Source organism: Chrysemys picta, chromosome 3 (assembly GCF_011386835.1).
Source record: "Chrysemys picta bellii isolate R12L10 chromosome 3, ASM1138683v2, whole genome shotgun sequence".
NCBI lineage: Eukaryota > Metazoa > Chordata > Testudines > Emydidae > Chrysemys > Chrysemys picta.
In genome coordinates, this window is record NC_088793.1 from 140,234,472 (window position 1) to 140,285,349 (window position 50,878).

A 50,878-nucleotide genomic window follows, 5' to 3' on the forward strand; every position below is an offset into this window, starting at 1 on the left:
CCCAGATATTGGAGAAGAGAGTCATGCTGGGCCAGATTCAAGCCAACCACCCACTGGCCCCAACAATTGATTCCCCCACTTCACTCCCAGGATAAATCTGGCATTTCCCATCTTTCCAGTGCTTGACTTTGCAACCTAAATATTTCTAAAAATAGGGGTTTTTTTTGTATATATAGTACAGGATATCTACAAGCACATATATAAGGCCTGATGCTGCACAGACTTGCACATGTGAAGCCAATGAGATTATTCAAATAAGCATAATTCTGTTCCTAAATGTTTACAGGATCACATCCATGTTCTGGAAATAAAAGTTTGCCACTTTAATGGAGCTTCTACTTTTGTCTTAGAAAATACTAAAAACAAATTCAGTGGTGACTATATCCATGAGTTTTTCCAGAGCAAAATTATTTCTGACAACTAAAAGCAGCTGGTACATTTCTCCCCCACTCTTGTCATAAAAGCAAAGTTTTTCTACAGGGGCTGATGTATTTTACCAACTTATCTAAAGGAACAACCCTATGAATTAAAGATGAATAGCAAAGCCTTCTTTGTAAAATAAAATTGTCTACATTCCCAAAGTACTAACAGAATATGTACAGACTACTTAATAAGAAATCCATATGAAAAATTTTTTTTAGGGCCTGATCACGTGAAGACTTACACAGATGCTTAACTTTAAGCATGTGAGTAACCCCAGTGGAGTCTCTTCGGTGTATTTTGGCCACTGTTTACTTTAAGCTATTCTTTCAGATACCCATGTTCATTTCAAAATATTTAGAACATGCCCCCCCACTCTAGCCTTGGTCTTACACCTGTCCCTTGCAAGTGTGTTTCCATAGGACCCTGTGAAAGTTTTTGAGTGTGAAAGGGCCCATGGAAGAATTAATGCAGCTTAAAGCTATATGAAGTCTAATGCAGGGGTTGGCAACCTTTCAGAAGTGGTGTGCTGAGTCTTCATTTATTCACCCTAATTTAAGGTTTCGTGTGCCAGTAATACATTTTTACATTTTTAGAAGGTCTCTTTCTGTAAGCCTATAATATATAACTAAACTATTGTTGTATGTAAAGTAAATAAGTTTTTTAAAATGTTTAAGAAGCTTCATTTAAAATTAAATTAAAATGCAGAGTCCTGGCCAGGACCCAGGCAGTGTGAGTGCCACTGAAAATCAGCTCGCATGCCGCCTTCGGCACACATGCCATAGGTTGCCTACCCCTGGTCTAATGCCACTTTATACTACAAAAAAGGTATTTTTACACCAAGATAGCGAACACACAAAATCCTACTGTAAATGGGCCACAGCATAGGTTTACCTTAATGTAGTTGGGGTGAGATAAATCCTAGACTTCTAGTTATGGTTCACCTTGACCAGCTAGATCAAGGGAAAATTACAAGTAGCCCCATCAACACTAGAATTTTACGTTAGCTCTCTCATTATAAACTTCATCTGTTTTTCCTAGACAAGGCCTCAGTTGGTGACACTTACTATGTGGAGACTCCCCAACACATGAAGGCAGCTCTACAAGATGTGGGGTGAGGAGCATCATGCCACTGAGGTGATAACTATACCCTTAGTCCCCATTTACTGTCCAGACAATGAGGTCCAAAGTAATTATTTTTATACTGCCATTTCTCATCTTTACCATTACTCCCAACACAGTGTAAACAGTGGTTACAAAACGTTTTAAAAGGTATTCTTTTTAAAAGGAAGTTGTCTGAGCTATTTTATCTCATACAATTTTAATACTATTCGCTTATTTTCAAAGAATTGGATCAACTGCTTTTCCTCTCCAGAAATAGAACAATTTTGATCCTAACGCTGCCTGCTTAACCAGAAACAATTACAAAATGGTTTGTACAATGCTAATATTGTGACAAGGAATGATAAAGAGGAGGTTACTGGGAAACACCCGTTGAAATGAAAAAGGGTTTTGTTCCTGGTATACCACTTTCAAAAATATAGTAAGAATTTTACTAAAGTAGCTGTTTCACTAAACGAAATAGTGTTCAAGCAGCTGTTTGGTGTTTATTCCAATGGCTTCCTGCCACTCCCAATGTTTGTGAAATGGAAGACTAAAGGCAGGAGTCAAATGAAGATTCATTACTGTCCACAATTACTATTCCAGTTGGCTGATTCTGTACAACTGTTACAGACCCCAAAAGGCCCAGTGAATGGACAGCTAGTGCCTCGATCTCTGAGTGAATAAAGGGGAAGAAGCTATATAAAACCGGGAAGCACCCTGGCTTAATCTATCTTGCAATAAAATACACCCTCCTCCTCCCTACCAACCACATGAAGTCAGTTGTGTAGGATTAAGTGAACTTTGCATCACAGAAAGGGGCGGGGATGCTGAAGAGCTAGCATGCTTCCTTTAACTTCACCATAGCTGGCTTGGTAACACCTTTATACTGCAAAGCAGCACTTTTCAATTTCTACTTTCCCTCCATAAGCTTTTTCTGGCATCTACTCATTACCCCTCTCCCATCTAAGAAATACATGCTCAGTTATGGACTTAATTTGATTTCTTCTGACCTGGGTTGAAGTTGTGCCATTAGAAAACATTAACTGACAGATTTCTAAAGGACTGGAATTTTTAGAAGAGGTATGACTTCAATAGACATGTCTATGAAAGCAGAGGACTCGTACCCCTTTGGGAGAGTGATTATTACAATAAGTACAGATTTAAGACAGCAGAATTGGACTGAATCCACCCCTCCTCCCCCATTGAAGCAAATGGGAAACAACAGACTCAAAAGCAGTATGTTTAAGGTAAGGTGTTTTATACCAAAATGAAAGCTGTAAGTACTGCATGAATTCCCACAACAGTCAACTAAAGATAAAAGAAAGGAAGAAGGTATTTGCTGCCATTAAGGACTAAGCTTGCTAGCATACCTATCTAAACAAGAAAACAGAACTGTAACTGAACACTTAATGAGTAAGCATAGGTCATGACAAACCCTGCTCAGTGAGCCATTTGTGTTTAGCTCCAAGTCACCTGAATTGTTTGCTGACAACTATGTTCAGTAATGATTCTATTTCATAGTGTATATAAGGCCACAATATGGCAGATGAGACAAACCAGTCTGGGTTGGGAGCAAGAGAGTGGACCTAAAATCTAGGTTCCTGTTTACCAGGCTTTTCAGAGCTCAGTTAAAAAAAGTAACACACGCACAGCTCATTTCCAAGTCAGGATTTTAAACAGAATTCAAAAAAGGCTTCTTTCACACTAATTTCTACTAGATTGGCTATAAAAGTGTGTAGTAGTACAGTACGTACCATTTTCCCAGCACATTACAGAGGGTGTAGTTTCTTAGAGCCACCCATTCTGAAATCTTCAGGGCACAGGGTGCCCACACAAAGTATTTTGGGATGTCTCCTACAGTTGCTTTACCACTATGCCTGCATTAGAAGATGCTGATAGCTGTCCTCTCTATATTAGCAATCCATTTCTGCCACAAGTGGCATTTCATTGATGGAACAGAAGACAAATCCTTAGGGTATATTGAAACCAGAAAAATTAATGCCCATATTACAGGAGCTGGTAGCTACAGTTGAAGTTCAAGTGCAGAGAAGACTCAAGCAATTTTACCAGACAAGTCATTAAAGCTTGAGCAATATGTATGGTAACAGAACTGCTAATAGGTGTACAATGGAGCCTTGTCTACACTACACTATTAAGTCTACCAGTTACACCATCACTGCAGCTCCAGTACTTTTCATGACATTGAAGTAAAATAGAAGCCCATTTTATGAGCATTCACAGCATAGCTAGCAGAAGTGCAACTGCTAAAAAATGAGCAGAGTTTTTTCCAGTGTAAACAAGGCCTTATAACATGCCTGTGGTTACTTAATATGCCAGATGGCAAGCCCTCTTTGGTGACAGTATAAAGCTGTGGTTTATACTCTGCTGAAACAGTATTAGTTTTATCAACTCAACTCCATGCAAATTTTCTATTGCTTTTCTTTAGTCATGGGTAACTACAAACGTAGGGTGTTTTTTTTTTTGGGGGGGGGGGGGGGGAGTCATTTTGGAAGGGGGTGTTGAAAATAATTTTTTGTAACCCAAGAGACCAGTAATTGGGGGGAGGGGCATGTAATTATTACAGTTCTCATGGATTTGTTATCCCTTTAATTTCTTTACTCAGACTAAAAATTTAAATGCAAAGTGTGGTAATGGTCACATGAGGAATAAGTCTCTATGACCTAGCTAGGTTTAAACTCAACTTTGTTTCCGTTCTCCCTCTCCAGTTAACATTCCAGCTTCATACGCTACCTTAACCAACTCAATAAATTTATACACTAATTTTTTTGAACTTTAATCAAGATTCACTACAACTATAGAAAAAGCCTCTCCTTTGTTTTGCTGGCTAAGGAAAAAAATCTATTTAAGACTAGACCTTCGTAATCAAAGTAAAGAATTAAATTAAGTTTTAAATAATAGTTTGTGTTTTTTGGAGATTTCTAAATTCTACATTTTAACAGTGCAAACAGAACAGCTATAAGATCAGAAGAGATGTCAAGAGTTAGCACCTCTTATACCCTGTGCTCATATTTTAAGCTAAATAGAGAAGTTTTTTCCTACAGCTCAGGGTTTGCAAGAGAATTTTTAGAGAAAGCATTTTTACTGCATTTGTAGTCTTCAATACTACTGAAATAGCAGCATGCTCAAAGATACCTTACATAATCAGACGAGTTTTCTAAATGAAAACAATCCATATGTCCACTTTTAAAATACATGCTGTTATGTTTGGTATTTAAAGACTACCGGAAGGAAAAATTTATATATATAAAATCAAAATACAGAAACAGAACAAAAAGTTAAGCAATACTAAGGGGGGGGGGGGGGGGGGGAGTGTTCTCATGCCACTGAGTACTCAAAATGCTTGATTCCCAGTCAGAGAGGTACTGTGGTTAGAGTTCCCACTTGGCTTTAGTGACTAGTGTCTTTATGGGAAAAATTGATTAATGATTCATGAATTTGTTTTCCCACAAAGCAATTTTATTACTTCTATCTATCACCACCTCACGGAAGGGTGTATGGGGAGGTGGGGTGGGAGGCTGTATTAGTACCCAATTACCATCTGCTGCTATGGCTACAAATTCTTAACTATGAAACATGTGAAGTATTTTCAAACTTGAACACTACACAGGACTTCTTTTACTAGCCAAGTGACATTTTAAAGAAGAAAAACTGTTTTGTTTAAGTGCACAACACTGTCTCTACATCGGGACAGAGGATGTCAGTTTCTGCTATAATGCATCACCATGTTCTAGGTTTTAAAACTAAAGAACAAGTCCCTACCTCTTTGTACTAGTGGTAAGGTGTATTTACATCTGTCATAATTCTAGCTTTAGGTCAATAGTATCCAGCCTGCCCGTATAATGTGACCGATGTAGGCCAAGAATTAGCCAACAATAACATTACAACAATTGTGTATATGCTTATAATTGAACAGTACTGCTACAGTGAAACTGGAGCTTTAAGATGTTACAGTTGGCCTTTGTTCTCTTCCCTCCCTATTTTCTATTTCACAGAAAGAGCTGGATTTGTTTAAACTGATTTTACACAGTCAGTACAATCCACATCAAAGGCTAAATCCCAGAACGCTCAAATATTTGATAAAACAAGACTATGTAAAGTGGCTTTTAAAAAAAAAAAAAAAAGACTTTTCTTCCTTCAAGATAGGTGGAGGGTTTATAAAGATCATATGCAGTGGGTAATGTATTAGGTCGGAACAATTTACTGTCATATGGAAGTTTAATGAAAAGACTTTTCTTTCAGCTAGGTTAACATTTGTCTTATGAGACTGATAAATGTAGTTCCTTTACAAGCAAGTTTTCCACAGCAACAAATCCCACTTTGATATTTCTACTACAGCAGCTACCAGTTTTCACTTTCAGTATTTTTAGAGTGTACAGAGTAAAGCATTGGAACTGTCCAACATAATAGTTTGTACATTCTCTTCTTCCTCTGAAAGAGTTTTAAAAGGGATTTTAAGACCTTGATGGCGAGAATCCCAAAAACAAGAGTAAAATGAATTTATTTTATTGCAAACAAACGTCTAAAGTTAAATTTCTCTCCACCTACTTTTTTAAAGAGAAAAAAGGAATCAGCAGGCTTAAGGAGATACACCCATTTGAGAATTGACATGATTAAAAATTAAGATATAAAAATGGGTGACTCACAGTTTCATTAAGCTTACAAAAATGGTGGAGTAACTACTACAAGCACACTAGGTATACAAGTATTTTGGGGGAAAAGGGGTTATACAGACACACAGCTAACTTCATATAGATCCCATTAGACAACTGGATTTACAACAAGTTTTGTTTAATAAGAAATGGGCAAAGCCAGCTTCTTTTCAGAATCAAAATGCAGAACAAATGGAAAAGAATTCATGGTGTTGTACCTTCACAAGTTTGAGCCTTCACAATTAATGCAACCAAGTTTTACACTTTAAGAGCTCTTCTACATGCACTCCACCTTCACTATTTAAGCTCCAGGTTTCCTCTTTTGCCCCCAAGTTTTGCTGAACTCCAAATGTTATAAAACCTTTCTAGTTATTGCCAGAAACTTTTGCTTATCCCAATCCCTCCACCCAGAAACTGCCATAGAGAGGATGGAGTGTAATATGAGCCATTACATAGTCTCATGATATTCATGAGAGGGCCACTAATGAGCCTCTACATGAATCTGGTTGCTAACATTTCTATTCAATTGTGACAATGACTCACGACTGTTTCCCTAGAAATTGGGGGAGGGAGGAAAAAGGAGAAAATTCTTTAATAAAAAGACACCAGGTACAAAGCAACGTTTTACATTTTGTTGTGGTAAAAAAAAAAAAGTCACATTTTACAGATAAAAATGTAGAACCCTGAAAATACTGACACATTCTCTTATCGTGCACAATGCTGAGGTTCTCTTACGAATCACTTTAAAAACTGCAATTAAAAATGTACAAAAAAAGAAAAGAAAAAAAAATCAACCCACAAAGCTTCTAAAAAAGGAACCCGCAGGCACTTCCTCTTGTGGAATGTTTAAAAAGTTAGCCTACTAAAGAAAACAGTCGACTTCTTGTGAAGGTTTTGGAGAAATATGTATCAGTTCGTTTATTTGGGTATTCAATAATATTCCTTGGTGATAATGCTGACTCCATGGCTTCTGACCCCAGAATTGCTGCAATAGATGGATAAATAATAATTAATTTTGAACCATAACCAGACATTACTCACAGCTCACTTTCCTGCATTAAATACATATTACAAGGAAAATTAAGATGACAAGCTAACTAACCAGGGAAGAAGAACAACTTTCCAGTTGGCAGTAATATCTGAACTGTGTAAAAGAAACAGGAGGCGTCATATTGTTTAATGTAATGCCATATTGAGAAGAAACCAAATATATTGACAGCCATTATAATCAATAAGCCACAGCTGAAATGCAAAATATCCTAGACTTTGAGACAACTTTGCACAGCATTTTCACACATGTGAAGTGAGTGAGTCAATTCCTAAGGACTTAAAGAAAAGTCTCAGAAGTTACTTACACCCTGCTGCCACTGGTTGTAGCCCTGAGATTGGTTTTTGTAGCCACGATTATTTCCCCTTCCTCTGAAATTCTGCAACAAGAAGGTGTTTTTAGAACACGACAACATCAGTTGTAGGCCACATTCCAGAAGGGTATGCATGAGAATCCAAGACTTACCAGTGCACCTATCATGGTACAAACCTTACAGAGATACTGAAAAGCTCTTAAAATGCTTACATTTCTCTCCATTGTTTCAGAAGATTTATATTTGGTGAGGGTGGGTGGTTTTGGATTTGATAGGTTTCATAAGCCAGTAGCTCTCAAACTGCTGCTGCTGGTGGTGGTCTGAAGACCAAGCCAAATCCAGTTTTGGCTTGTTTCCAGCTGGCTAATTCTATTCAGACAACTATAAATACAAATATGTTCCTATTCTTTCATGTAAGCAACTGTTGCAGTCGCCACAAAGAATATTATGTGATCAGGCAAAGATATGGTTTATTTAATAATGAATGAGAGAAAAGGGTGGTGCACAGAGTTTGGGATGCAAGCCACACTATGGAAGTGTACTTAAGAATTTTCACTATATTGGAAGAAATGCAGCATTCTGGTTTAACATCAAGTATTTGGGAAGTTTCTCAAGTAAGTCTATATAGCTTGGGCTCCATCTGCTGGCTCTTTCAAACAGTCCAAGATAAGCCAACATAAAACTTTTGAATGCCTGCACTGAAGTCTGTCGATTTTGAAGGAGTAGCAATTAAGTTCCATTGGTGCTGTTAAGATCACAAACAGCTATTATGAAGATCCTCAGAATACTTAACTTAGTGCATGATGCATCAGATCAGCCCCCAAAATTGGGATACATTTGTCCTCACACATCATACAAGTGACATGGCCACTCTTAAACCATGAGCAGTGCACATATTGTGTTGTAGTGCTTGAAACAGTTAAAATTCATATTTCCTTTTTGCATCCCTTTTGTTACTAAACTTTCTCCTTCAGTTACATTTCACTTTACTTGCATTAATGTGAGGGGAACCTTGCATATCTGTACATCTTGGGAGATACTAGGGACAGTGTACATGGAACACAGTCCCTCGTGTTATTTTTCATGTCTTGGTAGTCTGGATATGGTAGCTCCTGTAATTTTGAGCCTACATATGCCTCCACATATTCCATAGAACAAGTACATTCATTTACTGGGTTACTGCTATTAAATTTGTGAAAATGCTTTCTTAGTTATGTATTTTTTCAGAAGCATTTTACACAGGTGCTGTCCCTTTCACTTAAAAATTCTATGTGAACACTTCTATTAAACCAGTTAACTGTTAATGTAGGAAGCTCGTGCTTCCTACCTTCCCTCCTCAGGTGTGGCAGGGGCAGCAATGAACTGCCTTAACTGCTGTTGGGCACCAAAGAACTAGTGGTGGAAGAGTGGATAGTGAAGTGCTTAGACCAGTGATTGTAGCTTTCAAACACATGGAAAATACCTTGTGGGAATGTAATGAAAAATTCTGCTGCAGTGTGCTTAGACTGCAAAAACAAGAGCTCTAAATTTCTTCTGATTTAACAGGAGCAAGCAAAGGCTTAAAATCTTGCCAATTATACCAGATGCACCAGCTCGAAGAACGTTTAATAAAAGTTTGGTACCATGTGTGTTAGCAAGTGCCAAAATTACCTAAAATAGACAGGCCTTTTAAACACAAACTCACCATACCACTATCACAGGAGAGTTGTTTTTTTTAAAAACTGAATCAACATGCTTCAACCTGCAAATTTGTAAATTACCACTGCAATCTTTCAAATAAGACATTGCCTTAAATGCCTGGTAAGTCAGCTTTAGCACACCTACAGAATGCATTACCTACCTGGTTGTAGTTCCCCCTGTTGGGCATTCCACCTCTGTTATAGTTTCCTCTGTTTGAGTAACCACCTCTGCTTGGAAAGACAGGGCCACGAGGGTATGGATAGCCAATTGCCCCACCACCGCCACCTCCTCTCTGAGGCATATTGCCACCTCTCCTGTTGTATCCACCACGGTTCCCAGGGACTGTGGAAGAAAAAACAAAAACATGCATTTGTTAGACAACTCTTTCTTATATGAAAACTATTGTCTGATATAGCAGACATCTCTCAAATCCTAGGATTTACACATACTACATTTTTAAGGAAGATTTGTTTTGCCTAATGGATTTGGATGCCAAGCCCACTGGCTTCAAATGAAAAAGAATGCCTGAATAGGAAATTTCTGATACCTATCTAATTGATTAAAACATCCAGAGACACCAATGTACTGCAAAACCAAAACACCAAATCCAAATGTGAAAATTCAGCAGCAGTGTCCTTGACAAGCCATATGAATACAGTATAGGATCTCTAGTTCCCTCTTAAATTAGTCCATAATTTAAGTTACCCAGTCTACCGTTCATTAGCCCGTTCGTTTATAAGCCAATCCCCCAAAATGGATTAAGTAAAAATAGCAAAAACTGCATTACCCTTTCATAAGCCGACCCTATATTTCAGGGGTTGGAAAACTTTGGCTCCCAGCCCGTCAGGGTAAGCCACTGGCAGGTCGGGATTATTTATTTAAAAACTTGGACTGTTCCGAGGCACGGAACCCTTCAGCTCCCCGTGGCCACGGTTCGCCATTCCCAGCCAATGGGAGCTGCGGGAGTGCCACTTCAGGGAGCTGAGCGGCTCCGTGCCTGTGAACGCTCCAGGTAAACAAAACGACAATGTATTAGATATTCAATTCAATGATTCCATAGTTTAAAGTCATCAAATTTTGGTGTAGACCTGTTTATAAGTCGACCCACGCTCTTTGATGTGTCATTTTTACCAAAAATATTCGGCTTATGAACAAGTATATATGGTAGTTGGCAAAATATTTTGCTAATGTCTTGACTTCCTCTTCAAGTATATTTGGAGTTGAAGTCAAGCTTTCCCCAGCATAAAGGTAATGAACCAGTTACAGTCAAAGGTTAACACCAAAGCCAGAAATGACTATAAAGTTAACAGGTCTGTTTCTAGGCCTACCTCCTCCCCTGAAGTTGCCGCGCATGTTGAATCCTCCACGTCCTCTCTGGCCACCTCTGTTAAACTGATTTTTACCACTTTTTTTGTTGCTCTTCTTTGAGCCAGTATTCTGTTTCTTTTCAGGAGGAAGAGATTTTTTACTTTCTTCTTTATATTGTTCCAAGAGCTTCTCAGCCTCCTCTTTCTGTAATTCTACATAGGTTATTTCATCAAAACATTCTGCTACCTCCGGCAGTGTGAAGTTTCCTATAAAGGAGAAAACCCTGGATGTTCAGAATACCCATTGAGATAAAATTAAACCCTTTACTCACTCCTCCTCCAAGAGCAGGGACAAAATTCCAGAAACCGAATCACTGAATATGAAGACAAAACTGAGGAGCGGTAAGTGAAGCAAACAGTTCACCAAGAAGTTGCTAATACTATCCAAAGCTAGAAAATATTCTGCCTATTAATTTTTTGAAACCTGCACTCAGAACAAACATCAATGTCTGCCAAGCATGTTTAATTTTTTTTTTTTTTATAAATAGGGCACTTTATGCCACGACAGCTTTGTGCATCTGCATGGAGCATATCAGCATGACTGAGTAGTGTTAAGGACTGCAGCAGAGGGAACACACAATATAGTGTTGTCTTACAAAGCTACAATAGTCTTCCAGTTTCTAGGTTTTAGTGTAACTGTTTTAAGGTAAGCAAATTTGAAGTCTAAAAATTTACATTATCCCTTTAAACAGATACTCAACATCCTAAAACACAGTATAGGATTATGTTCCATGCCTTTCATTTTGAGAACTGCATGCTCTGGAAGATCTTTTCCCTCCACCTCTGCCTTCTTTTGTGTTCTTTGCTTGTAGTCTTCATCTTTTGGGCAAACAACAACTGCTTTGCGCTGGAAGCCTGCAAACAGGCACATTTTTCTCCTCTGCGCAGCTGCAGACACATTTGTCTGAAAAAAATGCAGTAACTTACTACACGTAGCTGTCATTGTCAGAACTAAAGGAAGTTAAACTTATGGTGTATAAATTTCATCTCTACAAGAGCTTGCAATGACTTTTACATGTAAGTGGAAGGAAAGATGTAGCATGGTGCAACTTTACAAAAATCTTACACTCTTTGGATGTGAACACTATTTCCCTCAACACCCCACAATTTTGGAGAAAGCTTAAATTATGACATATGAAGTGATTAAAAATGCTTGTAGTACAGTTCAACCTTTGGCCTCCTCAATGAGGTAAGCAGGAAAAGTGGAAGAGCGCAACAAACAGCTGCTAGATTCTAAACCTGAATCCCACTTAGTTATTGCCATTCTAATTTAAAAATTAAATTTCATACACTGTAACTTATACCTGATCCAAAATGAAGTTCCGCTTTTTACGAGCGGCAATCTCAATGAACTTGCCAAGACACTGTGGAGCTCTCTGCAACAGTGTGTTAAGTTTTCCAGTGTCAGCCATCTGCCGCTTAAAACCTGCAACCTACAGAAACATATTCCAAAGTTATAGTAGTACTCCTCCTGTTGCTGACCTATTCCTTTGTTAAGTGCTTTTATCTGGCATTGAAGGCTTAATTTTTTTTAAGCCAAGTGAAGCATTGCAAACTTATCTGAATTGATGTTCTTAACAATATCCCACAAAAGGAACACTAATTCTTTAAAAAGTCTGCTATGGCAAGTGAGCAATATTCCTCTTTATACTCACTACAGACATCATCCAAAAATAATAATTACTGCATTACAATGCATGTCAGAATTTAGAGGTGTAACCCATCCTCAAGTATTTTTGTCCTGTATTGCTTTTTAAGATATTTCATAACTAGGTCAACCAAAGAAATCTGATTTCTACTAAGAACATATACTACATAAGGTTTAGAAGCCTGCTGTAATTCATACTATATTTACTTTGTTTAGTCAAAATTCCTTAAGCCTCCCAAAACCCAAAGAACTATTCAATACTTTGACATTTAAGATCACAAATAGTATGGGAAAGAACAAAAATCCAAGTGAGCTTTCAACTTTTATAAATCTACTGACAGACCTCAGTCCTGCCACTACTTACCATCATTTTGTCCATAATTGTATTTGTTCCAAGGATATTGTATTTTCCAGGGTTTTCTGCTGCATGTTTGGAAACCCATGTAGTCTTCCCAGCTCCAGGCAAGCCAATCATCATTACCACCTATTATGACATGGTTTAGATTGTTATAGTTTAAGTGGAATGCCAAATATAGAAGCTGTGCTAATTGGCAACTTATCAAAAAATGTTGCCATAATTATGCCAATTATTGCTTTACTTGTTTCATTTAGTTAAATATGGAGAAACATCTGAATGGATCCAAATTGGTAAACTTTATAAAATTTAACGACTTTTAACATCATACGTTACTTGTTTCGAGAACTAGTATCCACACAGATGGCCAAAACTAGTTGTGTGTAGTAAGATTTTCAATAGGATTACTGCAATTAGATTAATATGCTTTAAAAAACCATTAGTTCTTTTGAAGAAAACTATCTCACTTACTTCACAGTCTTTCTTTTGTTCAGGTCCCTTTGGTCCTCTAACCCGATCTTCTAATGGAACCTTCTGAATGAAGCTATACTCTTCAGGTATGGGAAAGTAGGGTTCATCCTTCTGACCAAAGTTGAATTCAATTGCACAGTTATGGCAGAGAACATGTGGGAAGAGTGGTCGCCCATCAAGAACTTCCTTACTGATTTTGAATGCAACACCAAGATCCTGCCCATTCTTGGAATATGAGAGTTCCACTTCATCGCCTTCAAAATTCTGTTAATATATGAAACAAAGTTTAACTTGCACTAGTATAAAGACCAAATTAGTAGGAATCCAAGTACTCTGTACATAATCACTTCAAGTTTCCTTTTATCAAGAGTTCATGATGGAATCTCAGTTTCCATTTTTTGTCCGCAATACAAGTAACCAAACTTAATCTTATTTAAAGTTTTGCTAGACATAAAAAAAAATGCAGCCCTTAAGGTAAATGTAGATAAAAGTTATCAAACTTTGTACAATGTCAATGTCTTCCATACAGGCTTTAACTCAGCTAAACATGCATCAAGTAATGTACCAACACTAAGAAAATTAACCAGAATGTTTAAGATACAAGTATCTGGCTCCAGTTTTTTAGAATCAGGTCAGCCTTTCCCACATAACTAAGCCAGAAAATTCAAGTTTCAAAAACATAAAAATAGTGGAAAACTTACAGCAAAACACGCAATCACATCATTTTCATCAAACTTCTCACCAAAGTCTTCAGTCTCACAATTGCATGTCTTTATTCCTTTTAGAGAATATCCATAAGAAAATTCTTCTTCACCTGGTGAAAGAAAAAGACAACTTAAAAACTACAGTGACTAGCTACAATCTTGTGTTCTAGATTAACTACTTTTAAAGGAGTTGTCAACATTCTAAAAAAAAAAAAAAAAAAAAAAAAAAAAAAAAAGAATATATTCATTCAAATGAACTGTGCTGTGTCTCATTTTGCATTTACTTCACCACAGGCCATTATCTAGTAGGAGTTCCAAAACAAGAGGGGAAAAAAAAATGCAGCTAGACATCAAAACAAATAAATCAGATATTCCAAATTACTCTAAGGCCATCTGTTTTCCAGCATTTTGTTCTTTTAAATATTTCTAGTATTAAAAAAATTTAGATCATAGATTGTTACATCCTTGAAGTTCTTGGCCTTCTCTACTCACTCTAGTAATGAGCTACAGTTCCTGAATTCTACCTTACGAACTGTCAAAATGGACTACATCTTTAGTTTTTAAAACACATTTGACTTTTACTGAAACGAATTAGATGGCAGCTAAGAACTATCTTTAAGAAGGAGCCTATACCATCACCAGATGCTGCTCCAAATTACTATTCATTCAATAGTGAACATTTCAACAAGCGCAGTAGACAGGTATTAAAACTTTATCTTAAATTCTGAAAAATAGTTTGTACACCAGCACACCTTTAAAAATACTAGTTTACAGCTGCTGCAGCAGAAACAGATGGAACTCAAACGTTCTACAAAGATGGCGCCTCACCAACAATGGTGGGTGTTTAAATATTTAGACAGCAGAATACTAGGAGAATAATTTCCTTTCATCCAGTAGAATATTCTTCCCTCCTACCCACTTTCAAAAGTGAAAGAATTTTGGTAGCATCACCACATAATTCTTTATTTTCCTATTAATAATTCTGAGAGTAATACCCTTTTCTTTCTCTGGACTTGTGCCAACATACTTAGCAATCTGCTCTTCAAGTCAGTCTTGTGCCAGGTTATATGCAGAGCAAAAATTATACAGAATTATTCTACATAGCTGATGCTTTTTATCATTAAGAGGGAGGCACAGCTCTTGCGAAGTCAAGAGCCCTTATACCTTGGTCCAAGAAGTGTATCCTCCTTTCAAAGCCACTGTCTTCACAGAATCACTTGATACAATGCCTATTTTAAGTGTGTTTAGGAGGCATCACCAACAGTAAAAAAAATAAAATAAAATAAAAAGCCTATACAGATTTAGTTACTCCATAAGAAGTGAGGTGGTCATCAAAAAAAGGCTGAATGCCTTTTAGCTAAATTTAAATAATACTGACTGACATATTTTGAAGTCTTACCAAGCAACATTCCACTTGTATTCAGTGACCAGCCAACCCGCACTTCATGTATGTCAATGTCTTTTGTATACAGATGTTTAACAGGAATCTTCTCTGTAACCTGTTTTTAAACAAAAATTGATTAAAAAGTGAAATGAAACAAGACAGATTCCTGAAGATAATATTTTGCATCACCTCTTAATACAGGCTTCAAAATATTAAGTACAAATAAGAGCATACTACATTTTCAGGTATTACTGGGGGGAGGGTTGGAGTGGGGAAAGAGTTAAAGTAGTCTTGAGTTAAAACTTTCTGGAACTACAAGTCAGCTACCAAGTACTTATATCTTCTGGCTAAGGATGTAAAGGTGCGTATGATTTCAAGAGCTTTGTTTATGGAGAGGTTGGGACATTTGAAGTATAAGGAGCCCTTCTAACTTTAAAATTAGTATTATGTTGAACAAAAAATTCAGTCGACTTTTCTGCATGGTAATATGTCAGTACTCTGCATGCATAAAAAAGTGAACATTATTCTAGCCAATACGGTACAGATTAAAGTGCAATATTACATGAAGAAATTAAGCCAGTGTTTTGGCTGTAGTGATACAAGGACAGTTTAAAGCTTAACAGTATTTCTTTTATAGCAAGGGACTGATAGCAAACAGCTCTTTAGGCAAATATTATGAGTACCAGCGTTTGCAGAACTTATGCTTTGTTTAAAGACGTATTACTCTTATGATTACAAAGAAGAAAAAAAAAACCACCCTTAAGTCCCCATAAATGTGTAAGATAGCTAGCTGCCATATATTTGCTGCTGCTCAGAGCTTCGCCAAGCTGTATCAAGTGAAGACTAACCAGAATCCTCTGCTCTTCAAAGTCATATAAGCAGAATGACGCTGACGACGTCAGACAAGACAATTGGAGCTGCAGCAGTAATGGCAATGTCAGCAGGCACCAAGAATAATTCATTAAGGGAGCCTGGGTAAAAGGAGATACCCACCTACCAACCCTTGCAGCAGCCAGGAGGCCTAAGGGCACTGCATGAAACAACAAAAAGCAACTAGAATTGTGAATGGGGTGCACGAAAGGAAAAGGCCTAAGAATTTAAGGCATAAGCTGGAGGCAGTAAACCACGACAAGGACCAATACCTGGTAGTAATTTCAGCACCCACCCCTTTCCCGGCAGGTGGGAAGTGTTGGCTTCAGCTAGGAGACGGAGTCCTGACTATTAGTTGTCTGGTAAAATTACCAACTCCTGTGGCGTAAGCAGATGACTGGGTATGGCCAGGAATGAGATTGCTGGGTTAAATTACAGTTAAATACAGTACCATTTCATTCCTTTAGACTGTAGGTGGTCTTGGCTAGTTGGTGTCAGGTAAGTTTTTCCAAGCCTTGTTTATAGCTACATGATTCAAATGTAAATCTCTGCATTTTGTAGAGTCTTTGTATAAAAGGAAGCATTTTTGCCAATTAAGTGTGTTATTTTTCATGTTTTAAATAAAATTGTTCCTCTGGTCTATAGAGAAAGATTAAAAATCCCTATGCTCTGGATTTATCCTATCTGATCTAGCTACAATTGAATGGAATTACATTTTTGTAAAATTCCTGCTATACCATGATGAGCAATAAAGTTTTTACACATGCTCAAGATCATTCCCCACTAAAACAGTAATAATCTGATTTACCTTCATTTCAAAGCAGACTTTGCCTGTAGAAACTCCATAGGAAGCTCTCCCTCCAGCCCAGAGAAAGGCAAAACTTTCCATGGTCAGAGAGGAAGCACTAAAACGGTCTCTTGAGATTTTAAAATGCAAGTCGCAGTTATCTGTCAATATAATAAAAATCATACTGTTTACTGCTATTCATATGTATGTTTGAAATTTAAACAGATTAGTTCATAAATATTGTTAAGTATGGATGTCTAATTTTGGGAACTTAAATAGGTGATTTGACTTTCAAAAGTGCCAAGCAGTTGATTGCAAGTGGGCTCAGAACTCATGAAATTATTTAGATGCCCGGATATAACTTTAGATGCAACTTTAGGCACTCATGTTAGAAAATTTTGGTATACAATTTATTAAATTTAGTTACAATTAATTTCAGAAAGTTCTATATCGTTTTCAGTATTTATTTTTTTCAAAGTTATTCCATATGAGGCATGACCGGAACACAGCTCTCCTGCTCCTGGATATGGACACTTCAATAAACCAAGTGGTTTGCTAAATATTGGTGGGGTACTTTCCCAGCCCGAAGTTTCAGATAGCTGATCAACCAGAAAGCCCCGAGGAAGCCTGATGAGTGTGTTCTGAATCAGTTTTACACATTTATTGAAGTTTCCCAATTTCCTATAAAAATCTGCTGCTAGTGAGTCTACACACCACTGTTTAAAGTTTATTTCTAATTTCTATTTACCATGTGGTGTAACAAAGGTAACTGTTTACAGGCAGACATTAAAAATAGCCTTAAACACTGACAGGTGCTAACAGTTTATACAACAGGCTCTAAAGAACAATATTAACAAGATACAAACAAGTACCAAAAGCTCTATATATGTGATTGTCTACATTACTAACAAGTAGCCATATTAATTTAGCCAATTAAAATAAAATACTCCAAATCAGATATAGGTAGCTTACACAGGGAGAGCATGGCAGAAGATGATCCTTCAAAATGAGAAAAAAGTGCCACATGGGAAAAAAAACAAAACAAAAACCACACTACTAGTGCACAGTTGGAACCTTAGTCCCAAAAAAGCTGAGGCCAGTAACAGCATGGAAGCCTCTAGAAAACAAAAACAGCATATCTAAAGCCATAACAAGCCAATATACCATGGGGACATGAGGTGTTGGATGCAGCCCTTGAAGTGCCCAAGAATGTACTAGAAGCCACAGCCACGCTAAAATTTAGCGAACTATATATTATCCTGCCCATGTACAAGACTTGCCTTCCCACTTCTATTTAGAACAGCATCTAAACGTTAAAAGTTAACAGTAACCACTCTATGCACAAAGGAACTGTACTGTTTTACACGCTGCATCTTGTGATATTCTTAAAACTAAGAAGTCTTAACAGGACACATACTTTAGGTCTAAGATTTAAGGAGCTTAGTATTACTAGAATTCTCATTTTGTTTGTATGGAATGACCCCCTTCTACCACCATAGTGTTTGCAACTGAAATTTATTTTGTACTAGTAATAAATACTTTTCATCCATAGTTCTCAGAACACTTTCAATACTCTCCACACATTATTGCATACGAACCAGAAAGTGAAACTGATTAGAGATAAACTTGCATAGTTTTGCTTACCTGTTTTGTAAAAACATTTTAAAAATTTTAATTTAGAAAGTTACCACCACTTTGTATGGAAGTGTCAGGAATATATAAACTGGATCAATGTTGCCCAGAGGCTGACACACATAGAAATTTAATGTAATCTAAAAATTGTGGTGGACTCTAGGAAATACAGGCCACCAATACATATGTAGTGTTTCCTCATGCCACTGCTCATATTAAGTTGAAATCTGTGTAAAAATGACTGCACTTCAATGGCATAACTACTTGTGTTCAAGAAAACTAGACCACTACTAGTAGTACAATAAAACCACGGCTATTACTTAGGCACTCTGAAAGGTCTATCATTAAAAGACAGCTGCTTACAACTAGCAGTTTTCAATTAAGAATGAAATCTAGTCTGTCAAGAAACACTATCAAACTGAATTAACTGCTAGGCACTTTCCAAAAAATAAATAAAATTCTAAGTTTCATAATCTACATCTAACAAGTATTCTCTGTTGATGTGACTGTCAATCCAAATTTTCCCAGTTTTAAAGTGAAATATGAAACATTTCTATAATTTTCAGCAATAGTAATCTTAGCATTACTTGCAACACTATGTATGCTACTTTTAGACAAGTGTCATCTAGACTGTTCCCTTTAATGAAAGTGAAGGATATAATTTGCAGCTAACAGACTGGATAAGGTTTCTTTTTAAATTGACATGGTAACTGTCCATTGTGTCAAGGCACTGTAGAAAATATGGTACTGCTTTATACGGAGACCATTAAACGCTAGTGATATGTCATATCTGGAAGAACTAGTCCCATTCCCCACCCCCGCTTTACCCTTAGTGGCAGCACCAAGGGCTCACAAGTTGGTAATTCTCTTCCCTTTGACTTATGCAGAGTAGTAAATTTATAATCACACACAGTTGGAACTGGACATATTAGTGCTGAACTAATCCTGAGACTAATGCACAGCTAATACAAATGACTGATAGGTACAGCTGTACAAAGCTTGTACACAAGTGGGTAAGAATTCTCCATGCATACCAACACATTCCTACTTTGCACTAATGACTAACGACCAATTAGAAGTCAACTAATGGTTTGTTCTAACTTATTAATATCAATGCAAAGACTCCTTATTGTAGAATAGGGCTTAAGCGAACCAAAAAGCAGTTACTTCATCACCATATATACTCTCTTATCAGTGTATTGTTTAATCTTTGAAGTTGTGGTAAGCTGCCTCTTCCCTCCCAAGTTAGAAAGGCTGTACAGTATAACAGAGCCAGTACATACCATTTCATAATCAAGTTCACAATTTAAATCAGCCCACTGAGTTTCTTCACTTGGTTTATGCCCTCACTGTACATCATTCTCCTAACTTTGAATCTCATTTGTTAACACCTGTTTAGTAATTGGTGAACATTTTGGAATGCCTTAGTTATAGATTTGATATACCCCTTTGCAATATACATCCTGAAACCCCTCCCCCCAGCCCCCAGCAAAACCAGGGGTGATTTTTTAAAGTTTAAAAGAAACACCATACAGGGAATAAAACAAAGTAAAGCCTTTCAGGCTCTCTTCATATATCATAAAAAGCAGAAAAATGGCACAAGCTCATTCTAAAGTCCTTCACAGGTAACTTTTACTGGTGAGTCAACCTGCATGTTCCTACTACAGTTCAGCAAGCTAGTTAAAAAAAAAAGGGGGGGGGGGGGCGGGGGGCAGGGAACTTGTCACTGGAGTCAAAAAAGCAGATATACTTACAAGTATCAAGACAAACCATTGTGTCATCAAACTGTTCATCTTCCTCTTCAACAGGTGGTTGAGGAGATTTGGCCCTAAAAACCAACAGAATAAATGTTGATACATTTTCCTTAATAATGTTTTTTTACAAAGCGTAATTAATACCTAGCTTTTAGGGCTTTTCATCGATAGACCTCTAATAATATTTAGTGCTTTGAAGTTTCACTACCTGCTGTACTTGTTTTCCTCAATGTATTCAAAATATCCCCGGCCATGGTCTTCACGTGGTCTCTTCACACCTCGCTTTTTATCACCAGCTTTTTGTTGTTCTGTTTTAGTATCTCCTACAGAAAGTAATTTAAATGAAAAAAAATGTTTAAGGTAGGTCCTGTGGAGAAATGCATTTTAATTTGTACATTAGTATTTCCCTAAGCCTTAGGTCTCCAATTAAAATTTAAGAGCACACCACCTAGCTGCCATAAAATTATACCAGCATAGAGATCTCTTAAAATTAGAGAAAAATAATAATAAAAATTATGCAAACTTGTCCTATCTGCAGCACTACCGTCTGACCATTATTGAAAGTTACTTCATGAATTGTCAGATCTGTGAAAAATAATCTGACCTCATTTATACTGTCCCTGCACAGAGAAGACACCTGCTGCGTTCAGGGCACAGAAAGGTTAAGCAGAAAGGAGACCAGTAACTCATTGCATTAAATAGATCATTTACATCTATCTTCCTTCCCCTCCCCCACCCCCTCTCCGTAGAGCACACTGGAGCTGCGCACAAGGGCACTACAGAACTGCAGCGCCTCCCTTTCCGCATGGCCAGGCGCAGCTTGGCGGCGGGGGCCGCTCTGCATGGGGCCTGGCCGCAGGGAAGGGGATTCCGCCTCCATTGTACCGAACGTTCCAAAAACGCGATCCCGAGGAGCAGGCAGGCCGGAAGCAACGTCACGCCGCGAAGCGTTCGTTTGCACAATACAGCGCGCCCCAGCGGCCCCTCCGTAACCGCCCCTCCCCCACGGCGCAGCAGCCCCTTCCCCTCGCCCCCCCGCCACGCTCGGAGACTGGCGCAACGGTCCCGCCCTCGCGCAGTGACCCCACCTGCCCGAGACCCCCGCCCGCAGCGCGGGGCCCGGCGCAGCCGCTGCGGGGAGACATGCGGCGGGGAAAGGGGCGCGCATCCCATCGCCGGCGGGGAAGGGCCCGGATCCCTCACCCCGGAAACCGCCCCCCCCCCGCGCCCGGCCCCTCAGCCCCGGGGAGGGAGCTGCGGCCCGGCCACACACTCACCCCCGACTGCCTGGGCCCCGGGGCGGCCGCCTCCGCCGCCGCCTTCCGCTTTCTTCTTGTCCTGCTGCTGCGGCTGGTACTTGGCGGCGGCGGCGGCCGGGTCGGCAGGAGCCGTTGCCGGGGGTCCCGAGGCGCCGCTTTTCCCGGGCGCCTCCTTGGCGGGCCCCCGCTGCTGGGGCTGCAGGAGCGGCGGCGGCTGCTGCTGCGGGGGCTGCTGCTCCCCGTGCCCGTTGGCGTCGCCGGCCGCGGCCTCCTCCTCGTCGGCGAGCTCGTCCTCCCCCTCCTGGAAGCCCTGGTCGTCTCCGTTCTCATCCTCCTCTTCCTCCTCCTCCGAGCCGCCCGCCTCCTCCTCCATCGGGCCGCCCCCGGCCCCCGCCCGCTCGCCGTTCTCCTCGCCCAGCTCCATGGCGTCGCCATCGGCCGCCTCCATCCCCTCCTCGTCGTCGTCCTCGACGGTGGAGGCCGCGGCCTGGTCGGGGCCTCCCTCCTGGCCGATCTCGGCCGCCTCCCCCTCCATGCTGCCGTTGCCGGGCTCGGCGGCGCTGCTGGCGGGGCCTCCCCCGCCGGCCTCCTCTTGGTCTAGCGCGGCCTGGAGCCGCTCCATGAGGTCGGCCTTGAGGCCCTTGTCGGAGAGACGCCGCTTTTTCAGCTCCTCCTTCAGCTCCGACACCTTCAGCTTCTTCACGTTGACGGGCGAGCAGCTCATGGCGGCGGCGCGGTGCCTGGCGGCGCTGGGCTCGGTCGGACGGCGGCGCTGGGTCGAGGCCCCGGTGGGACGCGGGTGGGTGGGTGGCGCGGCTGGTTCGTGCGGCTGCGGCAGCTGCAGAGCGGACCCGCCTGGCGCCAAATCCTTTCACCGAGCTCGCGAGGGAGAGACGCGCCTCGCGGGGCCGCGCACGCAGCTCTGCCCGCCCCGCCCGCGCACGCAATATACCCCCTCCCTCCCCCTCTACCGTAAATACCGCCAAGCGCCTCTCCAACCCCACTACCGTAAATACACGCCCCAGCGCATTCAACCTTGCCTACCCCCAGCTTTTCCAGCGCCACAAAGGGGCAGGTATGAACCCTTCACGGGGCAGGAGGAACATGACTAGTGCTCTTAGCAAAGAGCTACTGATGTTACTTGTGCCTGTACCACTGGCTGAGTATGACCTTGGGCAAGTTCCTTCCCTGCTCTGTGCCTTGCCCCCCCCATCTGAAATATACAAAGGTAGGTGGGTATCATCATCCTTAAAGCACCAAAGGCCCTGGCCCCGAAGTGCTATATCAGTAGTAGCTATCAGCACTAATTGATAATGATTATAGACAGGAGCAGTGGAAGTGTGGCTGACTAGTAAACTGCAGCCTACAACCCTGCAGTGTCCATTTAAACCTAAGGGGGAAGGGAGGCTGTAGTCTCCCCTTCCAAAAGGGTGAATTGGAGTATTGTGTCCCTGCCCCAGGAAGCTTTGTTGTCCCTATCTACATCATCCATTAGAAAAATTAAAAAAAAATATAGAGTTAGTCTGTGGAACTGAAGGCTCCAATCCTGTGAGCTGATCGATGTGCATGAACCTCTGTGCCTGCATCGATGTCATAGAATCATAGAAGATTAGGATTGGAAGAGACTCAGCAGGTCATCTAGTCCAACCCCCTGCTCAAAGCAGGACCAACCTCAACTAAATCATCCCAGCCAGGGATTTGTCAAGTCAGGCCTTAAAAACCTCTATGGATGGAGATTCCACCACCTCCCTAGGTAACCCATTCCAGTGCTTCACCACTCTCCTAGTGAAGTGATGTTTCCTAATATACAACCTAGACCTCCCCCACTGCAACTTGAGACCATTGCTCCTTGTTCTGTCATCTGCCATCTCTGAGAACAGCCGAGCTCCATCCTCTTTGGAACCCCCCCTTCAGGTAGTTGAAGGCTGCTATCACATTCCCCCTCACTCTTCTGCAGACTAAATAAGCCCAGTTCCCTCAGCCTCTCCTCATAAGTCATGTGCTCCAGCCCCCTAATCATTTTCACTGCCCTCCGCTGGACTCTCCAATTTATCCACATCATTGGGGGGGGGGGGGGGAAGAGAGCAAAGCTGGATGCAATACTCCAGATGTGGCCTCACCAGTGCGGAATAGAGGGGAATAATCACTTCCCTCGATCTGCTGGCAACACGCCTACTAATGCAGCCCAATATACCGTTAGCCTTCTTGGCAACAAAGGCACACTGCTGACTCATATCCAGCTTCTCCTCCACTGTAATCCCCAGGTCCTTTTCTGCAGAACTGTCGCTTAGCCAGTAGGTTCCCAGCTTGTAGCAGTGCATGGGATTCTTCTGTCCTAAGTGCAGGACTCTGCACTTGTCCTTGTTGAACCTCATCAGATTTCTTTTGGGCCAATCCTCCAATTTGTCTAGGTCACTCTGGACCCTATCCATACCCTCCAGCGTATCTACCTCTCCCCCCCAGCTTAGTGGGGGGAGAGGTTAGTCAGTTAGGTTCCCTAAAGGGTCTGCCTGCACAGATTGGCTCACAGGATCAGAATCCAAGTGCAGACTCCAATGACCACACCTATTCAGTATGCAGAGTTCACACAAGCATGCTAGGAGCCAAGCTCCTGGATCTAAGACCTTGTCTACACACAAAAGCAGTGCCCCCTTAATCATAACAGCATAGTTATACCAGTAAACCCTTTTTAGTGTGGGCAGTTATACCAATATGAAGGTGCTTAGACCAATATAGTTTAGGCCTTGTCTACACTAGAAATGTTATGCTGGTACAACTCAGGGCTTGTCTACACTACTGCATGGGGTCGATCTAAGATACGCAACTTCAGCTACGTGAATAGCGTAGCTGAAGTTGACGTACTTAGATCTACTTACCGCGGTGTCTTCACTCCGCTTGCGCTCCTCGTTCTGGTGGAGTACCAGAGTCGATGGGAGAGCACTCAGCAGTCGATTTATCGCATCTGTACTAGACACGATAAATCAACCCCCGCTGGATCAATCGCTGCCCACCGATCCAGCGGGTAGTGTAGACAAGCCCTCAGTCAGATATGGGTGTGATTGTTTACCGATATAGTTATGATAGTATAACCCCTAATATGGACACAGTTATACTAGCATAAAAGCTAGCATATACTAGTTTATACTGGTATAGCCGATTTTCTTTCCTGAACTAGAATAATCAATCACTCTCTCCCTCCCCCTCTCTATATATAAAGCTTTTATACCAGTGTCAGTGCATCCACTCTAAGGGTGTTGTATAGTTAAAATAGTACTGGTATAATTAAATCAGTACAATTTTTGTTTTTATAAAACCCCTCAGATTACTGTTCTGTCTTCAGATAAATTGAATCCATCCTGGTGGGAGAGGACTCTGTACCCACCAACCCAGTTGACTATCAAAGGGCCCTTGACACCATCCCCATCACAAACATGTTGAGGTGGCAGCAGCAAGGGCTAGCTCCTCCACACACAGAGTCTGTAAAGATTAGAAAAAGATCAGGGCTACCACAACCTTTTCCCTCGTATTGATGAAGGTTAATACCTTTTACATCAATTTAGCAGCTCTAAGTCAACCCTAAAATGGGTGCCTCGTATCAATCTGGACCAGCTAAAGAGAGGTAAAAGGTGTTTGGCCTTTCCCCTAGTATAGATGCAGGCTTTGTTTGGTCAGGGTTAGTCAACAGAGATAATCTAACCTTAATCTTTTCATCTAGACAAACCCAGGTACTCTGCTGAGGTAATATTGGTGTGACACTACTGTTCCGGGCAAGGTGGTGGTGGGGGTTCAGCATTAACCTATTAAAATGAAAGAGCAGTTCAGACCTTACAGAGGCTATGTCTACACTACAAATTCCTTTGATATAATTTAAGTCACTCAGGGGATGTGAATAATCCACACCTCTGAGCGATGTAAATTATACGGACCTAAGTGCCACTGTAGATAGTGCTATGTTGGCGGGAGAGCAGTAGCTATGTCTTCTCCTGCCAACATAGCTACCCCCTCTCATGGAGGCAAGAGTTATTAAATCAATGGGAGAGCTCTCTTCTCTCAGCTTAGAGCATCTTCACCAGAAGTGCTACCAGCACAGCTGCATCAGTGCAGGTGTGCCACTGTAAATGAGGTCATGTAGACATAGCCAGAGCTATTGTTTCAAATGCCTTCCTGAAGTTTGCAAACACTGCATCAGTTTACAAGCCATTTTCCAGGTTCTCTTTGCAACCAGGAAAGGTAGAAACTTTTAAAAAATGAATTAAGTTCTGATATCACATGACTCTACTGAGCGGGGCCCTACACACTAAAGCCATATTCATGTCCTAATCTGGCGCCCATCGAAACAAAAATCATAGCTTCCACCAGGACTTTTACTCCCTAGCCTCAGATCCAAACTTTACATATTGATGGGCTCCTTCTAGCCTAGGCTCTAGATCCTGCCTTAATCCACCCATCAGCACATACATCTATATTTAAAAGGTACCCTCATTTTGACTTAGGGGTATAGGCATACATTGAAGACAATTGTAAAAAAAAAAAAAAAAAAAAAACAAAAAAAAACACGCATCTGCATTTTTCAAGAGATCTGCTCCCTTTACGTATTCAATCATGTCTGCCAACTTTAGTAGCACATTCTTACTGCTTTATACTTGTGTAACCCTGGAGAATCAAAACAGCTAAGAGCTTTCATGCACATCAAAAGATTTACTTACCCCAAAACATTTAAAATTACATGTCTAAAGTTAGGATCCTAAAATAATAGTTAGACACCTAAATAGAAAGTCTAGTTTTACAAAGCCACTTAACACATGCAGCACCCATTGGGAGGTGGGTTGCTCAGCCCCGCTGATCATTGAGCCACTTTTACTTAGCCCTGGTCTACACCTAAAACTTAGATCAATATGGCTACATTACTCAGGGTTGTGAAAAATTCTGACCTAGGCACCCATACAGACACCACTAGCTACTGCCTCTTGGAGTGCTGGATTAACTATAGTGAGGGGAAAAAACCCTTCCAACACTGTAAAGCAAGTGCCCACACTATGGCCCTGCAGCAACATCGCTGCAGCTGTGCTGTTGTAGTGTAGACATGCCCTAAGTTTGGACCAGTAATAAATGCAGGATCAAATTATGCCTACAGTTACACCCGTGCAAAACGATGTTCAATAGATTTTCACAGGTGTAGCTGAGGGCAGGTTTTGGTCTACACCACCTTTATTACTGGTGATTATGTCTGAGGAGAGAACCCAGTTTGATTTTCAAATCCCAGGAGATTGTCTCATTGGCAGTTAGAAAAGTTTTTTTCCTGTAGAAACTGAAAAAAAAATTATATGAAATGATTGAGACAGACAGAACCCCATGTAGCATTTTTTGTACTTTTAAGAGTAGAACCATATTGATGCTAGATATATTATCATACAGTCATTTTGTTAAAGCAAGACAATGTTTTTCCAAACCAAGAGACTCACTAGTCCTGAGTCCTGTAAATGTTTCAGAACTTTAGCTTTTTTTTTTTGGGGGGGGGGGGGGGGGGGCTATTTTAAAAACAAAAAATGTAATTAATGGGGAATATGCTTTCCTCATCCTTCTCTTCTGCAGCTCAGGCAGCCATCCCCAATTTCTGGCCTGCCAAGCACAGAGGTTTTTCCTTATCCAAAGCATTTATGTTTGGAAGATTATGAACCTCTGAAAATAGGGAGTTCTAGTAGAAACTGTTCTGCAACCATAAAACTTACAAAGTTACTCAGATAGCATGACTGATATAAAAACCCAGCATCAATGCTAGTCACAAATCTCTGTATTCTAGACCTTATGTCCCATACCCTTCTGTTGCATGATATAAGACAGCCCTGTGTATTTAAACTGAAAAGGGGACAAGCTTCTATAAATAGACATAACCATCATACCCCAATTTCTTTCTGTGTCTATTTTCCCTTCTACTTATTCTGTACTCATTTTTAAGGTTAGTTATTTTTTCCTTCCCAGACACCCCTCCAAAAGGTACTTTTAAGAGGCTTTTTAAAGCTTATTTCACTCCCTCCTACAGTTTAACTGCTGCCTCCTCCCATTTGATATTGCTATGTACACATTTATTCCTTTAGTCCGGTTTTCCTCATTACTTCATTTGTCAGTCTTCACTTCTCCTCATCTCCTTTCCACTAAACTCCCTTAGTCTCTTCAAATTCCTCTCTCCCATTGACTAGGGTCCTTAGTTTTCATTGCTGTCTGCCCTCCATGTTCCTGGAAGGTCTCTTCCCGCCCCCCAGCAGGAAACATGGAAATGGAAGAAGTAGCAGGACATATCCAGTAGCTCCCACACCCTCATGTACTGTTTGTTAAGCAGTTCTTGCTTAGAGAGTCCAATCAATCATTCAATAGATTAACAAGTTTTAGACTGGGCCCTAAGCGAGTGGAAGCTATGCTGTCTGCTCAGCACCCTATCCCACGCACAACCTGGATTAGACAGACCCACATTTATTTATGTCACTCTGCCTGGCACATGGCAGGGGTCCCATAGGTGTCCAGTAGCAATTCAAACCCTTCTTACAACTTCCATACAGTCAGACAACAGGGGAACTTATCTGTTTGGATGGTTACCATTTCTTAGTTCTGCTCTCTCCCATCTGATATTCTCACCTTTACCCTGCTTCCTACTGAGACATTCAATGATCACTGAGCTATGGAGTCTGACAGCGGTCCACTTCTTTCAGTGTCTTAGTTCTAACTGATCAGCCTTGTTATAATGTGAGCCACTGCAGAACATAACTGGTTCCAACTAGTTCTTGCCAGAGCCTTTTAAAGGCACAGTTCCCCACACCTATTACCCTAATTTCCTATTCTATCTTTGTATCCTTCAGGCCTCATCTCTGTACCCCTCCCTCACTCCCCCTCGTCCTAAATTGTCTAATTTTAACTACCTCCAAATACTGATAGCAACATTCCCTTTAAAAAGGAAAAATATTGTTCCCCAAACATCCTGCTTGCTTTTAGAATAGCAGGAAGCTCCTTCCTCCCCCCTTACTAGAATTGTGTAGTTTCTGTTGTGGGTGTAACCTTCTTTCCCTGTATTGAAGTACAGGCCACATTTTCCCAGTCACTCAGAGCCTCTGACATGAGGCTGATCAAATTATGACCAAGAAAAGTTTGCCAGTTTTTCTTCAAGTAATTTGGGCCTGGTACAGTCAGGAGAATGAGATCCAAATCCACCTGTCAGGGTGACCCAAGTTTCCCCTTTTCCCTTTATGCAGGAGGGTTCTGCTCTTCCAACTTCTGTAGCTTTCCAGGAATTAAGAGTCTCCCTTCAAAGCCCTCAGTTATTCATGCTCCTGCCAGCCACCACGCTGTGTCTTTAGTGTTTCCTCTGCAGGCAGCATCAGCCAGCATTATGTAGCTCTCAGCCTCCAGGCGGCCAAAAGAGCCCAGTAAAGTTATACAGGAAAGAAGTTTATTGCTTAAAAAAGGAACGTTCCTTCGGGAATGCTCCTGACAGTGGCAGGTGCAGGGTGCTGACTAGCTGGAACCAGCACTTGGACTGCAGAATAGAAGAGTCCTGTTAGAAGCCAGGAAAATGCAGAAGCCCCATGCAGTATTAGGGCCTGTATATTTGTTCAGAGGACCTGGGGCCAGATTTTCCACTGGTGCTGCGTAATAACAACTCCCATTGATTTCAAGTGGAACCTGGGGGGGCAGGGGGGGGGGTTGGTAATAGTGAAAAATCAAGCCCCTGGCTTTAATTTGCACCAGTCTTCCCATTGCCATCACTTCCCTTTTCGTACTTCAGGGCCCAATTGCACTTGGCTTTTGCCACAGTGGACTAAAATGAAGCTCTGGATCTGATTTTTCAAGCTATTCCACCCAGCCCATTTTTGATAGATTAGCGTGTGGAATGGCTGCAGAAATGATCAATGTTTCATGTTGGGAGAACCATGCCCTCTTTATACAAGTCAGGGTCACCATCACTCATGGCATCCTGTCAGAGGGCCATCAGGGCACCACCAGCATCAGCTAGTCCTCTGCCACTATAGAGACAAGAATGTTTCCGTTGTGAAATAATCAGTTTGGCTCAACAATTCTTCATGCTCTGGAAATAGGCAGAAGACTGACAGAGACTATTTCTGGATTCAGAGCCTTCTGCAAGGTTCAAAGACTCAAACAGCTTACAAGGCTGGCCTTGGAAAAATGTATGTCTCTTCCAATTATTTAACCATAATGGGCTTTTTGTGATTTTACTCAAAGCCATGATACGGTAGCTTTAGCTGACAACTTCATATTGTCCTAAGTACTATCACATAAGACTTCACGTGATGCCACATAACTCAGTGGAAACAGACACTAAGTTTCTTTAGGTCTTTCTGTAGTGATATTTCTACATGCTAACTGGGGCAGGGAGCCAGACTCAGATGAATTATGTGGAATTACCTTGATGCTTCCTAACTGTAGGATCCATTGGTAAAACCCTTCAACGGAATGGCAGTCTGGCGAGATAAGGTGGAGGCAGAAGAATACACAATGGGTCAGTTTCAAAGATACAGAACTGCCTTCCTGAGATCACAGACAGCATGAAATAGTGGAGAAGTAGTAATTGTTTCATCCACTAGAAAGGGTGTCTAAATACCTTTGAGGTGCTGACCCAATGAAATTAAAAAGCACTGGACATTGTGAAGGGTTAAATAGTCATAATTAGGCTTCAAAGTCAAGTGTCAGCTATGTTGTATGTCACTGTTCATGATTTTAGAAGAAACATCTGGCTGCTATGCTTAGCTAGTGTGGCTGGATTTCACAGAAGCTAAAGCTGTAATGTAAGATCTATGAAGTCATCTAATTTAGCTCCCCCCCTAATACAGGAACAGAATTGTTCCCTGAAGCGTATTATGGAGTGCTTTTTTTGGGTCTCTTTAAAAATATATATATATATATATATATATATATATATATATATATATATATATATATATATATATATATATATATATATATATATATATATATACACACACATACACACTCTAAAGCATTTAGCACGCTGTTAGCACTACCTACCACCAACTAATAACATTGCCCAAACCTCAGCTGTGGGATTGTCTAGACTGAGAATGTAAGAGGTGTTTTAAAAATGTGTGCATTAATACATGTTAGCCAATAGGTTTTAAAACTGGCTGTTTTCCTACTCTACATGTGCTCAGTATCTCCAGCAATAGGATTCCCACAGCTTCATATATTTCAACAGAAGGAAACTGATTTTTTTCTAGCCAAGTTTCTTTTTCTTAATTTCCCCAAGTTTCAGAGATGTGTAGGGCTGACGTAGGCAGCCTTACAAACTACTCTTCTGCACAGTCCCTTATGTAGCGGGGAGAATGTTCAGAGTAGGAAGGAAAGTAGCTAGAGTACAAAAGTATTCTGATTATTCTGGGCTGGGCAACTCTACAAGGCTGCAATAAGTTAGAGCAGCTCTCAGGGGATATCACAACCCAAAGCAGCCCAGAATTAGGGAGGAGCAAATTCACCTTATTCCCAGCTGTACTTTCCTGAGTCATCTATGCTGCACTTTTTGATAACTGCATCTCAGAATCTGGTCTATTAATCCTAGTTACCTTCCACAACAGGTGTTGGAAGAAAGAGAGACCTGACACATCACACAAACTTCCTTCTAATGGTGATAAAAGCATGGATGGTATCAATAGGTAACAATATTACTATAAAAGGGAATACATATTTTGCACCATAATATTCCTTTATATATTAACTAGAAACCCACAAGCTACCTGATAGAGCTTTTACAGCCATTTGTTTTGAAGGTAGAGAGAAAAGAGAAAACATAAATTCACATTATAGATTTATCAACAGAAATACTTCTGTCAACACATGATAACTACCAATGAGTAGGTACAGGGGACTCATTAGAAAATATAAGATCAGAAAGCTACCAAAACAAACAAGAGAAAACCCCTACTCATTTTATTCTTTGTCAAAACAAAGAATGTTTTCACACACAGCAGCAAATATCAGAACAAATGAACTTTCACCTAACCTTGCTGTTCCAACTCCATAGTCTAAGGATACTTCTAGGAGTGCAGTCTTAACAGAGGGAGGGTAGCCTGCTGTAGCAGTTTTTTTAAACCTGAGTCAGATATCCCATCAGGTCATGCTTCTTTAAAGAAACAGTACAAACCAAACAAACAAACCTCATAGCATCTCAAAAAACTGGGCATAAATTTTTATGATGGATTTCCCTGAAAAGTAGTACCAGTGTTTCTAAATCTATTAATTAACAATTGCCCATGCCCATTCTCGGCCCCAAATTTATAGGAAATTACCCTTTCAAATAACATCAGGCCCAAAGGTTTTCTCCAGAACCATCAGCTCTCATTAATTACTCTTTAAAGCCACCTTATTTACTGCTTGTGCTGAGTTCATTGCAAGGTCAGGGCCTAAATGAAATTTCTGATTTTGTGAGTCCTCCTCCACACAACATAAAACTCCAGCTGTCTGTCCCTGCATATGACAGAACAACTGCATTTTGCTTCCTGGAATCTTTTCCAACCAGGAAGGTAAGGGATGACCAGCTATTAAATAACTAGCTCTACAGATCACTCTCCAAGTTGTTAATCTTGACAAAAGGAGAGTTTGTAGGTAATTCCATACTTTGGCAACTGCCTTTAAATCAGAAATCAGTGTTAGTGAATCTGGTCCATTGTTTATTTGAAGAACACTTGTGATGACATGTTTTTGGCAGTTTCTCACTCATTTGTTTTTGCTTTTTTAGTGTCTCCTTGTACTTTTTTGTGTTTATAGCTTTCCCCATATTCCTCTTTCTTAGTTCCTTTGCATTTTTAAAATTCCTTTATATTCCTTACATCACTAATTAGTTTCAGTGGTTTGTTACCCTTATAGTTAGTCCAACTATATCATCCCCTTTTCCTTGCACATTTAGGTTCCAGGTTTAACTACGGATCAGAGTGGCAATGATCCTAAATTTGTAGCATTGAATTAGGGTTACCATTCGTCCGGATTTACCCGGACATGTCCTCCTTTTGTGTGCTAAAAATAGCGTCCGGGGGGAATTTGTGAAGCACTCACAATGTCCGGGATTTCCCCCTCCCCCGGCTGGGAGGGCTGCAGGAAAGTCCTGGGCTGGACTCCAGAGCAGCTTCCTCCTCCCACCCCCCCTCCCTGCATTCTGAGCCGGCCGGCAGCTCCTCCTCCTGCAGCCCGCTCCGGCAACCCTGTGCAGGGCCAGGGACCGGGTTTTGTGTTTTGCAGGGGAGCTCAGCCATGTGTCCGGCTGGCACAGAGCCCAACACCCTGTTCTGAGCAGCAGGGTAAGGGGGGGCAGGAGAAGGAACAGGGAGGTTCTGGGGGGGCTTTTGGAGGGGAGTGGAGAAAGTTTTGGGCAGTCAGGGTACAGGTAGGGGGTAGGGTCCTGGGGGGCAGTTGGGGGGGGGTCTTAGGAAGGGGCAGTTAGGGGACAAGGAACAGGGAGTCTTAGGTAGGGGGTGGGGTTCTGGAGGGCAGTTAGGAGCAGGGGTCCCAGGAGGGGGCAGTCAGGGGACAAGGAGCGGGGGGTAGGGGGCTGGGAGTTCTGGGGGGGAGCTGTCAGGGGGCAGGAGTGGGGAGAGGGATCGGAGCAGTCAGGGGACAGGGAGCAGAGGGGTTTAGATGGGTTGGGAGTTCTGGGGGGGCTGTCAGGGGGCAGGAGTGTGGAGAGGGATCGGAGCAGTCAGGGGACAGGGAGCAGAGGGGTTTAGATGGGTTGGGAGTTCTGGGGGGGGCTGTCAGGGGGTGGGGAGTGGTTGGATGGGGCGTGGGAGTCCCAGGGGTCTGTCTGGGGGTGGGGGTGTGGATAAGGGTTGGGGCAGTCAGGGGACAAGAGGCAAGGAGGCTTAGATAGGGAGTGGAGTCCCGGGGGGCAGTTAGGGGCAGGGGTCCCAGGAGGGGGCAGTCAGGGGACAAGGAACGGGGGGAGGGTTGGGGGTTCTGGGGGGGCGGGAAGTGGGAGGGGCAGGGGCGGGGCTAGGGCGGGGCTCCTCCCGTCCTCTTTTTTGCTTGCTGAAATATGGTAACCCTAATTGAATGGCTGTACAGTGGTCTATATGAAATGACTTGGAGGTTTAAGTCCATTTCCTAGTGAACAACTATCGACTCACAAGAAAACACCAACACAAATAACACTCACGTTGGGAGTCTCAACAGAGAGAATTTAATAGACAATGGGGCCTGATCCTCCTCTTACTTACACTGATGTAAATCAGGAGTAATTCCATTGACGTCACGTGAGATACACAATGGTAAAACTGGTATAAACTGAAAGAAGAATCAGCCTCCATGGGCCTAAGGCCCTAATCCTGCAATCTGCCGCCACAGGGGCAGTCCCCTGTGCCAAGTTGCTGCTTGCAGGATCAGGGCCTTAATTATCCCCCTCACCTCCAGGTTAGTGTTGAAACAATGATGTGAGGAAGACAGCACGAGGAAGTTTAAATTTCAGTTGTAGTAGATAAACAGCCTTTCAGTTTCCAGGCCATCAATCAAGACCTTTAATGAGCCCTAAAATCACTTAAAAAATTGTTAAACAAATACATCCCCCCACCCCATTGCTTTTCTACACTTGACTTGCCAACATTACTGAATATCAACCAGTTTTCTTGAACTCGTTTTGCATTCCTTCAATCTGCTTTTTTAAACTAACATTTTAATGTTCCTGCCCTTTCTCCAGAGGTGGTTGTTTGTCACAACAAAAAGTGGAAAGTCTTAATTTTAGTTTAAAAAAGGAAAAGCCCTGGCACACAATATTTTAATTTATATTGAGTTGCTTGTCATGGGAAATAATAAGAGAAGTCACATAAATATCTTATATGTCTCATGATCACTAGAACTGGAGTCAGAAAGTCCACATTCCCTGCAGGGACCGCTATTGAAGGACATGAGAGGCAACAGGATATGCGGTGCGTTAGGCTGCAAGCAATGCAGGCACATAGAGCAGTTCACAGGGTTTAATAAAGTTGTATTTGCTCAACATAACCTGCATTCAGTATCATTCTTTGTGAATGAAACACTGTATCTATAATACAAATTATTTTAAACTATGTGATAATACTTTACTAATAGTTTAAAACAATAACCTTCCCCCTTCCCCCCCCCCCCATATTCTGATACTCTAGGCATATGGAGCCAAATTTGTAAAAATTCGTGGTGGAGCCTTGCTCTGTAACAGGCTGATCACCATGGCAAAAACCCTCCTTTTTTACAAAAAGTTGAGTTTCTGTCATGGAAGTCATGGCTATGACTAATGTGCAGCCTGAAGCCTTCTCCATTTTGGGGATTTGCCACTGATTTCAGACATCATTTGCAGCACAGGCTGCTGGTGTAGATAAGGAAAGCTGTGATTTGCACTGGTGGAGATATCCCTTGAACTCTAAGGGCTGGTCTACACTGGGGGAGGGATCGATCTAAGATACGCAACTTCAGCTACGCAAATAGCGTAGCTGAAGTCGAAGTATCTAAGATCGAATTACCTGGGGTCCACACGGCGCGGGATCGACGGCCGCGGCTCCCCCGTCGACGGCACTACTGCTGCTCGCTCTGGTGGAGTTCCGGAGTCAATGGTGAGCGCGTTCGGGGATCAATATATTGTGTCTTAACGAGACACGATATATTGATCCCGGATAAATTGATTGCTACCCGCTGATACGGCGGTAGTGAAGACGTACCCTAAGAGACTACTCACGAGTAAAGTTAAGCACTTGGATAATTGTTTGCAAGACGGGGCCTTACCCATCAGCATTTCAGACCTAATATTATGATTGCTAGATCCTCCACTTTCTTCCTTATTGCTTTTTCAAGGCTCAAAACCATTTTGTCACATTATGCTGCTGACAGGATGAAAGTTGATCTTTTTTGTCTTCTATCCCATATCCAGCTTTTCTCTATTTTATTTTCTCCAGTTTCTGTTCTTCTTTCCAACTTTTCTCTCTTGTTTTGTCTAATTTTTCCTCCTCTGTTTCGGTTTCATTCTGTTTTATGGTCTGTTCTTATCTTAGGTTTTGCTCCCCTACCAAGGTGCTGTTGTCTTGCTAGACACTGAACTTGCTCTGTCTCTCCTGGTCCCAGAGGTCACCTTTTGTACATTTGCTCTGGATTTCTGAAGCTCTAGATCATGGACACATGGATGTGTAGACGGCTTTATTCATTTATTGTTTAATATTTATTATACATGTAATTTCAGCTGGAACCACGGCCAATGGGAGCTGCAGGGGCAGTGCCCGTGGACCGGTCAGCACTCAGAGCTGCCTGGCCGCGCTCCACGTAGATGTCAGATGTGGAACATGCAGCTGCTTTTGGGAGCTGCTTGAGGTAAGAGCTGCCTGGAGCCTGCACCCCTGAGCTCCTCCCACGTCCCAAGCCCCAGCCCTGATCCCCCTCCCACCCTCCGAACCCCTTGGTCCCAGCACGGAGCACCCTCCTGCACCCCCAACCCTTCATCCCCAGCACCACCCCAGAGTCCGCACCCCCACCTGGAGCCCCCCCATCCCACACCTCAACCCCCTGCCCTAGCCCGGAACCCCCTCCTGTACCCTGAACTCCTCATTTCTGGCCCCACCTCAGAGCCTGCACCCCCAGCTGGAGCCCTGACCCCCTCCCACACCCCAACCCCCAATTTCGTGAGCATTCATGGCTCGCCATACAATTTCCATACCCAGATGTGGTCCTCAGGCCAAAAAGTTTGCCCACCCCCGCTTTAGGGTTCACACAGGGAGGAGTGACACACACACACACGGGGAGAGGTGACACACACACACTCCCGTACACCTCTCTCACACTGCGGGGGTGACAGACCTACCTGACCCTCCCTGCCTGGTGCTCTCCAACCTCCATGCTGGGCTGGGCCCCTGAAATGGACCCGCCTCTCCTAATACCTGGTGTTGCGTCTTCCCGAGGCAACATGTGGTGCGGGCACACAGGGTCACATGCCCCCTCCCCCCTCCGGTTTCTGCCAGGGTTCACACGAGATTGTGGCAAGCAGCAGCCTTTCAGCACTGTGTAAGAGAGAAGGGACCGGAGCTGCTTCCTGCCGCAGGTGGGGAGCGGAGGGGAGAAGGGATGACCTGGCCCACGTTTTTGCAGAGCTCATCTCTTCTCCCCGCTTCCCCGTGTGGCTGAAAGGAGCTTGTCCCTTCCTACCCGCACAGTGTTGAAAGGCAGCTAACACGTCCAGGCTGCTGCTGGCCACCCACATAACCCAGCAGCCTCCTATCCCCTGGCTACAGCACAGGCAGGAAGGGGTTAAGCGCTAAGGCTGCATTGTGCACCAAGACTCAGGGACCCTGACTGCAGAGGCTTCAGCGAACTCGGCCAGAGAGGTGGCTCAGCAAGGGAGGGTGCCTGGGGGACGGAGGAGCCCCACACTCCTGGGGGCAGGACCCAGGGTCGGGGGGAAGGATGGGTGAAGAGGGTGCTAAGCCCCTGCCCCGGGGGCTTCTGTGGAGCCTACAGGTCAGGGCATGAACAGGCTAGAAATCGCTTCCCCCACACACACACTCCAGAGCTTAGCTGATGAGCAGAGAGGCTTCCTCGTGCCAGCGCTGTACAGGGCTTTGGCACATGCAGGGCTTGGCTCCTCCTGGCCAGCGCCTGGGCCAGAGGGTCTTGGGCTTTCCCAGGGCACCGGCCCAGCCAGAGGCAATGGGGGAAGGACAGAGCCTGCCGGCCAAGCTATTGGGGTGAGCTGAGCACTCTGACGTGCTGCGCTGGGAGGGATACGGATGAGCAGCAGGGCTGGAGGGGGGTGAAGGGGCAAAGCAGGGAGAGGACTGCAAGAGGGGAACATGTAAAGGGCCAATGGATGGGCAGAAGAGGCGACATGTAACCGGCAGCTGCCACCTGGTGCCTGCCCACACTCACCAGCCCTCGCAGCGTGTAGCCAGTGCCGGCTGGGAACTGGAAACAGTGCACAGCCAGTGCTGGCTGGGACGGGAGTGGAGCCCTGCTGGCCAAGAGCTGGCATGCAGCGTGGGCTGTGCTGATGGACCAGCAGGGAGAGCGGACGGCCCCACGCGCTGCATCTTTGCCCCGCCACCAGCCTTGCACACACACCCTCCCCCACTCACGACTGGTGGGCGGGGGCTGGTGAGCAGGGATCTGGACAGCAGCAGGACCCACCAGTACTGATGAGGGGGAAACAGAAAATACAGGACAATTTGCCCATTTTTAAGAATGGGCAGGAGGGCTTAAATACACCTGCAGGAGGGACACCTGCAGGAGGGCTTAAATACACTGCTCTACAGCCAAAATGCTTCTGAAATAAATGTAGTCAAACTTTACTAATTCGGGTCACTGAGAATGAAAATGATGCTTAAAATTGTTGATTGGCTCTAGTTTTCAAGATATGCTATTGGGTCAGTACATACGACCCTTGACTTGGGAATGATGGAGGATAAGTGAGTTATAAAGGGAAGGGATCTCAATTTAAACCACAAATGACTAAAATACATCTTTGACTGGATCTATGAATAAATCTATGACTGGGTTTGCTTTTTAGGCAAAACAATGAATGATGCAATCTGAAGTTGGTATTGCATCATACATGATATGAATTGTATCATGTTATTCCTAGAAACCATGGATGATGCAATCATAACAAAGCTTACATCACTTTGCTGAACAAGTTGCCCTATATCAGCTCTAGAAATCATACAGTGTCGTTCTCTCTTATTTGTCAGTGTTTGATTTTGCAAAGGGACACATTTCTGTGTAGCCAAAGTGAGCAGAGATGCCTCGTATTTGTGTGAACAGTGCAGATAACTTCTGCTATGTTTGTGGTGAAGTGATTTTTGCATCACAATAGCGCAGTATAAGCACTATGGTTAAGAAAGCCTATCACCTTTATTTTGGCTGCAAAATTGGAGATCAGGACAAGAGGTGGGCCCCACACATATGCTGCAACACTTGTGCAACAAATCTTCGCCAGTGGTTGAACAGGAAAAGGAAATCTATGCCTTTTGCAGTGCCAATGATTTGGAGAGAGTCAACAGATAATACCAGCAATTGTTACTTCTGCATGGTGCCTCCAGTTGGGAAAGGTGTGTCAAGGAAGAAAAAGTGGACTGTGCATTATCCAAACATTCCATCAGCTATACGCCCAGTACCCCATCCTCCTCCTCTGAACCACACCTCATAACACAAGGTGACCAGAATGATCTTGTCAGGGATTTGGAACTACCCAAGAGTAAGGCAGAGCTGTTGGGCTCCAGACTACAGCAGTGGAATCTCCTGGCAGGTGATGTTAGGGTTTCCATGTTCTGTGACCGTCAAAAGGATCTTGTCCCATTCTTCTTCATGGAAGGTGATCTTGTAGCCTGCAACAACATTGATGGTGTGATGGCAGCCCTCAACATCGTTCACGATCCAGATGAGTGGAGACTGTTCATTGATTCATCGAAGACGAGTCTTAAAGCTGTTTTACTGCATAATGGCAATGTTTTGCCATCAATTCCAGTTGGTCATGCAGTCCATATGAAGGAAACCTAGGACAACATGAAACAACTTTTGAGGTGCATAAACTATGACCAACATCAGTTGCAGCTTTGTGGCAATTTGAAGGTTGTTGCTCTCTTGCTTGGTCTGCAGACTGGATACACAAAGTACTGCTGTTTTCTCTGCAAATGGGATAGTCGTGCAAGAGATTCCCACTACATCAAGAAAGATTGGCCACTCCGACAGTCATTGGAGCCTGGGAAGAAAAGTGTTCAGCATTCACCACTTGTTGAATCAAGGAAGATTTTGTTACCACCCTTACACATCAAGCTGGGTCTGATGAAGAACTTTGTCAAGGCCATTGACAAAACACAAGCAGCTTTCAAGTACCTCCGTGGAAAATTTCCAAGGTTAAGTGAAGCTAAGATAAAGGAAGGTGTCTTTGTTAGTCCTCAGATTCGTGAACTTCTTCAAGATGATGCATTTGACCATGCACTGTGTGGCAAGGAAAAGACGGCATGGAAAGCCTTCCAGTTAGTGGCAATAAATTTTCTCGGAAACAACAAGGCAGACAACTACAGATTGTTGCTGGAAAACCTCCTCAAGGCATACAAAAGCCTTGGTTGCAACATGTCACTAAAGATATATTTTTTGCACTCTCATCTAGATTTTTTTCCTCCGAACTGCGGAGCAGTGAGCGACGAGCACGGCGAGCGATTTCACCAGGACATTGCAACAATGGAGAAACGCTATCAGGGCAAATGGAGCCCATCAATGCTTGCAGACTATTGCTGGACAGTGACAAGAGATGCTCCATTTAATGAATACAAGAGACAAGCCAAGAAGCGCTGAGTAGACACTGAATAGGACTAAACTATGTACATAATAGTTTTTTGCCTTTTGTTTCATAATACATTTTATTTATATAACCCTTTTGCTGATTTTTAAAGTGTTACATAAACAGGACAGGTGAAATATTATCATGTAAAGCAACCATAAACACATGAAAAGACCTAGGTTTACAATTTATGATTAAAACTCTACTATCTACACAATATACATAGACATAAAATGTAAAAACTTAAATATCTTAGAAACAGTAGCCAATCAGTTGTTTTAATTGTCATATTTGAATTCAGCACATCAAAATACATAATAAATAGCACATTTTATCTCTGAAGCAGACGAATTCTCAAAAATTGTAGACCAGTGATATGGGACTGTCCCTTTAAAAATGGGACATCTGGTCACCCTAATGTTAGTTAACAAACTCACTTTATATTGGAAATGCATATATGTGTGATGATTAGGTTCATCCCAACTCCTGCTGTGATGTGGAGTCCAGGTGCATGCACCACGGTCTGTCTTATTAGTAACATTTAAAAAAGTTTTGCAAGGGACAATTGTCTAGTTGCTCCAGCCACTGGAGGATTTTGTGTGTACTCTTATGAATTTCAGAATGTATATAGTGCTTTATAAACAATTATTTATTTATCCTTTCTCCATGAGTCAGGTAAATACTATCATCCCCATTGTACAGCGAGGGGAGACCAAAGCAGAAACTTGACCATGGCCACAGAAGGGATAAAGTGGTAGAACAAGGATTAGAATGCAGGAGTCCCTTATCATCAGGCCTGTATCTAGTCCACTATACTGCGCTGTCTGTCATGACGTTGAGCTGCCCTATGTTATGGCCAGAAGGCTCGTTGGCTGCCCAGCAGAGGAGTTGGCTCAGCTACAGGCTCAGAGGGAATTTGTGACAACCCCAGTGTCATCAGTAGCAGCCTGGCTGTCATTACCTCTCAGAGCCACAAATCGGAATGGAATCTTCCCCAAAATCAAGATGTACCCTGGCTGCTTGCTGATAGCACTGGGGTGGTCCCAAATGTGACCACAGTTTTCACAGACCCAAAGGCCAGCCTTGGGGGGCTCTGAATAACCTGTGAATTTTAGAAGTCAATAACAGATTTTCAACTCTAGTGCTCTACTTTTCAAGACTATCTTTATAAAGAAAAGAGATGGAAATTGACTCTTAAAATTAAAGCTAAGATTCTTCTTTGCATTTCTAGGTTTCTCAGGTCAGTGGGGAGGCTATCAGCTGCAGGCTGATAAATGTTCTCAGATACTATGGTAACAAGCATCAGCTGGATAGACAGAAAGATAAAGATAGGTCTTTAAAAGTCAGCTCTGTTTCCTCTCTCTATAGCTATCTGTTTCCCCCAAGGGAGACTCCACTGAAATCGTATCAAGGACTGGGTCAATTGGGCATATAGACCCATCTTTGCTGGGGAGAACTCCAAATACTCTGGTAACCTGACCTCTAAAATTATTACAGGAATTGTGACAGCCAGAATTATTCAGGAGAATATAGCTTCTGATGGTAAGCAAATGGGAGATAGTTCTCAGAATCACAAAAGATCAGAAAAGTCACATGTATTATCTCCATAGCTACCAGAACTATTCATCAGCAACTTGGCAGATATCTGTTAGCCATTTTTAATCTTTTCCAGATACACGTCTCAGTGTAAAGATTATTAATAATCATGCAGATTTGCTCTCCGAGCTCTTAAAACAGAAGGTATTTCACCTTTATTCAAAAGGAAGAACATGTTATAGCAGTACTTCACTGTACTAGCATGTTGCAGTACATCGTAAAAGTTTTGAATGAATGGGTGTCAGGACCAGGAGGTAAGTGGTCTGACTTACTGGTCAGAGTCAGAATCAGGAACCAAGCGAGGGGTCAGAGCCAGAATCAGGGTCAGGCTCAGAGAACCAGGGATCAAACAAGAGTCCAGCCCAATCAGAAAGTCTCTTGGCTGCTCGAATAACTTCCTGTGCTTCTTTCTGGCTTAAATAGTATGGTCAGCCAATTAATGGGGCTGGTCATCATCCCCAGTCAGGATCCTCTGGGAGGGGTCAGAGTTTTGCTAGCCCCTCACTTCCAGTAGTTCTGGGTGAGCTGCTTAGTGGTGGCAAGGGTGTGAGAGTTGTGGGCCTGGATTTGAGATCTGTGGAACCCTTACATCAGACTAGAAATTACCCCACTGATCTTCTTCACATGGTTTGGAGGGGGTAGCAGGTTTCCCCACATCTTTGTAGAGGCAACCCCTTTGTAATTAAATTTGGAAGTCAATATTTCCCCTGGTTTCAGGTCTCATTGTCACTGTGGGAGGGAGAGAATTGCAAGCAACCGAACATCTGTTTCAAGAACAATCCCGCCAGGACAGGGTAGGATGGTTCCATGTGGTCAGCCACAATATGCTGGCAGGTGAAAGGGACTGGTATGGTTCCCCAGTTAGAATGTGCTACAGAATGCATCATATGCCTTAGCTGACTATGCAGGGCATGGCCCCTGGTTAGTAAGACACGTTTTTTAGGGCCATGGTACATTGGCTGGCATGGTAGCAACAGTCCCTTGTGATACTCTCATGAGTGCCAGGTAGAGATCTTGCATTTCTGCTTTTCTGATAGAAGAAGCCCTTTGTGCCTAGTGTACCCTTGAAGCAGAAGTCTGGATCCACCCTATGCTATAGGTTTACACTACCAGCATGATGCCTACTTTTAGAAGACTTCTGCCACTGTAATGTACATTCAGGTAACCACGGGAAAGCCTAAATAAATATTAAGTTACACTTTCCAGCATGGCAATTTCCAAAAAGCTGGATTAGTCATGGATTAATGAATAGTCATTTGTATCACAATGATAAAAACTAAGGCCTACTTTGTTCTATGAATATTCAGGCACAGTGTCTGCTAGCAGCTTCACCTTTGGATGGCTGCAGTCATATTTAAAGAGATGTACAGCAATGTCATATCCCCTTTTCAATGTGCTGGATCCTCAGGTGTGCGATCTCTCTTAGATGCCACTGACTCCCTGTGATGAGGTCTATCAGGCCTACTCTTCCCCCTGCTGGAGACATCTGCACTCCAACGCTCCTTGCCCAAGGAAAATCCACCCAGACCAGATGACCAACAAGACAGTCCTCCAGAGCAGTGGCTCTCAACCTTTCCAGACTACTGTACTCATTTCAGGAGTCTGATTTGTCTTTTGTCTTGCGTACCCCCAAGTTTCACCTCACTTAAAAACTACTTGGTTACAAAATCAGACATTAAAATAGAAAAGTGTCATCACACACTATTACTGAAAAATTGCTTACTGTCTCATTTTACCATATAATTAGAAAAGAAATCAATTCGAATATAAACATTGTACTTACATTTAAGTGTATAATATATAGAACAGTATAAACAAGTCTGTATGCAATTTTAGTTTATACTGACTTCGCTAGGGCTTTTTATGTAGCCTGTTGTAAAACTAGGCAAATATCTAGATGAGTTGATGTACCCCCTGGAAGAACCACTACTCCAGAGGCCTAGAAGGGCTAAGAGGAAATACTGACCAATCAAGAACTAGCAGGCCAGTTGAGAAGGTTTGCGTGCATTCGCTTGAGGGCAGAGCTGGCTCAGACTGGGACAGGGGAGGCATGCTTCAGAACCAGGCCTGGCCCTAAGTGCTTGCATTTTTAAGAGGTTTTTTTCCTTTGTTCACAGGTGCAGACAGCTGAATCCTGAGTCACTATTTTTGTTTAGAGGTTTAGAGATTGATGCCAAGCTTACAGCACAGGCCACCCTTCCCTGAGCGGGTGGCCAAACTTTGCAAACTAAGATCTAGTCTACACTACAGAATTAGGTTGATGCAAGGCAGCTTATGTTGACCTAACTGCGTAAGCGTCTACACTACAATATTGCTCCTGCCGATGTAACTTGCTCACTACGTCGACTTAATAACTCCACCTGCATGAGAGGCATAGCACTTAGTTTGACGTAGTTAGGTCGAACAGTGTCAGTGTAGATGCTGCATTATTTATGTCAACTTTAGTGGTCTCCGGAAGGTGTCCCATGATGCCCCACCATGACTGCTCTGGTCACTGTTTAGTTACCTGGCGGTCAGGTACACAGGAAAACACCCCATCTCTTTAAAGCCCTGGGAATTTTAAATTTGATTTCATGTTTGCGTGGCATGGAGAGCTCACCTAGCAATTGCCCAGCGGACCATGCTGGCTCCATGCTGCAAATGCGCTCCTGCCTGGAGTACACAGGAGGTGGTGGATCTCCTGGGTCTGTGGGGAGAAGAGTCTGTGGAGGCACAGCTCCAATCCAGTCGTAGAAACGTCTACATCTATGAGCAGATTGTTTGGGGTATGGGGAGAAGGGCTACAAGAGGGACACATAGCAGTGCCACGTGAAAGCCAACTTACTGCGGCAGGCGTACCAGAAGCCAAGGGAGGCAAACAGCCACTCTGGTGCGGAGCAGCAGATATTCTGCTTCTACAAGGAGCTGCACGCCATCCTTGGTGGCGACCCCCCTCAAGGGCCCTGTTGATACTTCCAGGGAGCTGGAGTCACAGGCCATCATAGTGAACACTGTGGATGAGGTTTTGGACAAGGAAAAGGAGGAGGAGAATGAGGGACTGGTGACTGGGGGATCCAGTGGTGCTGTGAGTTAGGACCTCTTTTTGACTCCTGAGCAGTCAAGCCACTCCCAGCAGTCCAGCACGGGTGAGCTTGATGCAGGGATAGGAACCACTGGTAAGTATGCAGTTTGTTTTGATATTGCAGGGACACATCTGTCCATTTATTCTTTTTTAATCATGCTGCAAGAGGTAGTGAAATAACCAATAGAGGTAGAGTTGTTATCTGCTTCTTAACAGTTAGGCAGAGGGAGCTCTGCAGAATAGTTTGTTTACGTGGACGGGGATGGCCTGTGAATCCTCCATAGAGGTCTCAAGGAAGCTTTCCTGGAGGTAGTCTGCAGTCCCCTGCCGAAGATTTCTGGGGAGGACTGCCTTATTTCTTCTGCCACGGTAGGACACTTTCCCGCGCAACTCTGCAATTACTTCAGCAGGCATGATTGCAGCACACTGACTAGCAACATACTGACCCAGTCTGCAGCTGGACGCATGCAGGAGCTGTTCCATTTCAGCCTTTGTTACCCTCAGGAGTGAGATATCAGCTAAAGTCACCACTTCCTGTGGACAACGGTGCCAGTATTCAGTTCAATTGCCCTAACCGCATGCTCATGTCTGAGAGATCCCCCCTTTATTGTCTCAGCTGCCCACCCCTACCCCTCTGGGCCATACTCACCATGGCTGGGATTGCCTCTGTTTTGGGAAGGGTTTGCAATGCCAATGGGGGCAAACAAGTTGCACAGGGGTGACTGGGAACCTTGGTTCAACATCCCATGATGCAGTTTTCTCCATCCCATCATTCTATGGGCATCTAATTTCCTTGTCAAAAGCCCCACAAACCCACAGGTCCACCATCTCTGCGAGAAGCATGGATCCTACACTGCTCTTCAGTATTGTGATGAGCGTTATGAACACTAGATGGTGGTGAGTTGCGCAGTGGGATAGTTACCCACGGTGTACTGCTCTCTGCATCGATTCAAGTGCTGGTAGTGAGGATGTGCACTGCTGACACAAGGAGCATAGTGTGGACATACAAAAGCGATTTAATTACTGCAGCGGCCATACGTCATCGTAACTTAGATCGACTTAATTTTGTAGTGTAGACATGGCCTAAGGCAGGGAGTGGCTGCAATTCCATGTGTGGCTGCAATTCCAGAACAGCCCTGCCTGCTAGTACCAGAAGTGGAGTTGACTCCCTCTTTTTCTGTGAAGGGGACCCATGGAAGAGATAATATGACTTCTAGCTCAGCGGCAGCATCAGGCCCAAGCAGAGGTGCAGTGGCTTTTCCTGGAAGGGCAGCAAGCCACCTAGCAGCAGCTGTGCTTGAACCATTGCAGTAGCAACAGCAGCAATGGCAGCAGCAGTTTCAGGAAGCAATGCTGGAACAGGTTAGTGGCTTCTCCAACTCTGAAGTGACTTTGTCATCCCCAGGTATTGCCTTTTCCAAATTGGGACCCGCTGATGACACTGAAGTGTATCTTCTTACGTTTGAGCAGGTAATCTATGCCACTCCATGGGAGAAGACCATGTGGGTCACGTGAGTAGCCCCTTTTTGACTGGGGAAGCCCAGGTGGTCTACCAGAACCTAGATGATGAAGTTGCAAAGAACTATGATGCTCTGAAAACCACTGTCCTTGACCAACTAGTGATATTACCAGAGACATACCAGCATCAATTCTGGACAGAACCAGGGTCATGACCCCGGGCTATGGCTCAGTGGCTAAAGAACTGGGTCACTCATAGGTGCCAACGCTGTGGGTGTTCCAGGGCTGGAGGCATCCATGGGAAAAAATGGTGGGTGCTCAGTACCCACTGGCAGCCAGCTCCCCCTCTCCCCAGCACGTCCCATCCAACAATGGGGCCCACCAATCAGCGCCTCTCCCTCCCCCCCTGCGCCTCCTGCCCACCACAATCAGCTGTTCCTCAGCATGCAGGAGGCTCTGTGGGGGAGGAGCAAGGGTGGGACATGCTCAGGAAGGGGGCAGGAAGAGGCGGGGTGAGGGTGGAGCAGGGGTGGGAAGTGGCAGGGTGGGGCGTTGGGGGAACGGGTGGAGTGGGGTGGAGCCTGGGGCAGAGCCGGTGGGAGCACCCCCCAGTAAATTAGAAAGTCGGCACCTTTGGGGCCACCCACTAGGTCCTGCCAGCATCCTACTCTCCGGTTGAGATTCTGGAGTCAGTGGTACTCGAACAGTACCTAGATATTTTGCCAACCACCATTCAAACCTGTGTATGTGAACACAACCCCAGCACACTGACAGTTGCTGTCTAGCTCACTGAGGACTTTATGGCGACAGGACAGTTCAGCCAGAACAAACATCCCAGGTTTGGTGAAACCGGCCCCAGCCTCCTGAAGAGTCAACCAGAAAAGGGCTAGGAGGGCTACCCTTCCAGTGGACCCAGAAGGTGCCCCAAAACACCACTGCAAGAACCATGAGATGGGAAGTGCACAAAGTCTCTCCCAGAAGCAGGGTAAGGAACTGGCCAAGGGGCCTCCCCAATCATTTCTTTCCACTGTGGGAAGCTGGGGCATGTCAGACACTCGCACCTTGTCATGGAGTGTGATTTCACATAGTGTGGTTGTGTAGAATGGTGAGGTCTCTGGCCAAACAGATGAAAGCTGTTGCTGGGAATGTGTAGCTCCCGTGGTACTTGGGGGCCAAATGATGACAGGACTAATATGCTCTGGGTGCTCCCAGACCTTGGTCAGGGAGACATTACTGGATCTGGAAGAGTTGTGAGATAATGACCTAGTGCAAGTGACCGTTGTTCACAGGGACACTCATCGCTATCTTACGGCCTGGGTGCATTTGAATATAGGGAACCAGGCCAGAACACTTTGTGTTGGTGTAACCCCCAACTTGCCATGGGAAGTGGTAATCGGAAGGTATTGGCAACATTCTCCTCACTACTGCTGCATCACCCAGGGGCGGCCAACCTGAGCCTGAGATGGAGCCAGAATTTACCAATGAACATTGCCAAAGAGCCACAGTAATATGTCATCCGCCCCCTATCTGCTACCACCCTCCAACCCTCCAGCGCCTCCCGCCCACTGGCAGCCCTGCCAATCAGTGCCTCCCCCTCCCTCCCCACGCTTCCCACCCGCCACAATCAGCTATTTTGCAGTGCGCAGGAGGCAGCGCTGGTGGGGGGGGGGAGGAGCGAGGGCATGCCAGGCTCAGGGGAAGAGACAGGGGCCTTGGGGAAGGGGGTGGAGTGGTGGCAGGACCTGGGGCAGAGCAGGAGGTTGAGCAGTGAGCACCCCACAGCACACTGGAAAGTTAGCATCTGTAGCTCCAGCCTCGGAGTCAGCACCTATGCAAGGAGCCGCATATTAACCTCTGAAAAGCCACAGCTTGGCCACCCCTGACCCAGAGAATCCAGATTCTGCTCTAGCCTGATTGTCTGACATCTTTCCATTTGCCATGTCTGAACTTTGTGAAGACTCATCGTGACCCAAGAAGACTTGGAAACAGTGACCATTAGCTGAGAAGGCCTGGTGGCTGACAAACCAGCTGGCAGCTCAACAAAACCAGCTCAGGACAACCTTTTTCCTGATATTGACCTTCTGATTTGGCTCAGAAACAATGAGAGAAACCCTTGGAGAGGCATACACATAAGAATAGCCATGCTGGGTCAGACCAGTGGTCCATCTAACCCAGTATCCTGTCTTATGACAGTGGCTGGTACCAGATACTTCAGAGGGAATGAACAGATGAGGGCAATTCAAGTGGTCTATCCCTTATTGTCCAATCCCAGCTTCTGACAGTCAGAGGTTTAGGGACACTCAGAGCATGGAGTTGGATCCCTGACCATCTTGGCTAATAGCTGTTGATGGACCTATCCTCCATGAACTTATCTAATTCTTTTTTGAACCCAGTTATATTTTTGGCCTTCACAACATCCCCTAGCAACAAGTTCCACAGGTTGACTGCATTTTGTGAAGAAGTACTTCCTTATGTTTGTTTTAAACCTGCTGCCTATTAATTTATTGAGTGACCCCTAGTTCTTGTGTTATGTGAAGGGGTAAATAACACTTCTCTATTCATTTTCTCCACAACAGTCATGATTTTATAGACCTCTATCATATTCCCCCTTAGTCATCTCTTTTCTAAGATGAACAGTCCCCGTCCTTTTAATCTTTCCTTTTATGGAAGCTTTTCCAAACCCCTATTCTTGTTATCCTTCTCTGTATTTTTTCCAATTTTAATATATCTTTTTGAGGTGGGGTGAACAGAACTGCATCCAGTACTCAAGGTGTGGGCATACCAGGGATTTATATAATAGCATTATGATATTTTCTGTCTTAATATCTATCCCTTTTCTAATGATCCCTAACGTTCTCTTAGCTTTTTTTACTGCTGCTGCACATTGAGCAGATGTTTTCAGAGAGCTATCCACAATGACTCCAAGATCTCTTTCTGGAGTGGTAACAGCTAATTTAGACCATATCATTTTGTACGTATAGTTGGGATTATGTTTTCCAATGTGCATTACTTTGCATTTATCAACATTGAATTTCATCTGCCATTTTGTTGCTCAGTCACCCAGTTTTGTGAGATCGTTTCGTAACTCTTTGCAGTCTGCTTGGGACTTAACTATCTTGAGTAGTTTTGTATCATCTGCAAATTTTGCCACCTCACTGTTTACCCCTTTTTCCAGATCATTTATGGAAAAGTTGAACAGCATTGGTCCCAGTACAGATCCTTGAGGGACCCTGGTATTTACCTCTCTCTACTGTGAAAACTGACTATTTATTCCTGTCCTTTGTTTCCTATCTTTTAACCAGTTACTGATCCATGAAAGGAACTTCCCTCTTATCCCAGGACAGCTTACTTTGCTTAACAGCCTTTGGTGTGGGACCTTGTCAAAGGTTTTCTGAAAGTCCAGTACACTATATCAGTGGGATCACCCTTGTCCACATGCTTGTTGATCCCCTCAGAGAATTCTAATTGATTGGTGAGGCATAATTTCCCTTTACAAAAGCCGTGTTGACTCTTCCCCAACCTCTCCCCAAATTCACCATTTTATAAGGTTATGATATACAAGTCTGTCGCATCTTACGCGCATTTAACATGTGTGATTTCAGCTTTAAGTGGTTGGCAAAAACAAAAAAAAGAGAAAAATAATTTTAATACTGTACTTGTAGTGCGGGTGATTCCATCCGCCATTCAACTCAATGTAATTTTGACTATATGTGGTTTTCGCTTTACGCGCTAACTGCGGAATGGAACCCCCGCGTAAGATGACACTCGCCTGTATTTTGTACAAAGTATGCCTTGTGAGGTACCATTTGCAAAGTCATAATCTGCTGAACGTTATTGACCTGGTAAAATATGAGTGGCAACATGGTATGTAAAATTACAAGACTCTACTGTATAACATTGTTATAACATGCTCCAAGGTTAAGAAAAGCAGGCCCAAACCAGTTTTTCAGGGACAAAGACACACTAGCACCTGAGCCAGGTGCTAAAGGGCTATCACCTGCTTAAGCAGCCATTTTCCTGCAGGGGGCAGGGATAAACAAAAAATTTACATTCCATCACAGGGATGGTTTAAGCCGCACATCCACAAGAGACTGTTTTGTCACCATGACTCAGAAAGGATATTTCTAGCACAAGAAATTGAGTTATAAAAAGGGAGGAAAACACTTGATTTCACTCTCCTCCTTCATCTGTGTTCATGACGTCAACAACTCTTAGAGAACTAAACTTGTGGGGGAGGGAGTCCTGGCTGGGAGGCTCTTCAGCAGTACAGATTGCTGTAAACATATGGTGAGACAAAACTTTTTTGCTTTTAAGTTCACTTAGTTAAGTTAGGTATTAGCAAATTTTCCACATAAATATGTTAAAACTGTGGTGAGCTCAAGAAAGCTTATTAATAGATTCCTAGGGACCTCCCTGAGGATCTGGTCCCCAAATACAAGAGCCAGCAAGCACTGAAAATGTGCCAATAGAAAAAAATCTTCCTCCTCTCTTACGCTATCAAGTAAGGAACTTACTGACCTACTATGACATGGTGTTCTCCATCCAGACAGGGTGAACACATCTTATGAAACAACAAATCCCAACCAGCCCAGAAGTAAACCCAGGAACATGAGACTTATGTTCCTGAGCCACTCTGCAAAACCATGGAACAGGAGGTACAGGCCATATTAGACCTTGGAATCATCGTGGAGTGCAAGAGCCCCTGGTGTTGCCTGGTGGTTCTGGTTCCCAAACCTGATGGGGGCCACTAGATTTTTGTGTGGACTTCAAGAAGCTTAACTCAGTATCACAATTTGATGCCTACCCAATGCTATGCATTGATCAACTCATCGACCATCTTGGGAAGGCTAAACCTATAACCACATTTGATTTAACAAAAGGGCATTGGCAAATACCCCTGGACCCAGATTCCAAAGGGAAGACAGCACTTGCCACACATCTTGGGCTTTTTCAATTTACAGCCATGCCCTTTGGATTGCACAGGGCCCCAGCCACATTC

The 50,878-nt window shown here is 43.2% G+C and overlaps 1 protein-coding gene across 2 annotated transcripts; it reads right to left on the reverse strand.

Annotated features, from left to right (window-relative positions):
- Positions 1–6,032: 6,032 nt before the first annotated feature.
- HNRNPU (heterogeneous nuclear ribonucleoprotein U) lies at positions 6,033–22,335 on the reverse strand. 2 transcript variants are annotated; one of them, XM_065589162.1, is made up of 14 exons: positions 21,485–22,335; positions 20,416–20,530; positions 20,208–20,281; positions 16,843–16,982; positions 15,180–15,279; positions 13,778–13,890; positions 13,077–13,340; positions 12,615–12,734; positions 11,907–12,035; positions 11,338–11,506; positions 10,564–10,809; positions 9,396–9,577; positions 7,550–7,621; positions 6,033–7,179 (listed from the first exon to the last, which is right to left on the reverse strand). In XM_065589162.1, the coding sequence occupies exons 1-14, from the start codon at positions 22,188–22,190 to the stop codon at positions 7,057–7,059; spliced, it is 2,553 nt and encodes an 850-aa protein (XP_065445234.1). In that variant the 5' UTR covers positions 22,191–22,335; the 3' UTR covers positions 6,033–7,056. The 2 variants fall into 2 exon arrangements, with proteins under 2 accessions (XP_065445234.1, XP_042704341.2); XM_042848407.2 differs by lacking the exon at positions 7,550–7,621 and having other exon boundaries at positions 21,485–22,331.
- Between the last annotated feature and the right edge of the window lie 28,543 nt (positions 22,336–50,878).

Bases quoted from the DNA above. Each gene is read 5' to 3' on its own strand.
- HNRNPU (XM_065589162.1), bottom strand. From the start codon at position 22,190: ATGAGCTGCTCGCCCGTCAACGTGAAGAAGCTGAAGGTGTCGGAGCTG. The intron at 10,810-11,337 runs GCATGGAACATA...TCTCCTTTATAG, and splicing joins TGCAGTTCTCAAAATGAAAG to GAAACTTCACACTGCCGGAG. The intron at 7,622-9,395 runs GTAGGTAATGCA...TTCTTGTTGCAG, and splicing joins ACAGGGGGAACTACAACCAG to AATTTCAGAGGAAGGGGAAA.